General features: G+C 45.4%; 1 protein-coding gene and 1 pseudogene across 4 annotated transcripts; both read left to right on the forward strand.

Moving 5' to 3' along the window:
• The first annotated feature begins 2134 nt into the window (after positions 1-2134).
• LOC132386100 (uncharacterized) lies at positions 2135-24229 on the forward strand. 4 transcript variants are annotated; one of them, XM_059958401.1, is made up of 6 exons: positions 2135-2469; positions 16285-16377; positions 17214-17380; positions 18284-18455; positions 18555-18620; positions 24131-24229. In XM_059958401.1, exons 2-6 carry the CDS (start codon positions 16317-16319, stop codon positions 24211-24213), a joined length of 549 nt encoding a protein of 182 aa, XP_059814384.1. In that variant the 5' UTR covers positions 2135-2469; positions 16285-16316; the 3' UTR covers positions 24214-24229. The 4 variants fall into 4 exon arrangements, with proteins under 4 accessions (XP_059814384.1, XP_059814382.1, XP_059814385.1 ...); XM_059958399.1 differs by lacking the exon at positions 24131-24229 and adding an exon at positions 18838-21159; XM_059958402.1 differs by lacking the exon at positions 24131-24229 and adding an exon at positions 20593-21159.
• Positions 24230-24426: 197 nt separating this feature from the next.
• LOC132386097 (NACHT, LRR and PYD domains-containing protein 3-like) lies at positions 24427-31521 on the forward strand (annotated as a pseudogene).
• Positions 31522-72089: the final 40568 nt, after the last annotated feature.

Raw genomic sequence — 72089 nt, forward strand, 5'->3', positions numbered from 1 at the left:
TGCAAAATAAACTTCTGGGTGTTCTGCACAAGTCCAGCTGCATTTCAGATTCCTGGATTTTCTCCACTCGGCGTTATAAAAATATAGTACGCACATATATTTCTACTACTAAATTGCACGACCATGCATTTTCAAACATTTCCCACTTACTTGCCCATTCTCCTAATATTTCTAAGTCCTTCTGCATCAGAACTGTTTCCTGAACTCTACCTGCCGCTCCATCAACCTTCGTATCATCTACAAACCATCTATTCTACCATCTAAATCGTTAATGTACATCAGAAAAAGAAAAGCTCCCAACACCGACGCCCTGCGGAACACCACTGGTCACTGGCAGCCAAACAGAAACTGACCCTTTTATTCCCACTCCTTGCCTCCTACCAATCAGTCAATTCTCTAACTGTGTTAGTACCTTTCCTGTTATACTAGGGGCTCTTAACTGGGTAAGCAGCCTCATGTGTGGCACCTTGTCAAAGTTCTTCTGAAAGTCCAAATATACAACATCCACTGCATCCCCTTTATCCATCCTACTTGTTATCTTCTCAAAGAATTCCAACAGGTTCGTCAGGCAGGATTATTGTGTACTGTGTCACCAACTACATTATCATTTCTCTTTTATTTTTAACATACTTAAAAAAAGTTTTTACTATCTACTTTGATATTATTTGCTGGCTCGCTTTCGTATTTTGTCCCTTCTAAAGATTTTTTCGTTGCTTTCTGTAAGTTTTTAAAAAACCTCCCAATATTTTGCTTTGTTGTGAGCCCTTTCTCTTGATTTTGTAATAGCTTTGACTTCCCTTCGCAGCCACGGCTGTATTAGTTTGCCATTTGAATATTTATTCATTTTTGGAATGCACATGTCCTGCGCCTTCCTCACTTTTCTCCAGAAACGCACGTTTTGCCATTCTGCTGACACCCCTGTCAGCAGCTCCTTCCGATTTACTTTGGCCAGCTCCTTTCTCATAACACGGTAATATACCTTATTCCACTGAAATACTGCTACATCAGATTATCATTCCGCTCTTCCAGTTGTATCCCTTGCGATCCTTTTGTTCTCATCATGTTTGTGGAATCCTCAATAATTCTCCTTCACCTTGTCTATTAGAGGAACTTCATGCCTTCTAGCCTCCCTTATTTCTTTCTTCAGTGTTCTCCTGCACGTATTATACTGCATAAAGGCCTCATTCTATCCAACTTGCCAATCTCTGCCATGCACCACCTTTCTTCTTTTAACCGGCACTTCAGGAACACTTGCATATCACGGTTTCTACACTTGTTATCCTGACCTTTCATTCTGCCAGGCACTTGCAAGCTTGCAGTCTCCATATTTCGTTTTTGAAGGCCTCACACCTTCCAAGTACACTTTTGCCACAAAGCAGCAGCCTGTCTCAATCCACACTTGCCAGATCCATTCCGATACCAACAAAATTGCGCCTTCTTCAATTTAGAATCTCAACCCACGGGTCAGGCCTAACTTTCTGTACATTTACGTGGACATTACGGGCATCGTGCTCACTGTATGCAAAGTGTTCCCATACGCAAACTTCTGCCCCCTGCCCTGCCCCATTCCTCAATGGAAGAGTCAGTATTGCACGCTGACTGTTGGAACTTCTGCGTACTGGTGAAGGAGAAGTTCTTCGACACATATGACAAACTCTATCCCACCTGGTCCATTTACAGTATGAGATTCCTAAGTCATTATGTGGAAAGTTAAAATCACCAAGTGTTAACAACCTTAAGTTTCTTACAACAATCTGCGATCTTACAAATTTGTTCCTCGAAATCGCTAGGGCTGCTGGACTGTCTTTTATATAGCCGCTTTAATGTGGCCATACCTTTCTTATTTCTCAGTTTCACACATATTGCTTCGCTAGCTGAGTTCTACCGTCTGTTTTGACAGAGCACTGCCTGGTAACGCCACTTCTCCTTCATTAATCCTGCTTCGTCATGTCTTAAATAATTGCCCTCGAAATAGCTGTGACGGGTGTGGGGTGTTTGAGTTGAACCTCGCCCTGCAGCGGATATCCCCGTTGATAAAGGGGGTGGAGCCCGAACCTGGCTGGATCAAATTCACAGCTGGGACAGGCTGAATTAAACAGAGAAGCTGGTTGCGACAGGAGAATAAGGAGGAAAAGTAAGATCTGTATGGAAAGTCCAGACAGAAACTACTTGCGACGGCGAGGGAAGGTTCACACATTCTCTGTAATTCTGTCTGTGTTTGCTGCATTTGTCCTAGTCCCATCTCCTCCCGCTGACCGACTTGTACCAGACCGGTGAGGAGCTGTGCAACCAGAACTGCGGACTGCCTCATTAACCCCGGATCATCCGGACCTGTCTATCTGTAATCAGCGACTGACTCTCCATAACCGAATAGTCCTGGGAGCAGCAGCACCGGCTGAATTCTCGGTGCATGGTCGGCACATTTGTCATCCAGACAGCACTGAACTCCGACTGGTTTCAACATCAGAGGTAAATTCTGTCTCCGATTCTGCAACTCACTGAGAGTTTACAGCGGGGCTCGGCTTTTGTCGGGACTGGAAATCCACACAGAACTAAACTCCGACCGGTTTCAACATCAGAGGTAAATTCTGTCTCCGATTCTGCAAATCAGTGAGCTTTTACAGCGGGGCTCGGCATTTGTTGGGACTGGGAGGAGTTCTGGCAAGATCAATGAACTAATTATTGACCAAATGCATTAAAGGAAGCGACCTTGTTACCTTCAATCATACACATTTTCTAGGGCGGTTTCCACTGAGTCAGTGCAGATCAACCTTGCGCACGGTTAGTGATATCCAAAATATTCCCTGCGACAAGGCTGGGTCCTCTCTCCGATTTTTCTCTCTCTCTCTCACACACACACACACACACACACACACACAAACACACAAACTAACTACTCAGAATAACAGAGCGACTGTGAGATTTTACTGTTTGGGACGTCGCAGTGGAGAATGCCACAGAGCAACTTATTTAATTAAATTGCTAATTATGATATTAAAGCTACACATGATAGGTGTTTGAGGTAAAATTAAATGCTAGAATCTCACAAAGTCTATTAGCAATTGTAACAAGTAGTCATTCAGATTGCAGACACTGTGGAACTTTCTTTTCCCTACCATCGGGTATTTATTGCTTTATTTTCTGTAACAGAAGTAATTTAGTACAATATCAAGCCAACTTGGTGCAGTTTAAGGGGAGTGTCGAACTGTTCTGTTTAGTTTCAGCAGAGGATCCGCCCTGTGGACAGGCAGCAGCTTGCACACAGAAATATGCCACGGGTCAGTGACTCGTCACCGATCTCTCTCAAACAAGAGAAAATCAGCAGATGCTGGAAATCCCAGCAACACACACAAAATGCTGGAGGAACTCTACAGGCCAGGCAGCATCAATAGAAGCAAGTAGCGTCGACCTTCGAGACCCCAGCTAATGTACTTCACATCGCGTCATTGGTTCTATCGCTTTTACCTGTAGCAGAAAGGCTTAAACTTTCTTCACATTTTAATGACAGTGTTTTGCTGCACCGGTTTGGATTTGATTTGAGCAGAACGGCCGCTCCCTGTTCTGAAGAATGTGCGTGGACAGGCTGCTGCTTGCTCGCAGACCCTGAGCACCGAGTCTCACAGAACAACAAGCCGCTCTTTCCAAATCAGTCGATGCTCTGCCCTCTTCCCCTTTCCATTCTAGTCCTGACGAAGGGACTCGGTCCGTGACGTCGATTGTTTATACCCATCCATAGATGCTGCCTGACCTGCTGAATTCCCCCGGCACCCCATGTGTTGACATGGTTACGAGAGATCCGTACGGGGAGGTGGGCGGGGCTATTTGTAAGAAACGACACACAGTATTCTTGGGGAATTAATGTGAGAATAATTCCGCTTCTGATATTTATTGCAGAACTTTATTTTCAGTCAACCAGTTGTCTGTGCATTGGATCAGCATTCAAGGAGATATTTGTTTCTTTTTAAGCCACTGGCTGTGGTGCCTTTTGCGTTCCAACTGTTTCCTGCTGGCATGATTTACGTTTTCCACAGGTTAGGTAAAAATCATGATCAGCTCTAGAACAACGGCCACCTGTTTCAAAGCAAGGGTGCAAGCTCTGTACAGCAAACGCCTGTCCCCTTTCCATAGTTTCTGATTTCAGACAAATACATCTATTGTTCCTGTGTTGATTGTGTTCAATTTGAACTCTTCTTCTGAATGGCCAGTGGAAGAAAAAAACTGTAATTCTGTTTCAGCCCGGGATTCTTGATAAACAGTGGGTTTGATGTGTTACAGGGATGGATATGAGGGAATAAGTAATGACACTTTAGATTTGATCACCCATGATTCAATGATCTTTAGCAATCTTGAGGGTTCGTGTGGTCCATTAAGCGTATGGATATCTTGACTAGAGAAGGTCTGAGGATTTATTTAATGTTAGCCGTTGTAATGACTGTATGCGAAGGGAGGTACTATTTTATTTATGTATTTGAACTGAAATCAAACATTAATTATTTACGTCCAGCTTTGTGCGTTATTTATGTGCCCCAGCTGCGTTAAGGGGTCGAACTGTTGACTAACTTGGAGTGCTGGACAGCACGGTATCGGACCGAGAGAGTTCCCTGTTAACCCCATTGCAAGCTCCCTGGGGCTGTCGTGGCTCCGGCTCACCGCCCCGCCCCCCACCCCCCCCCACTGCCCGACACGCGCTCTCTCGCAGAGCTCGTAACGCTCGCGCTCCCAGGCTCACACTGAGACGATTTGGGAAATCTTGCGCACCCGTCATCTGCCAGACATCTGTCATCAGGTGATGTGCGAGTTATTTGGTTCCCATTGGTGCCGGAAAATGTCAATTCTTGCCTTATCTCAGTCTGAACTGTCCGTGCAGGTTAAGCACACCGGGTCAGATCCATTGTCGCTCACCCGGGAAGTCAGACTGTGGTTACCCGGAACCGCACTGAACGCCATCCGGTTACAGCATCCTATATCAGGTTATAGGCTTTATCGTTTTCCTTGCAAGAGAAAGGGTCAAAGCGAATTTGCCCATTCCCGAATGAGAGTTAGTCGGTGGATAAAGTGGATTTAATTTCAGTAGAAAGACCACTCTTTTGTGAGGAATGAGCGCGGACAGGCAGCTGCAGAAACACAGCCCCGAGTCCATCAGAACCACGACCGACGCCTCCCTAATCAATCAATCAACTGGCCCTTCCCCCTTCCTTTCGTGATTAAGTTTCCGACCCGGTACGTCGACTGTTTCTATCCACGGATGCTACCAGGACTGCTGAGTTCTTCTCGCAATTCTCGCATTGCCATGGTTACGAAAGAACAGGGAGGTACCGCGTGTGGGGCAGAGTGCAGAAAAAGATGAAATTAGGAGAAAGGAACGATGGATATTGAAATCATACCCACACTGTCAGAATATTCCTGGGAAATTAAGAAGAGATCTCCGCGGAGCCCCCAGTGGCCGGACGTCCCCACATTGGTCGAAAGCCGGAGAGACAAGATGTGGGCTCGGCTGTCCGGCCCTTTCTCTGCGACACTCCCGGCTTCTACATCAACTCCATCCATCCGACTTTGGGAAAACTTTAACAATCAAGAAGCGTAATTCCTCTCAGCGATCAGCTGACTGAATGGATTTTAGGACTTAAACGCTGCAGGACTGAGAATCTTCTGTTGTCTAATACACGATGTGCAGACCTGGCTGGCGTTTCTGGTTTGCATTGGTAAGCAGTTGTTTTTCAAAATACTGAACAACAAGATACTGCACCAGTTAAAACGATAAGAAACAGCATCAGCCTGGAAGATCCTCCCCCAAAAAACTGGGATTTTGTGACCCAACTCGAGACAAACAGCACACTGCCCACTCAACAAGTAAGATAGTTCAGCCGGGCGATTCCCATGATTGATTTTGTTTTCCTTTGGAAATCAAATTAAACATCCATTCAGGTATTTTAAAGCACAAGTGCCCCTCTCCCCACACCGAGATCTGTCGTCAAATGTGCGGTATCATACACTCGCTACCCAGCTCGCGCAGAGACGAGTTAATGGCTGAAGTACTAATCAGTAACTTCTCCTCCAAAAGCGCTCTCACAGAGTATTCACAAGCCGTGTAATTCACCTTGATGCGAAGAGAGGTCATTACTGGTTACACCCAAGCGGAGGCGGAGTAGCCAAGAGGGCGTTATCTCTGCTGATCAATATCTCCTCCCCCCACCAACTCCCCGTCAAAGCGGAACAAACCTCATAGTGAATGTCCCGATTTTTGACTTATTTTCATTTCCCTCCGAGGGAAGTGGGGGAGTTTGTGAAGCGTCTCCTGTGGCCGAAGTTTGATGTATCACTGAGAGGTAGGAGGAGACCATTCGGCCCATCAGCCTGATTTTGGCTCCACGGGGAGGGAGGTATCCCGGAAGAACAAGGAGGGAGACAGGGGGGATCTTATTGAAAGAATAAAGATGGTGTGAGAGGGGGCGGACAGGATGTTTGTCCCGGTGGGGGCAGATGGGACTCATCTGTGGAAATGTCTGAGCCCATGGTGGTGGCGAGCAGAGGGATTCGCCTCATTGGGGACAAAAACCGGCAGACTGTTGCCCTGCAAGCGGGGCCAATGGTCCAGGAAAAGTGGGGATTGGAGTGGTGTTGGAGGGGGGGCAAGGGTGGACTGGACTAGCGTCTTATTGAATGACAGGGCAAGCTAGAAGGGCCGAGTGGCCTGCTCCTGTTCCTGTTGTCTGTGTGTTTAAAGAGAAGGAATAACCAGACCTTTGTTGGCCTTCAGGATGTCAAAAAAATGTGTGTTGTAGGGACAGTTCGGATCCAGTCAACTGTGTCAACAATTTGGCTGAGAAGGAAATTGAACATTTCCAGTCTGTTAGACTACACCTGGAGCATTTCATACTGTTCTGATCGCCCGAGTCTGGGGTTTGGAGAGGGTGAGAAGAGGATTACCAGGATATTGCCTGGATTAGAGGGCATGAGCTATATTGAGAGGTTGGACAAACTTGTGTTGTTTTCTCTGGAGCAGTGCAGAAAGTGTCAGGTTACTTCAAGTAACACAGTGTGGTGAGCTTTCCATCTTATCACACTGGGGGCATTCAGTTTGCTTATAACAGCAGAATGGAAACCGTCCTTGAGCCTGGTGGTACATGCTTTAAGGGTTTAATGTGTGAGGTGAGAATGTCCCAGGTTGTGGTGATTTTTGAGTACAAGGCCTGTTTTACTGAGGCGGTGGGAAGTGTAGCCAGAGGCCGTGGAGGGGAAGTTGGTTTCTATGATATACTCAGCTGTGTCCACAGCTCTCCACTGTTCCTTGCAGTCATGGGCAGAGCAGTAGCCAGACGGAGGTGTCAGGTATTTGGACGGGATACTTTCCATGTTGCGTTAATAACATTTGGTTGAGGGAGAAGGGTATTTGCCAAATCCCCTGTTGTTCTATCTTGGTCATTTTAGAATGACCAAGTACCTACTATTAATGTAGTCTCTGTGTATTGCTGGGGGAGCATCAGTGAGCATCCTTGATTGCTTTCCCATCTGCTTCCATCTGCTTATCCCCTTCCCATCTTGTTCAATCTCTGTCCAGCCTGTATCTCACCACCTCTGTGGTATACAGCAATCATCTTGTTCAATCTCTGTCCAGCCTGTATCTCACCACCTCAGTGGTATACAGCAATCATCTTGTTCAATCTCTGTCCAACCTGTATCTCACCACCTCAGTATTCAGCAGTCATCTTGTTCAACCTCAGTCCAGCCCGTATCCCGTCACCACAATGATAAATATCAACAGTCTCTCTTCTACCGTTGTCTTCATTGTGAAGTATTTTGTCTCTCTGAGTTATTTCTGAAATCGGTGTTTGTTACCTGAAATTACCAGATGATTTATTCAATACAGCACGAGGTAGGGTAAAGACAGCCATTACAATTTTAGTTTCAATGTTAACAAATGACCGCTGTGTTAATCTTTCTCAGACGGAGACTCTCAGCGTTTAAAGTTGAGTCTGTTATTTTCTGTTTTGGTCATGTTTGGAGAGTCACGTTCTCCGTGGCCAGGAACAACCACAGGATCTGTAGGGAGTGGTGCGCATTTTCCTCTCTGTGTTCAATTCCCCTCAGGGGGAGTTAGTGGCCTCGGGAGTAGAAGCAACAGATTGATAGTGAGTTGGGGAGTATGTAGGGAGGACTGTATTAACCCTGTATTGGACTGAAGGGAAAACTAATGAATGTGGGACTTACATTCGTGCGACTTTGTTCATCACAAACATCGTGTACTCAGTCAATAGTGCATCATTTAAAGTAAAAAGAGAAAATGCTGGAAACGTTCAGCAGATCGGGCAACATCTTGGACAGTTCCAGTTCTAACACAGGGTCTTCTACAGTTTCTTTTTCCACACATCCAATCTGATGTACCGTGTTTCCAGCAGTTTGCATTCAATTTTGTGTTAAAACCATTTTATTCCTGTTAGCCTGCAGGAAATGTGATCGTTGCGTAGGACAAGATCCCATTTTCTTCAACTCCAGATATGCCGCCAGATCTGAACCCACTGTGAGGACATTTATATCTCACACGAGGCTGTAATTCTCCGTGTCCTGACACCTACTAGCCCTTCCCAATCTGCACTCGCTGACAATGACGGTGACAGATGTCCCAGACTCTGGGGCTCAGTAACAAACACAAAATTAACAACTAGATTAGACAGTAACTAATATGAAGAAAGTAGTGTTGCTTCCTGAAAGGACACACGAGCTGAGCTGTCTGATCCAACTGACCAAATCCTCCCTTGTTCACAACTTAATTGGCCAAGTGCCCATCCTGCCCGAGTCACGCAGCATCTGATACGCCCAGTATCCCACCCTCCCTCTACGATGCCAATCGCCCCACCATTCAGCCCAGACCAATACACGTAGACTTATGCCCTTCACCCACATCCACCTTCCCAGCGAGGGGACACAGAATTAACTGATCCCACAATCCCGGCTCAGGCGCAAAACTAAAATCGGGGCTACAAGACTGGAGAGCCCGAAACTTCTAGCTGTCCAGCAGAGCTCGATCCGGATCATTTCTCTTTGCAGACGGCCCTCGATTTACACAAACTCAAGATAAGCCCCTTCCTCACCGGCACCCGAACAAGAGTACTGTACCGCCGGTGACACCGCGCATGGATTTTGCAGGAGGTTCGCCGCGGCATCATCCGTGGCCAGAACGTTCGGCTGTCCGGTTCCTTCACTGTGGCACCCGAACTCCACATCAACTCCATCCATACCACCCTGGGCAAACTTTAATGGCCAACAAACATAATTCCTCTCAGTGATCAGCGTTCTGGATGATTCACTCACTTTTAGAGTAAGGGCTACCTACAGTCGACATTGTCAAAGTGTTCAGCTTCTCAGGAGACAAAGACCAAGGACGAGAGGTGTTCTGTTACCTGATGCAATCTGTGATTTCCCTGCTGGCAATTCCAGTTTACATCAATAAAACTGTCGTTTATGAAAATCCTGAACAATGAGACACTGCAGCCAGTCCATCCAAAAGCAGACTACCCTGGACAGTCCCTAGACCACTCTGATGACGCATTGATCACATTGCCATGCTCATATTCCCAGATGGACGGTGGTTTCTATTGCATTCATTGTTGAAGCGGCTCGGCGGCCGATGATCTGCAGTTTCGGGATCGCGACAAGCCCCTCGCTCCTGGGTGAAGGAGCCGGGGGTTGGATCACTGACTGCATGGCAAAGGCATAAAGTTCACATCGTTGAGTATTGAGACCAGTCCCGAGTGAGGAGGTCTGATGCTGGGCAGGGAGTCCCGTTAACACTCTCGAACTGGAGGCCTTCGCCCCGCTTCCTGGACGGAACCTGCCGGGGTCCCGGGACCTTCACACCGAAACACCTGGGATGAGCTGCCGTTCAGCCCCTTTTGTTCTGCTATTCGGTAGGGGTGGAGATGAGGCGTTGATGCTGGAAGCACACCCTTCTCTCGCCCGTTTGGACAAGGCAGTGAGATCTACATCCGTCACGTCCTTTCGTTGTGGGTGGGGTATATGCTTTTCTTGACTCCATTCCACTCTTATGGCCTGCCGAAATGCAGCCAATGTTTCTGGGTGTATTACCCATTTATGTGAGAATTTAGCCTTTTCTATTTTTCTGAGCTTCTCAGAAAGGTGTACACATCTGAGTATTGAGACCAGTCCCGAGTGAGGAGGTCCGATGCTGGGCAGTCCCAGGATCCTGTGTCCCACAGTGGGTTTGATTTCACTCCTGCTCACCGCACCCCCACCCCGGCACTGATGATATAACAGCCAATATCCGCATGCTCACTGTTCCTCGTTGGGCTGCAGCTTCCTTTCCATTCTGCGTTGGGATTGTCTGTGAAGTCGGGATTGGGAGAGGACCCTCGGCCCCGGGGGCAGTGAGCCGGGAGAAGCATTACCAGCACAGGGTGAATTAAATGCAGCACGAAGCAGGGTAACAGGAGCCATTACAACTTTATTTTCATTGTTATGAATTCAGCCGCATTACTCTTGGTAATGATTAAACTCACAGTTTACAATGAAGAGCTTTGTTATCTGCCTTTTTTTGTTTTTGGTGAGCCACGTGTTCATTGACAGCCGACGAAGGACAGTTGCATGATTTTTTTTGCTCTCTGATCACTGCCCCTCTGTGAAGAGATAAGTGAGCTCAGGAGCAGATGAAACAGATTGGCAGTGAGGTGGGGAGGGGGGAGTATGTGGTGAACTCTGACTGTATGGAATGAAGAAAAGACTAATGAACATGGGCATTGCAAAATCTGTTCAGGACGTCACAAACATCTTGAAATCAGTCAGTGTTTGTGCATTAATTAAAATAAAAAAGAGAAATTGTTGAAGATTGTGGCGGACCTCCAACCTCCTAGATAACCACGTCTGCACCAGGTGCACCAAGCTGCAACTCCTCAGAGAATGCGTTAAGAAACTGGAGCTGCAGCTCGATGTCATTTATCTCATAAGGGATGCTGAGGAAGTTCAAAGTAAAAATTATCGGAGTACCTTTAAAATGATCATCCCCTCAAAACTAATCAGTAAACTCCAAGATCTGACCGCAACACCTCCTTGTGCAGCTGGATCCTGGATTTCCTCACTTGTAGAACCCACTCAGTTCAGATCCGCAAAAACATCTCCAACACAAACTCCATCAGTACCAGAGTACTACAGGAATGCTCTACTCGCTTTACACCTGTGACTGTGCCCAGCTCAACTACTATATATGTTTGCTGATTATACCTCTGTTGTGGACTCTGTCAAAAGGGTTGATACAGCACTGACTGAACCACCTCAGATCAGATCACACTGGTAAGTCCTCACCAGAAACATCTGAGGTTTGGTGACCCAACTCAAAAAAGAGGCCACACTGCCCACTCCATCAACAACATGGTGAAGCCGGGCACATAGCAGGGACTTTCCCTAACACAACACTGGCTTCAGTGATGAATACTGTTAATTTTCCTTCTTTTTTCCCCTGAAATCTTTAAAAAAAAAAGTTCATTGAACAGCTTTTGAAAACAAGCTCTCACTCACGCGAGACGTCTCTCTGCGACACCACACTGGGATCTGGCAACAGTTTGCAGCCTCATATGCCTAATGTCACGTATGGGTTCCCCACAACTGGATCTGACGCCCGTCTGCGCCCCCACATGCCTGACGTCCCGTCTTCAGTTCCTTCATTCACACTGGCGCTGAGACAGTTGAACTTTACCCGCTAAGCTAACAATTACCTGACCAACTCATCCCACTCCATAGTCAACAGAGGAATTGCATTCTTCCCATTAGTGCGAAGAGATGTCAATCACTAGTTACACCCGATAGTAGAGGCAGACCAGCCGAGAGGGCATTACCCCCGCTGATATCGACTCCCGCTCCCGGGTGGTACTCACCGTCAAAGCGGAACAAATCCGATGTCCAGCATTTTGAATTATATCCATTTTCCTCCAAGGGAAGTTGGGGGTGATTCTGAAGTATCTCCTGTGGCCAGTGTCTGATGTATCACTGAGAATTGCTCAGCCCATCGGTTGATGATGGTTCCCCCGGGGAGGGAGTGATCCCAGCAGGAGGAGGCAAAGGGAATAAATGTGGTGTGAGAGGTTGGTTAGGATGGAGTCTGAGAGGTGATCAAGGAGTAGGATGGGGGAAGGAGCCCATTGTCAATGGGGAAGGGACATGAGGGGCTCGTCTGAGCCCAGGGTGGTGATGAGCAAAGATATTCACCACTTTGGGGGCAAACTCTGGCAGACTGTATTTTCATATTGTTAGTGACACAGAATTGTATAGTTGCTGTTCTGTGTGTTATCTGAATGTACTTGCTTGCAATCCTGCTACACACCAGCGTTTCTCTGTACCTGTACTTACTGTACTTGCTCACTTGGCAATAAATTCAACAGGACCTGAGATAACTCGGTGAGATTAGATTAGTGATGGCCATCTTTGGCACCTCGGTAGGTCAAATGTAAAGAACATAGGAATAGAAATCTTCAGCACATAACAAGCCCTTCAGCCCACATTGTTGTGCTGACCATGTAACACAAAGTATACTGCAGATGCTGTGGTCAAATCAACACGTACAAACAAGCTACAGGAACTCAGCAGGTCGAACAGCATCTGTTGAAACGTACTACTGTTTCTGTCTTGTGGGTGATATAAAAAATGCAGGACTTGTACGTTCCACCCCACCAGAAGAAGACCAATGCTATTCTACCCTTTATACGAAAAAATAATTTGTCAGTGGAGGCAGTGGAAAGTTTCAAATCTGTTGTAAAAGCACTTTTCGATCAGGATTGGTTTTCCACCTTCCCCCCAGGTTTTTTTACAAGGTGAGGGCAAGGGTGCTGGGAGAGGACCCACAAGCTGGACACAAACACGTCTTTTTTGGTTCAATAAAATAGCGTTTATTGCTCGCTACACAGAGAAACGGGAAATCGAGTAGGTCAAGGGGTACACGAACTTTGGGCTAGGAAGCTAGGGACCGCGGACCTGGAAACTGGGGACGTGGATCGTCGCGGCCATGACTGGGACCCTGGGCTTGGAGACAGGGAACTTGGATCGCCGCGGACCTTGGGCCTGGAAACTAGGGCCTTGAATCGCCCCAGCCAGAGACGTGGAAACTTGGACCTGACACACCGAGCCAGGACTCCGCTTTCAGGTCAGGTATCGAGCCGGGACTCTTCTTCGAGGGCTGGACACGGAACATCGAGCCAGGACTCCCACCTTCAAACTCACCCCTGGCAGTTGAGCTTGCCCGGACCCACCCTGGCGAAGGAAGGCGAATTTCCGGCAGTGCAATGTGGGGGTGGATAACCCTGACCTGTGGCGGCGACGGTGACTTGCTAATGCTTCATAACGCTCTCGCCCCGAACAGCTAAAACGAGGGGCTTATAAGCTGCCGGTTTGGGTCAAATGTAAATTACCCTAATGGCCAAGCTCAAGGGACACGTGAAACGGGATTAGAAGCGAATGAGGAGTCAATGGTCCGGATTATAATGCAACCAAACTAAATTTAAAGGGGAACGGATCCGGACCATGCCCTTTATTTTGATACGTGCTATGTACCTGTCTAAGAGTCTCTTAAAAGACCCTATTGTATCCGCCTCTCCAATCGTCACTGCCAGTGCTTCCCACACACCCACCACTCAATGTTAAAAAAAACTTACCCGTGACATCTTCCTTGCACTTACCTCCAAGCACATTAATACTATGCTCCCTCTTTTTATCCATTTCAACACTGGGAAAAAGCCTCTGGCTATCGATGCAACAAATCCCTCATCTTATGCATCTCTGTCAGGCCACATCTCATCCTGCGTTGCTTCAAGGAGAAAAGGCGAAGTTCACTCAAACTATTCTTATCAGACATGCTCCCCGATCCAGTCAACATCCTTGTAAATATCCTCTATACGCTCACTATAGCATCCATATTGTTTCCTGTAGAGAGGTGACCAGAAGTGAACACAGTACCTCCCAAAAGGAGTGTAATCAAGGTCATATATAGCTGTAACATTACCTCACGCTCTTGAACTCAATCCCATGGCTGATGAATGTCAACACACCATATGATTTCTTAACAACACTGTCACCGTGGGCAGCAGCTTTAGGTGTTCTATCGACACAGAACCCAAGATCTTACTGATCCTTCACTTTGCCAAGCGTCTTACCATTAATATTTACTGTCTTCAAATTTTAACTACCGAACTGACCCACTTCACGCTTCTCAGTATTGAACTCCATCTGCCACTTCTCTGCCCAGTTCTGCATCCTATCGATATTGCACTGTAATATCTGACAACCCTGCAGACGATCCACAACACTCCCAACTTTTGTGTCATCAGCAAACTTACTAACCCATCCTTCAACTTTCTCATCCAAGTCATTTGTAAAAATCACAAAGAGAATGGGTGAACACTATTTGTCACCATCATTCATGCAGAATACAAACCATCTACAATCGTCCTTTGCCTTCTGTGTGCATGCCTGTTCTGGATTCACAAAGCAATGTCTCCTTGGATTACATACTCATTATTTTCTGAATGAGCTTTCAATGGGAAACCTCAGCTAACCTCTTAATGAAAGCCATATACAGTACTTTCACTGCTCTACCTTCATCAATGTGTTTTTTACATCCTCAAAGAACTCAATCAGGTTCATAAAGCATGACCTGCCCTCGGCAAAGCTATGCTGACTATCCCTAATCAGATTATGCCTGTCCAAATGTTCATAAACCCTGAGTCTCAGGATCTTCTCCAAAACTTGTCCACAACTGAAGTAAGACTCACTGGTCTATAATTTCCTGGGTTATCTCTATTCCACGTCTTGAACAAGGGGACAAGATTTGTAACCTTCAATCCTCTGGTAATTCTCCCATCCCTATTGATGATGAAAAGATCATCACCAGAGGCTCAGTAATCTCCTCCCTTGGTTCCCATAGTAGCCTGGCGTATATCTCATCCAGTCCCGGCAACTTATCAAACCTGATGAATTTCAAGAGCCCCAGCACATCCTCTTTCTTAAAGTCTATGTACTCAAGTGTTTCAGTCCACTGTAAGTCATCCCCACAACGTCCAAGGTCCTTTTCACCTGTGAATAATGAAGCAAAGTATTCATTAATTACATCAGAATATTTTAAATGATCGGCTGATTGAGAAACATCTGTTGAGGATGCGGCAGTGAATTCTAACCAAACTAATGTGCGTTGCCTGGTACGCCACGGATTTGTTATGGCGTCCTCTCAGCTCCAGTGATGATTGTTGCAAATGTCGGTGATATGTACTCAATCCTTTCTTAGCAATCAGCAAACATACAAACTTGAAGCGATGAAACTGAAGTATACCCAAGTATAAGTCCAGCGTGTTTGAGATAATAATAACAACAGAGATGACTTCCGTCAGTCCCCAGCAGTGTACCGCACAGAATAAAGAACAAATGTATAACTGATTCCCTTTGCGTTTCTGATACAGGGGCTTCCACCTGAAATATTCACATACTGTATGTCTTGTTGAATAATTCCAGCATTTTGTTTTATATATGTCAAATATTCTTTTCCAAACTTGCTGTTTCGGATATATTGTGGGTCTACATTGTGCTTAACAAGGTGCCATGTAATTGTCTGATAATAGGTGATATGGTCAAAGAAATCGTGACCGAGTTTAGGTGATAATAATGGTCTTAAAGTCCTGCCAGAGAAAATGTGGTGGTTCAGGACAAGATGTTGTAATGGTATATGTGGCATTACATTGTTTGGGATGTCAGAGTGTCTCTGTATAGACTCAACCCGTGTATTGCCATAGGTGTCAATGCCAGGGGATGTTAAACTGTAAGGGTGAGAATCAGGTATGACTGAGAAATCTGTATAATTCAGTGACGAGAGGAGTAGATGTCCCTTTGGTCAGCAGAAATGATTCACCCCACACTGCTGTAACAGCTGTCCATTACTCTCCATAGCGCCACCAGTGGTAGGAGGACCAAAGCAGTGGGCGCTCTCTGCTCAATCTGTCTTGTCATTCCATTGACACATCACTGCCAGTCCAGGATACAAGACTGGTTCCTAAAAGCGAATTGCCTGCAATATAGCGAGAAGATACCCTGGAGAAACCTGGCCCAGTGTACAGTCCATGGAGGGAGTGGAAATGGACTTGTGAGACTGTGGGTGGATGGGCGCAGGTGGACCAAGCCATGTCAAGGCTTCAGTGGACAGGCCCAAGATGTTTGGAGGTGTTTGACTCTGTTTAAAAACAAAACAGGGTACTCCTTGCAATCCCAATTAATATCTGACCCACTTTTTGTTTGTTACAGAGCATCAGAAACTGATCACACCTGTCCTCAAAATGAGTCAAGCTCCGAGCAGTGGAGGCGATCCAGTGACGTCACCATCGGGAAAGGACACGGGCATGTTGTCGAAATATTTTAATTTATAAATACTCTGTTGAGTCTGCGTCTGGGTTTAATTCATAGCGGCAATTCACAAAACTGAGCAGAGAGATGGGAGAGAAGTTAACATCTCCGGGGGGAATCACAGACACATGTGGAAGGAGTACAGTTACCGTCTGCTCCTGCTCCTCTAGCAGATTGTGATGCCCATTAAAATAGCGGGTTACTCCAGAAGACAAGACATTCTCCAGATGCTGAAAGATTTGGGCAATGAGAAGACGCATAATATATTTGCAAAACTCAGCAGGTCAGGCAGCATCCGTGGAGAAAAATAAACATTTGAAGTTTTGGATTAGGACCGCAAGGAATAGAAAGTAATGTGGCAATACCTAGAATTTCTGTCCCCTTATTTCCAGTCCGATGAAGGGCCTTGTCCTGCAATTTTGACCGTTTATTCTCCACCATAGATGCTGCATGCCATGCTGAGTACCTCCAGCATTTTGTGAGTTTCTCCAGAGATTTTCCAAGGAAGGGCTTGACCAGGCAGGCAGACAGCAAACCAGAGCAAAGCGGTGGTGATGGGCAGGACCAGGAGAGTGATGGTGATGGTTTACTATATTCTCAGGAATAAGCAGATTACTTTCCAAACAGAGCGGTATATTCCCGGGGACATGAAAGAGCAGCTTCAACACATGGAACTATACCCTCTCCTATGCCCCTGGCACCACCACAAGCCCATTCCTCCTACCACCTCCCCACCTGCATATGCATATTTTGGACTGAGTTTGGTGATCTTTAGTTACTGCCCAATATGGCGTCAGTAATTTATTTAATTTCCCCATTGTGCTTCACAGTCCCGTGCTCAGTGATCACCGAGCTCCTGGCAAGCTGGGACGATTTCCAGCTGCTGCAGTTGACGGACTTCTACCGGGACGGGCTGGAGCAGGCGATGGAAGGAGGGGTGCACGGAGTGAGCCTGGCGTTAACGGCCGAGAATCAGTTCAGTGGAGAGGAACATCGGGTGAGTGGAAGGGGGAATGGGTTTGAATTTTCACACATCACAGGACTGATGGGTGTTGGAGCTCTGACTCATCGGATATTAAATTAGACAAAAGAACAACTGGGAAACAAATACTGTACATACAATCGCACACATGTGAATCTGAACCAGTGATAGAAAGGGGTGAAAAGACCGCGTGGACTGCTGGGTAGCTGCTCAGTGTTCAGAGTGAGTTGAGCAAGTAACAGTTGTGTGTGCTTACAGTATGAAATGGAAGTATGACGGGAGGTTTCGGTTTGGGAATAACATGCAGCATGGCGGCAGGATGTCAGTGAGAACCAGGGCATCACCTGTGGGTGCCAGAGGAGCTCGAGTGTGCCCTGTTCTGGGTGGAGATGATTGTGTTACGATCTGCAACTCCAAACTGTGTGGATCGGGGAATACTGCCATGTTGTAGTGTGTAATCAAAGAATAAACCTCCACCGGAAAAGGCAAAGGAAGGGTGTCAAGTGTCAGCCAGTAATCCGCTATCACTGGCAGATTGAGGAGATGAATCATATCACCTTTTGTGCAACTTCCACTCCGTTGTAAAAACCCTCCTGTTTTTATTTCTTCATCTGTGATCGTTATTTTATGATTTCTGTTTTACACCGTCAAATCCAGTGAGGAATTATTTATGGATTTGGAGCCACGTCAATGAAGCGGTCACAGACCAGCCAGGATCTCATTGACTGGTGGACCAGGTTCACGGTGAATGTCCATCCCTGTGCTCTGTACTCAGAGAAGGTACAGTCCATGTCCAGACAGGTTCAGCACCCGTCCGGGTGACTGCTCAGTGTGATCCCGTTACACAGCACATCATTTACTTCTCATTCTCTGTGTGAATCTGTCAGTCCCCAATATGTTCACCGTTACTCTTCACAGAAAATCTCTGATCTCGCTGATAAGGGAGAGCGGGCGGACAGTTCTAAACTCCTCCTGAGCCTGGTGATGGAGAAAGGCTCCCGTGCCCAGAGGGTGATGTGGGAAACCTTTGTGAAAATGCGGATTGGTGTCCCAAATTTGGACAAAATACTGAAGGAAATACAGATATATGGTGAGATAATATCAGACATTAATTTAAATTTGGATCGCAACACAGCTCACTTTACAATTTTACAAAAATGATTTCCTCAATTTGTTTAAATTCAATCAGGTTGTGATCCCTCCCATCGACCAAATCCCGGTCAACTTTTACAAGAGGTTCTCAGTGAGCTGAAAGGTAAGTGAATGTGCTTTGAACATTGAAGATTATAACACTGGAATAAGCCATAAGGCAAATAATATTGTGCCGAAAGAGCTAAGATGTAAATCAAACATATCAATCACTAACCTATCCCTCCTACACCATGTCCCTATGCCTCCATCCTTCTTACATCCATGTGCCAGTCCAAACGTCTCTTAAAAGCTTTTAATAATTTGCCTCTATCATCTTACAGGGCAATGTGTTCCAGGCAACCACGACTCTCTGATTATCCCTGACATCCCCATTCATTCTGCACACTCTCAACTTCAAAGTATTCCCTCTGGTATTAGACATTTCAACCGCGACAAACCAATTCTCTCTGTCTACTCTATCTATGCCTCCCATTATGTTGTCAACCTGTGTCTGAGCTTCCCTCAGCCTCTGATGATCCAGGGAAAACAAACTAATTTTATCCTGCCTCTCATGATAGCACATGCCCTCTGAACCAGGCAGTATCCTGGTAAACCACTTCTGCTCCCTCTCTAAAGCCTCACAATCCCTCCGGTAGTGGGGTGATCAGAGCGTTACGCACTGGTCCAGACAAGGCCGAAGCAGAGTTCATCAAGTTGAAACTTGACCTCTGTTTCCACCAGCGGTTGTAATTTGGGCAGGGCCTCTAAGTTGTTCCGCCATGCGGATCTGACCATGTAAATGTTGGCACTGTGACAGGGAGCACAGGGAGACACAGGGAAACGTGTTTGGTATAGGGAGAGTTTTTAAAGGACATTTGAGCAAAGGGACAGAGATCTGCCGAGTTTGAGGAAAGTGGTCAGACCGCTCTGGGGCCTGCAAATACAGATCTCTCCACCGGAGTCTGAGTGGAGAAGGGGATGATCTGGAGAAAGGAAAAAAACAAAAACAACTTATATTTCCTCACACCAAAAAGTCAAAACCTTCCCTTGTCAGCCAGTGCCCCCTCCTGAACAGCCTCACCCTTAACCAGTTTCTAAAATCCCCCGGTTCCTGCAGATTATCGTTTCTTAGAGTTGGGCGTCACTGAAGTTCCAGTCACAGAATAGTAATAATAGCATCACTTTAATTAGAAAACCGGGTAACATCCCAACTGGTCTGTTCAACCACAGAGTAGCATATGAACACACTGTGTTCACATATACACTCCCTAGTACAATCACTGCTACAGTATTACAGAGGGTGAGACTGGGGGACATATTCCTCAGCTCAGTCCACAGAAGCTGAAATTCCTGTCTGCCTGTGTTGTGTGATGGACACTGTGGGAGGGTGAGAGATGGGAATTAGGACAGGGAAACCCAGGGGTGTGGGATTGCGGCAAGAAAATTGCAAAGGACTGAAAATATCTATAAATAGTATTGCAATTAGTTATATTGTGACCATCTGGATTGGAAACTTCACTACATCCATAAGCCCGTCTTGTCTGTGAAAACGGAGCCCGGGGCAGTGCATGGGCTCAGAGATTGTGAGGCTTCATCACTGCAGACTGAGTTAGATCACCCAACTGCACATTTAACAGAGGAAAGAGCGTAGGAAAGACAAATATCACAAAACATATTAATATTGCATCAGCTCATGTTTTATCTGATTATTAGAAACTTTTAATAGAAATATAAGGAATCCTGGTCAGAACCCTGGTTCAGTCTCTCTCATTTACACAAACAAATCGCAAAGACGATAATTTAAATATGGGTCCATTGATAGAAGCTTACAAACTACTCAAGTCCCTGTCACCACTGTTAATGTTGTTCCAGTTCAGTTCCGGTCAATGAAACCCCTCAGTTTCCCTGCACCATGGATTTGGTAAATTGCTGCAAGCCTGTTCTTCACTTTTCCTTATGTTGTTTGCCGAGAGAGCAGACTCAACTGTGAAATATGGACTGTTCCAGAGAGATGTTGAATATATCTGTTAGCAACTCAGTTAGCTGGGCTGCCCAGTCTTTCAGAACCCCACCTGGTATATTATCGGGCCCTGCAGATCTGGATGGGTTGACTCTGGCCAGGGTCGTCCTCACCTCAGCTTCAGCCAGACAGAGGATCTACTGATTATTGAAGAACATAATTTCTGCCACTGTCACATTCTCTAAAGTAAGTATGTCCACAATCACTGTTTTCCTACGCTCCCCATCACAGCCGAATACATTGAATGGAGACCCCACACATACACAGGGTCAGGAGCCCACACAGGGTCCTGACACACTGTGAGATCCCACACACCTCTGTTATGGTCCTGACAGACTGTGAGATCAGATTTATTAGGGAGATGAATGTAAATGAACCCCTAGGAGGAATCTAGGGACTGCATAAATGAAAAGGAAATGCAATATAATGTAGCGAAAGTGAGTGGGAAGTTAGTTGATTGGGAAACTTTTAAAATCTAACAAAAGGCAACAAAAAATATGAAGAAAGCGAAAGAATTGAAATTATCAGCAAACACACAGAAAATGCTGGAGAAACTCAACAGACCAGACAGCATCTATGGAGAAAATACAGTCAACGTTTCGGCCTGAGAAAATCCGGTGGGACTGGAGATAAAACGCTGAGGAGTCGGTTTGAAAGGTGGAGGTCGGGGGTGGGAGGGGAGAGAGAAACGCCAGGTGGTAGGTGAAACTTTGAAGGGGAGGGATGAGCGAAGAGCTGGGAAGTTGTTTAATGAAAGAGACAGAAGGCCATGGAGAAAAGGAAAAAAAGGGTGTGGGGAGAACACCAGAGGGAGGGGTAGATGATCTCGGTGTGGCCTCTTGTACATCGGTGAGACACGACGTAGACTGGGAGACCGAGCATCTACGCTGTGTCCGCCAGAACAAGCGGGATCTCTAGAGGCCACCCATTTTATTTCCACTTCCCATTCCCATTCCAATATGTCAATCAATGGCCTCTTCTAATCTCGGGATAAGGTCACACTCAGGTTGGAGGAACAACACCTTATGTTCCGTTTGTGTAGCCTCCAACCTGATGGCATGAATATCGATTTCTCAATCTTCCAGTGAAGCTTCCGCTCCCCCTTCACCGTTCCCCATGCCCTCGTACTTCTCTCGTGTTATCTCCTTGCCACCTTCCTCTGGTGCACCCATTATCTTTCTTCCAGGGCCTTCAGTCTCTATCAAGAATCAACTTCCTAGCGCTTTGCTTCATCCCTTCCCATCCAAGTTTCACCTATTGCCTGACATTTCTCTCCTCCCCCCACCCCAGCTTTCAAATCTTCTCCTCAGCCTTTTACCTCCAGTCCCGCCGACGGATCTCGGCCCAAAACGTCAACTGTCCCATAGATGCTGCCTGGCCTGCTGAGTTCCTCCAACAGTTTGTGTGTGTTGCTTGGATTTCCAGCATCTGCAGATTTTCTCTTGTTTGTGAAACTATAGGCCAGTTAGCCTAACCGAAGTGATTGGGAAACTGTTGGAGACTATAAATTATTTTAAATTTCTGGGATTGCACATACGGATTGCTATGTTTACTCTGATTGCAAATTTAGATGGAGACGTAACGTAACGATTTTTACTCCTCATGTATGTGAAGGATGTAAGAAATAAAGTCAATTCAATTCAATTATTAATGTTCAGGTTTCAAGGTATTTAGAGCCTAATGATAAAATAAGTCAAAATCAAGATAATTTATATGAAGGCAAATCTTGCTTTACGAATTTGCTAGAGTTCATTGAATAAATACGAAGCAGAGTGTACAAAGGAGAGACAGAGGATGTCATTTACTTGGATTTCAGAAGGCGTTTGATATGTTGCCATACATGAGGCTGCTTAACAAGATAAACTCCAACGGCGTTACAGGAAAGATACTGGCATGGACAGCGGAATGGCCGACAGGCAGGGGGCAGCAAGTGGGAGTAAAAGGAATCTTTTCTGGTTGGCTGCCGGCTTTCCTCAGGGGTTAGTATTGGGTCCGCTACTTTTCAGATGGTTTGTTAATGATTTAGATCATGGAATTGATGGTTTTGTGGCAAAGGTTACAGATCATATGAAGATAGGTGGAGGGATCGGTAGTTCTGAGGGAGCAATGCGATTGCAGCAAGACTTAGACAAATTAGAAGAATGGACAAAACCTGGCAGATGGACTACATTGTTGGAAAACATATGATAATGCATTTTGGTAAAAGGAACGATACTACAGACTGTAATCTAAATGGGTTGAATGTTTAAACTTCCGAGTTTAATGTGGCATTATGCTGGCATCAATGTTGTGGGCCGAAGGGCCTATTCCTGTGCTGTTCTATGTTCTACGCAGGAACTGTGACAGTTGAAATCCTGAACCACCTGCTACCGAAGTTCCTCTGTCTCTGCTCTCTTCTACACCACCCGACCTGTAATCGGCATGGTTTTCAAACTTGTATTTCAAGTCACAGACCGGTAGCATCTCCCCTTTCTCCCCTTTCCACAGACGTTGTCTGATCTGTACTCACATCTACACTCCCGTCCTTCTACAGCTGTGCTGCAGAGGACAGGCCAACATGCTGCATATCTGTGGCGGACTGAAAGGCCCTACAACGGGTTGTCAAAACTGCCCAGTGCATCACCGGCACCCCCAGCCTACCTTCTATCAGGGACGTACATACAGAAAGGCTCCGGAAAAGGGCCAGCAGCATCAGGAGGGTTACCACCTATCCTGGTATTGGCTGTTTGCCCCTCTCCGGTGAGGGGGCAGACTACATAGCATGCACAGAAGGGCAACCAGACTCAAATTCAGTAACTTTTCCCAAGCAGTAAGACTGATCAACACCTCCAACTGTCAAAGGCGGATCGACCCGATGCAATAACGCAAGGTACCATGAATTCAATAAAACCATAATATGGGGGGAGTTACAGATGTTCTCCCAAAGAGACAGTGCCCTCCCCCGAACACAATTCCACACAATTTATAACAGCAATCATTACAGGAAATATTATAATTACGTGAGTTAATACAGTTTTAGAATAATTTCAATCACATGCTAAGATACAATTAGATGTAAAATCATTATTGGTTAGTTATAATTATTCCTGCCAAGGCCAGCCTGGATGCAGCCAAACTTGCTCATATTGGTACCTCCCCCTGACATTTCCCCCTGCTCTCGAACATGATGTCCCATATTTAGTTATGCCTTAAGATGTCCATTCAATCATACCATACCCATATTTAGTTATGCTAAGCACTTTGACCGAACATGCCTTGTGCGTCACCTGTTGCTGGGTGGAGTTCCTTTCTGACTGATCAGTAACATAAGGTACCTATAAGACTATTGTTCATAAGCTAATCATACCCCTTAATCCATTCCCCCATCTACCTATCCTTCTACCTAAGTTTACCTTTCCCTTCATCACACAGACTAAGCCTCCCCTCCATAACTGACAACCCCCACTCCACCACCACCACCTGAGTTCAGAGTGACTCCTGTACCGTATATATTTATATTTATTGTGTTTTCCATTGTGTTCTTTATCTGAGTTTCCTGTGCTACATCAGATCCAGAATAACAATTATTTCCTTCCCCTTTTCACTTGTGTATCTTCAATCTTGAATCTTTTGAGTATTTGCAACATGGACACTTTCGGAGACACCAGACTGCAGATCTGCGTCTCGAACCATTTTCTGGAGGAACTCAGTAAGCTGAGCAGCATCTGTGATGATAGGGGGTGGGGGGGGGATTGTCTGCATTCTCTGTCAAGATGCTGACTATCTCAATCCCCTGAGCAAGACAGTGACATTTTCTCCCCCAACAACTCCCACCCACAGTGCAGGAGCTAATCAACAAATATACTTTGTGCTTTGAATCAGTGACGGTATGAGGGGGAGCTGTGGTTACCAGTCCTGTTCCTTTGACGGAATGCCCACAACCCTTTTCTCCATCTCCATATCAAACATCGGGCTTTCAAAGTTCCTCTACAGGAACGAAGATAGCTCTGGGTAATCGTTGTTTTCCAGTACAGGACAGTCGGTGGTCAGTAAACTACCAGGGCAATACGCATCTTCACACCACAATTAATCTGGAAATGTGATGATCTGGTGTTTATCTGGACCAGGCCTCTCTATCCAGTCAGGAGTCTGTTAATAGAATTTACTGTACGAGCCTCCATTGATGAATCCAATTAATGAAATAGCTTTGAACTAATTCTTGAGTACTTAAATACTGAGTTCTGAATTGAGGCATCTAAAAGTTTGTCCACTGTCTGTTCCCATTGAAGATGTTCAACAGAAACACAAGGAGACTCTGCGGGCAAAAACTGAAACACTGAGAGTGAACACAATCCTGATGAGGGAGAAGGTGAAGGTTTTCCAACTGGTTGATCGATAGGCTGAGCTCACGGTCATTTCTACTGTTCGAGATCGGACACTGGTGGAACATGAGCTGCTGGCAAGAGGCAGAGACCACGAGGAGTGGAGAGAGAAATATCTCCGTGGAGAGCTGGAAAAATTCGGGACTGAAACATTGTTCCAGAGCAGTAACTCCAAATCTGGGAGCTCGGCAGCAGTGGCTGGAGCCCCGGGGATCGGGAAAACAACGATGGTACAAAAGATTGTTTACGACTGGGCCACAGGGAAAATATACCAACAATTCCAGTTTGTGTTCAGTTTCAAATTCCGGGATTTAAACTCCATTAACCGTCAAACAAGCCTGATGGAACTGATTCTGGATCAGTATCCTTACTTTGGGAATATCCTGAGAGAGGTCTGGAAGAACCCAAAGAGATTGCTGTTTATATTTGATGGTTTGGATGAATTCAAGCACAGAATCGATTTTGCTGACAGTCAGAGAGACACAGAACGCAAGCACCAGTGCCCAGATCCCGAGTGCTGGTGTGAAGTGTCTGACATTGTGTACAGTTTAATCCAGGGCAAGCTGCTCCCAGGGTGTTCAGTGCTGGTGACCACCCGCCCCACTGCGTTACATTTATTGGAAAAGGCTGAGATCAGTGTCTGGGCTGAAATCCTGGGATTTGTTGGTGAGGAACGGAAGCAATATTTCATCAGGCATTTTGAAGATCAGACGGTGGCTGCAGCTGTTTTCAAATACATGCAGGAGAACGAGATCCTGTACACCATGAGCTACAACCCCTCCTACTGCTGGATCCTCGCTCTGGCATTGAGCCCCTTCTTCACACAAAATGTCAGGGACCCGCAGAAAGTACCCAAGACCATCACCCAACTGTACTCCTACTATATTTACAACATCCTGAAAAACCACGGCCGAGAGATCGAGAACCCCCGTGAAGTGTTACTCAGGGTTGGTCAGATGGCCTTCAGAGGAGTGTCCGAGAAGAAGATTGTGTTTACGGATGGAGATTTGATCAAGTACAATCTGCAGCCTTCCCAGTTCCTGTCCGGGTTCTTGATGGAGCTTTTGGAGAGGGATGATTCTGGCCGGTGCGTGGTGTACACATTCCCACACCTCACCATCCAAGAGTTTATAGCTGCAGTTGCACAATTCCTGACTATACATCCCGGGGATATCCTGAAATTTCTCACTGAAGCCCACAAGACGACAGATGGGCGATTTGAGGTATTTCTCCGTTTTATTGCTGGTCTCTCCTCCCCACTGACAGCTCGGGGCCTGGAGGAGCTTCTGGGTCCATTTCCTCATCAAACAACCTGCCGGGTGATTGACTGGGTGAGGGAGGAGGTTAAACGCCAGAGTGGTAACACGAGGAGCGAAGCTGGTAAAAGGAGCCTCCTGAACACATTACACTACCTGTTTGAGTCTCAAAATTGTGGGCTGGCTCAGGCCACAATGGGATCTGTGGAAACACTTTCATTCAGTCGAATGCTACTGACCCCGATTGACTGCGCGGTCCTGTCTCATGCCATCGGAATCTGTGATACAATAAAACATCTCGACCTTTTGGACTGCCACATTCAGTGTGAAGGAATCCAGCGGCTGGGGCCCGGGCTGCACAAGTGCCAGGAGTTGAGGTAACTTCATTTGTCTCTCACTCTGTACTGTGATACTGTTCCAATTCAAGGTTATTTCAATGTTAAGGAATTTGGATGAAACTGTAGTGAATCAGATAGTAAAGAACTCTGTCAAATGAGCAGGGGATCTGTCAGTAATTCCCCAGTCAGGAAGGTTCTGTGGTTTCTTTGTGAGGGGATGTTAGACTTCATCAGATCAGTGAACAATGGCCATGAGTTTAATGGTCGTAAATGACAGGGATGGCAGTGTTTTTGCTGCCTGTGACACGTCCATTGACAATGCCCATGTCACTGTTTCTGACACCCAGGCCAACACTGATTGCAGCAGGTGGTTTGGAGATTTACACCCACTTCCCCTGAAGGTCAGTGTGCTGACCCAGTGAAAGCTATTGTCTCCCCCTTCCCATGTGTGCCTGTCACCATAACTCCACCTGCGTCATTTTGCTCTTTACCACCATATACCCAGACTTCACGTGGCCATCTCCTCTCCGATTGTGGGCCTCAGTTCAGGACAACCTTTCCCGCGCAATATATGTCCAGATCACCTCCCTAGTGGGACAGATACTTCATTGATCTAAAAGGGAATTACAGTGTTACACTGGCATTAGAAGTGCACAAACATGTAAGTATACAAATATGAGAAGAGAAGCTGTAAAGAATAAAAATTAAGCAACTGAAACAGTCTAACAGGAGAGAGTAATCACATCCCCGGCTACAGATTGACTTATTATAGAGTCTAATGACCGAGGGTAAAGATGACCTCATATAGCGCTTTTTGGAACAGCATAGTTGTCTTAGTCTAGTACTCAGAGTACCCCTATATTCAGCCAAGGTGACATGCAGAGATGGAGAAACATTGCCCAGAACTGCCAGGATTTTCCGAAGGGTCCTTTGTTCTACCACAGCCTCCATGTGTCTAGTGTGACTCCTATAACACTGTCAGCATTTCTGTTCAGTTTATTGATCCTGTTGGCATCACCCGTGGTGATCCCATTCTCCAGAACACCATATATAAGAGATTATACTAGTGACACCAGACTGGTAGAACATGTGAAGGAGAGGCCTGCATGCGAAAAATGAACGCTATCTCCTCAGGAAGTAGAGGCAACTCTTTCTTTTCTTGTACCCAGCCATGTGTTGGCTCTCCACTCTAGTCTGTCATCCAGGCTCTTGTCCTCACCACATCCACGTTCTCACCATCAGTAGTAACAGGGAGCCGTGAAGGTCTGGTCTTCCTATGGTATGTCAACATCTCCTTTGTCTTACTGAGTTGAACTGCAGATCATCTTTTCTGATTACTATCCTCCTAAGGGATCTCCGTACCCCATCTCCCATCCTCCTGTGGGATATCACTTCCCTCGTCACGTTCTTCCTGTTAGGATCTCTCTTCCCCATCCGCCTTACTTCTGTGTGATCTATTTCTCTACCTCTTCTTCCTGTTGGGATCTCTCAGCCTCATCCCCCATTCCTTTTAAGAGATCTCCCTCCCCATCCCACTTCCTCCTGAGAGATATCTCTCCCCATCCCCTTTTCCTCCTGAGGGATCTCCCTCCAAATACCCCTTTCTCCTCTGGGATCTCCCTCCCGATCCTCCTTCCTGCTGAGGGATTTCTTTCCCCATTCCCTTCCACCTCTGGGATCTCTCTCCCTCACCCCTTCTGCTAGAGGATTCTTCCCAATCCCCCTTCATCCTGAGTGATCTCTGTCCCAATCCCCCTTCCTCCTGAGGGATCTCACGCCCCCCAACCCCTTTTCTCCCATGGGGATCTCACTTTCCCCATACCCTTTCACTCCTGTTGAATCTCTTCCTCGATCATCCCGTTTCCTTTGTTATCTATCTGTTCCAGTGCTTTTACTCTGGTGGAGTCACTTACACCATCACCTCTGGACATTTTCCCACCCACAACTCCTTGTTGTGGGAAACAAAATGTGGTAAGTTTACAGGGACAGAACGACAGACTAAATTACTAACATTCGGTGACTAACCTGGAGCTGAGCAATTCCGATCAGTGATTATCAGAGGTTTTAATGTTTCCTCATATCTCCAAGTGATGAAAATCCCTCAGACCCACCGTTGGAATCACTTGATTCATCAAATTGTCTGTTTGAGTTTAGACTTGGGTGGAATGAACTGGGAGATTCAGGAGTGGAACTGGTGTCTGCGGCTCTGATGAACCCGGAGTGTAAAATACAGAAACTGTGGTAAGTACCAGACTGTGGGAGATTGTGTTTACCGTCACTGGGTGTCTAATACTGAACATTAATATGATCAGTTGTCAGTACCATCTCCTGTCTCTCTGTGTCCTGCCCCTCACTCTCTCTCATCTCCAGGCTAAACCACGTGGGTATCACCGAGGATGCTGGGTGCTGAGGATCTCATCTCCGCACTCAGTACAAACCGGTCACTGACAGTTCTGAACCTGAGTGGTAATGACCTGGGAGATTCAGGAGTGGAACTGGTGTCTGCGGCTCTGAGGAACCCAGAGTGTAAAACACAGAAACTGGGGTAAGTACCAGACCGTGGGAGATTGTGGTTATAGTCACAGGGTGTCTGACACTGACCATGAATGTGCTCAGTAAATGTGTTTTGATAAACACTGGGGATTTGTACCGTCTCCTTTCTCTCTGTGTCTGTCACTCTCACTCTCTCTCATCTGAAGGCTAAGGGAGGTCAGTCTCACAGATTCTGGTGCCGAGGATCTCTCCTCTTCCCTCAGTACTAACCGATCACTGACGGAACTGGACCTGAGTCGGAATGAACTGGGAGATTCTGGAGTGAAACTGGTGTCTGCGGCTCTGGGAAATGCAGAGTGTAAGATACAGAAACTGGAGTAAGTATCAGACTGGGAGGTAGTGACACCAGAGATACCACACTTCCCGGCCCCTCCCTGTTTGACCAGCTGCCTTCCAGAAAAAGGTCCAGAACACTAAAAGCCAGAATAAATAGACTGAGGAACAGCTTCTACCCCGGAGCAGTGGCCACCATCACACCACTCCCACAGAACAATGACTGAAACTGTGAGCACGCACATGCACACACAAGGACTCAAATACTTGCAATAGAGGCACTTTGGGCATTATTGTGATATTCCGGTGCTGCAGCAACTTATTTACTGCTACTTATGTAGTTAATACTATTTTTCTATTACTGTCTTGTTTTTATCTACCGCTTTACTTAATTGCCTGAGAGGAAGCCAAACAGAGATTCATTGTATCTATGTATAATGACAATAAAGATCATTCATTCATTCATAGTCACTGGTTGCCTGACACTGAATATTAATGTGATCAGTGATTGTGTTGCTCATAAACACTAGGGATCTGTACCGTCCACTATCTCTCTACATCCTTCACCCTCACTCACTCTCATCTCCAGCCTGGACGATGTTGGTCTCGGAGACGCTGGTGCGGAATATCTCGCCTCCGCTCTCAATACAAACAGGTCACTGACGCAGCTGAACCTGAATGGAAATAAACTGGGAGATTCAGGAGTGAAACTGGTGTCTGCAGCTCTGAGGAACCCGGAATGTAAAATACAGAAACTGCAGTAAGTACCAAACTGTGGGAGATTGTGCTTACATTCTCCGGGTGTTTGACACTGAACATTAATGTGATCAGTAATAGTGTTACTGATATCGTCTCTTGTCGCTGTGTCCTTCACTCTCACTCTCTCACATCCAGGCTGTGGGGTGTTGGTCTCACAGATTCCGGTGCTGAAGATCTCGTCTCCACTCTCAGTATGAACCGGTCACTGACAGGGCTAAACCTCGGATGGAACTCACTCAAAGACCGATCTGCTCCCGCTCTCTGCCGCCTCATAGAGACCCTCCCGAATCTGGAGCGGATCGAGTGAGTGTTTGTGTTAATATTCAGTGTGGTAAAATATCTGCAGATCCGCGAGATATCTGCCGATACTTGTCTATGAGTGTTGTTGAAAAACTTTTTAAAAATTGATACATTTACGGGATGTGGAATGTGGGCGTCACCAGCTGAGCCAGGATTTATTGCTCACCCGCAGTTGCCTTTGAGAAGGTGGTGAGGACTTCTTGAAGCACTGCGGTCCCTATGGTGCGGGTATACCCACAGTAGATTAACCCCAGTCCCTGTTACTGATACTGTTTTATAAGCTGTTTATTTCGCTGATTGTTCCATCTGTTTCAGGCTGCGGTACAATCAGTTCAGTTGGAATGGAAAGGAGGAACTGAGGTCTCTGCAGGAACGCAGACCTGGACTGGACGTGATCCTGTGAACATCTGCTTGTGGGATGGGAAGATTTTACCCTCCCTTTTAATGGCAGCCCTGTAGATTTAACTCCCAATGGTTGTAATGGACCCTGTCTCCAGACAAGACCTCGGCGATGACTGAAGTGATCTGCAGACACGTAGTCCCACATTCCCTGCGGCGGCACAGCTTTCGCTAGATGTCCGGGTGCAGGTTTCGCCAGGGGGACCCTTGGGAATTACACCACGAGGGTTGGGAGTCTGGCCGATATAATACCTCGACAGTGACCCTGGATCTGCAGCAATCTCAGACGCTGCCCTGATGTGTGATTTTATAATCATCAGTTCCCCGATGCAGAATGACGGTGAGAAACGGGAGTGATTATTCAACCTGTCACTCGTTGTCACTGTTCAGTTTATTGTGAGTGACTCTCAGTAAATCGGCAGCAGCTTATTTATTCCCCCAAACCGGTAGGACACATGTTGTTTAATACATATTTGACATGATAAAATAAATTAATCTTCCTGTCTTGATGTCTGACCTGAGTTGTATTTGATGCATAGTGACCTGAGGTTACTGCTGACCCATGAACCACATTCACTGCAACAGTTGTCCTGAGCTCCTCACAGTGGCACAGCACAGTCTCACCTCCAGGCTGAGGGAGGTCAGTCTCACAGTATCGCGTCCCTCTCCCCGTCTCAGAAACTCCTTTCTGAAGAGGAAGGATGAGTGTAAGCGGTTTTTAGTTTCTGTACCCCTCTCACTGGAAGTTTTACCACACGTGGTTCCTGGTCTTCATATGGCAAACAGTGAAATTTACCGGGGTGGTTCCTCATCTGTCTACTCACCTGGAGTTTTACTGAGCATGTTTCCCAGCCTCTGGATTCTCCCTCCACAACGCTTGGAGTAATAACTCACAGAATCTGGAGGTGATTTATATTTATATGAAGTATATTTATTATTTCTGATAAACAGTCCTTGAATTCCAGTGGAGGGTGGTCAAGAGAGTCTTTCATTTCAGAGACCCCCGATTGAAAATGGTCTCTAGGGAGAAAACAAAGCAAGGATATAAAACGTTCACCTGGGAGGGAGTGAAAAAACTGTCTGAAGAAGGCTGCCAGGGAGAGGGTGCTGGGCTAATTGAAAATGTTGGTCATGGAAGAATCGATGGGCTGATTGACAATGGGCATCATTGCCAATCGATGACTTACAAAGTAGCCGAACAAATAGTGGATGTATTAGTGATAATTTTTCAAAACTTTAGATTCTATATTAGTTTCTGAGAATTGGAGGGCAAACGTAACCCCACTTTTTAAGGAAGGAAGGAGAGAGAAACCGGGGAATTATAGACCGGTTAGTCTGACTTCGGTGGTGGGGAAAATGCTAGAGTCAGTTATCAAAGATGTGATAACAGCACATTTGGAAAGCGGTGAAATCATCGGGCAAAGTCAGCATGGATTTGTGAAAGGAAAATCATGTCTGACGAATCTATAGAATTTTTTGAGGATGTAACTAGTAGAGTGGATAGGGGAGAGCCAGTGGATGCTGTATATTTGTATTTTCAAAAGGCTTTTGACAAGGTCCCACACAGGAGATTAGTGTGCAAGCTTAAAGCACACCGTATTGGGTGTATGGTATTCATATGGATAGAGAATTGGTTGGCAGACAGGAAGCAAAGCGTGGGAATAAACGGAACCCTTTCAGAATGTCAAGCAGTGACTAGTGGGGTACCGCAAGGCTCAGTGCGGGGACCCCAGTTGTTTGCAATATACATTAATGATTTAGACGAGGGAATTAAATGCAGCATCTCCATGTTTGTGGATGACACAAAGCTCACACCAGCCTGCGCCGCTCTGGAGAAAACAACACAAGTTTGTCCAGCCTCTCGTTATAGTTCATGCCCTCTAATCCAGGCAGTATCCTGGTAAGCCTCTTCTGCGCCCTGTCCAAAGCCCCGATATCATTCCGAAAATGGGGGCAACAAGAACTGTATGAAACACTCCAGATGTGGTCTAACTAGTTTTATGAAACCGTGTCACGAACTGTAACGTTTTAGAAACGAACCAGCAGCAATAGAGTTCGCACCGGAGTCTGGTTTTGATGTTAAAATCACTCTCTTTATTAGTATCTACTTATAATATTGTAACTTAATGAAATAAATGAAAGTTAACAGTGTTATGTGTAGATACGTGTAAATGTATCTCACAGACTATCGAGCGTGAGGGAACAAAGCTTAGAGTCTTGAGATGGTAAAGTAGGAAAGTTCAGTAATCCACGGAATAAATGATGGGACAGAGATATTTGTAATCCAGGGTGAAACGTAGAGAAAAGGCCGTTACTTCGACATAACCGTCGACGAAGTTCTTATCCGCTGAATCCGTCCAGATACGAGTTATCAGCGAAAGTGACCTGTCACAGGAATACCGTCTTCCCGGGGTTACCACACAACATACCCAGGCGAGGGTTAATACAAGATATTCCCAAATCCACTGTTATGGATTATACGAAGTGACAGCCACACACATTCGTTGTGGTTCCGTGTACCGATGATCAACGCTCTCTTGCGGGCATAGCAGAGTTCCAAGCCTCAGCTGCGACTAACTGAAGCGATCAGCTTTTCCGGTCTCTCTCTCTCTCTAAGTCTGACTGACTGCCTGTCTGCAGATCGCTCTCTCTCTCATGGTTAATCCACAGTCAGCGCTGTCAGCCTGTGACTGACGTCATAGTCCCGCCTCCTCACGCCGGCGCTCTTAAAGAAACAGTCACAGTACGACCGCAGGCTCGGAACGGCTGCAACACAACTTCCCGACTTTTGAACTCAATGCTTCAACTAATAAAGACAACCACGCCATTTGCCTTCATAACCACCCGATCAATCTGTGCAGTCTCTCTCAGGGAGCGATGAACTTGGAGTCTGAAATCCCTCTGATCATCAACACTTCTGGATTTTGCATTTAACAGTGTACTGTCTCATACATTCGACCTACCGAGCTGCCGAGATGATCATCACTAATCAAATCTCACTGAGATTTCTCAGGTCCTCTTGAATTTATTGCCAAGTGCACAAGTACGGGAAGGTACAGGGACAGAGAAATACTGACTTGTGGCAGCATCACAGGCAAGTACATTCGGATAACACACGGAACAGAAATATACGATTCTCTGTCAGTAAAACTCTATAAATATGCAATATGTCATTAACAATATAAAAATACATTGTGTCATGATCAATATTAAAATGTGCATTTGTGTCAATAACAGACTTGGAAATGTTGAATTTGGTCCCTGTCTCCATTCCCCCTGTAATCCACAGCCAGCTCCTTTGTTTTTGTCACAATGAGGGAGAGGTTGTTTTCTTGACACCACTGTGTCGGGGTGATGTCTTCTTCTCTATACGCTGCCTCGTTATTTGGATTCAATGTAGTGCAGCCAGCAAATGTAATTAGCAGATTGGAACCCGCCACTGCAGTCCCACAGTGCACTGAACTCTGGGGAACTCCAAACGCTACCTCCTTCCAGTCTGAAAACGACCCACTCATCCAGACACACACTACCGGCAGTTTATCGATCTCCAACGAAAAAGCCTAATCACCTACTCCCGATGTTCAATACCATTGCTGTCTCTGAGTTTACTACTGTCAAATGCCGGGAGGGACATAATAATCAGAAAGTCTCCAGTCACAGCCGTGTATATAAAATGTGATCTCAGTGGGTGTGTGGCGCATGCTCAGAATGCGAAGGAGACAGACAAACAGCCAAGTCACAGACTAATGAAGGGGAGGAATGATTCATTTTGATACAGAGAGAGAAGCAGAGAGTTTGATATTGTGCCTGATGCCGGAACTGTGGCCAGTTAGAGGATGAAGTCTTTTTCCTCCGCAACAAGGAGGGAACGACCACGTGTCCATGTCCGTGATCTGACTTGATCCATTGCCATGACGTTGATAGCCGTTTGACGTCATTCATCGCAGATACACCAACAACTTCGCCCTGGGAAGCGGCCGTTCAACTGCTCCGTGTGTGTGAAGAGACTCATTCAGTTAACCCACCTTGTCATGCTCCGGTGAGTTCGCAATAAATAGAAGCCACATTTCTGTCCGGAGTGAGCAAAGAGATTTACTCAATCATCCCAGCTGCTGCAACACCAGCAACTGCACGTCAGGGAGGAAGTTCAAATCATCTGTGTGTTAAACGTTTAACCATCACGGTGACTAAAGGCAGCTGCAGGTTCATAAGGGACTGTTACTGTCAAATTCTGCAGTTCTTGCGACTGCTCATCGCCCCCAGGACTGAACCCTGGTCATTGAGCATTGCAGGGGTCCGTTCTGCTGATGTTAGACTTAAACTAGACTGGTGTTTAATATTCTGAATCTGTGAAAGATAAATCACTTGTATCAAATTCCATGTCTCACTGGAGAGGCCTCTTGGCCCATCTTGCTCCTGCTCATGTTTCTGTTCCATATCAGTATATGAAAATCTACCCCTGCCGTTCCCCTCTCACCCTCCCTGAGATGACAGGTTGCAACTAGTCACCACTCTATGGGATAGAAGATTTGTTACGTACCCCGTAACTGGGTGTTTAAACAGCAGAGGAAGAAGAATTCGTTGGAGCCTGGTGGTACCAAACTAAAGATGTTTATTTATAAAAATAAGCAAAACCATAACAATAATGCAAAGATACATATAAAACAAGTTAGCAGTAATAAGCCTCAAAGTGTAGGAATAATAATAAGCAATAATAAACAAACTCTATTGATGTCTAGGGGCAAATGTATTGTCATAGAAAAGTATGAAGTTCAGTTCAGTTCATGAGTACTGATGTAGTTATGGTTGTTGTATTGTAATCGTTGGAGAGAGAGAGAGAGAGAGAGAGAGAGAGAGAGAGAGAGAGAGAGAGAGAGAGAGAGAGAGAGAGAGAGAGAGAGTACTGTTGTGAACTACAGAACGAAGGAGGGATAGAAACTAATGTATTCATATCCTGTTCAGTATCAACACGGCGCTGCCAACACGGATCCGCCGCAGGACAGAGAATATCCGAATAAAGAATACCGTCAAACACCTGATGTGTAGAAAAACATATCCAAGGTGCAGACAACAAAAGTAAGCAAATATCATTCATAAGTGAAGCTCCTGAAAGTGATTCCACAACCACGAAGCCACTCATCACCGCAGCCGATTCAGGAGTCCATTAGATGCAGGCCAGCGCCGATATCAGTAAACCTGATCGAGCGGTGAGTTGAACCAGCCCTTCCCTTGCTCCCAGCCCCGACACCACGACGGGTTCAATCTGACACGGCAGTTAAATTGTTCAAATTGCCGATCGTTCTTCGCTTACAGCCCAGGGCCCTGCCACTTGCACATTTTGTCTACAAAGTTAACCCGGAATGCAACAAAAAAAAAAACGAGGTACAGATATAAAAGATGATATATCAGGGTAATCCAGTCAGTTACATTAAGGAATAAACCAAAAGTCTTTGTCAAGTATTCAGTATGAGAGAGGCAAGAATGGATATTGGCAGTGCTGAGAGAATGACAATGAGAATGGGAATGACAGTGCTGAGTGTGTAATGCAGTTCAAAGAAATGTCGGATGAAAATAACTATTATGCCTCAGCCTTCACTGTTAAACACACCAGCAATATACTTAAAAGTCGCGAATGTCAGAGCGCAGGAGAGGGTGCAATTGCACTTGGTAACGAGTAGGTACTTGGGATGCTGAAAGGTTTGACAGTATATAGGTCACCTGGACAAGATCGAGGAAACACCAGGGTTCGAAAAGGGATTTCTAAGGAGATGCTGAAGCTATTCGTAATGACCATTCAAGAATCACTAAATTCGGGAATTGTTCCAGCGGAATGGGAAATGTCAAATGTCCGTCCGCTATAAGAATGTGCTCGAGGCAGTAAATAGGAGACTATAGGTGAGTTATCCTGTTCTTCAATGACCCAGTCAGAGTCCTGACCTTAACCCAGTCGAACAGACCTGGGAAGTCCATAGGAGTGTTAAACACTGGCGCTCCACAACCAACCTGGCATAGCTTGAACAATTTTGCGAGGTGTAATGGGGCATATCTTCCTTCATTCTGCTGTGTAAAGTTCATAGAGAATTATCCCAAGCAATATACTGGCTGTAATATCATTAAAATGATTGAACTAGGTACTGAGAAAGGTGCTATGAATACTTTCTATCTGCTAACACTTCAGTTGTTGAGGTTTTTTTTTATGTCTTTTACATTTACAATAATCTCCGCTTTTAGGTGATTCTGTGGAAAAGAAAAACAGAAAATTCACAAATAAAGACTCTCAGTTCAATTGATCAAACTCTCTGTATGCAATACGCAAAAATGTGAAAGCCGTTTTGTTTTTAATCACCTCTTTCCGAGGGAAGCAACTATGCTTTCATCTTATCTATGTCAGTCATGAGCTGTTAAACCTGCATCAGCTCACCCTTCAAACTTCTACGGTCCATGGAATTTGCAAAGTTCTTGTATTTCAGACCCGAAAGTAAGGAATATCCTGGTAAACCCTTTATGTTTTAATGAAATCTTAACTTCAGCACAATGATCAACTCTGTACCGAAAAGTCAAAGTGCGCCACATCCACGTATTGCATAAAAGCAACAAAACTTCCTAATTCCTACCAACAGACAATCTGCAAATGCTGCAAATCCTAACAACACCACAAACTGCTGGAGGAACTCAGCAGGCCAGGCAGCAGCGATGGAAAATGTAGAGTCCATTTTTCGTAGCCGAGGTCGTTCATCAGGAATACAAACACCTCAGTTTTTTTTTTCCTTCCTGTCCTAATGAAGGGTCTCGATCTGAAACATCGACTGTAACCTTTTAGATAGATGTTCCCTGGACTGCTGAGATCCCTCAGCATTTTGTGTGTATGTCTCGAATCCTATATTTATTAGTCCTCTGAATGAAAAAAAGTATTTCATCACTCTAACTAGCTGTGCCATTGTTTTCAGTAAACGATGCTTTTGCATCCTCGGCCCCTCCCTTTCCCTGGATTCCATTCTTCACTGTGTACATCCTACACTGGTTTTAAGTTCCACGATGCAATGCTTCACATGTAGTTGTCTGAACTCTATTTGCCAATCCACAGCCCACGTTGCTAAATAATCCCCTTATGTTTTTTTTTCATTGTCAGCTAAACTAGTATAACAACAGCAACTTTAGTATCATTTGAAAACTAAGCATGCCTCACATATCCACACTCAAATAATTAATATAATGTTTAAAGCACAGATGTCCTGGAACTAGCCCCTGTGATACAACATTACAGACAAGTCTCATTTCTGAGAAACAAACTTCAATTATCATCCTCTGCTTCCTCCCGCTGAGGTAATTGTGAACCCAATCGGCTCAGTCTTTCAACTATCATCCTCTGCTTCCTCCCACGGAGGTAATTGTGAACCCAATCCGCTCAATCTTTCAACTATCATCCTCTGCTTCCTCCCACTGAGATAATTGTGAATCCAGTCCGATCAGTCTTTCAACTATCATCCTCTGCTTCTTCCCAGTGAGGTAATTGTGAACCCAATCTGCTCAATCTTTCAACTATCATCCTCTGCTTCCTCCCACTGAGGTAATTGTAAACCCAATCCGCTCAGACTTTCAACTATCATCCTCTGCTTCCTCCCACGGAGGTAATTGTGAACCCAATCCGCTCAGTCTTTCAACTATCATCCTCTGCTTCCTCCCACTGAGGTAATTGTAAACCCAATCCGCACAGACTTTCAACTATCATCCTCTGCTTCCTCCCACTGAGGTAATTGTGAATCCAGTCCGCTCAGTCTTTCAACTATCATCCTCTGCTTCCTCCCACTGATGTCATTGTGAACCCAATCCGCTCAGTCTTTCTCGATCCCACGCTATCTAACCTGTTAGACTAATGTGAACACAGGAATACGTTAACCCTTTCCCATAATCAGAGAAGAACGGAATTATTGCAGTTACATCGACACAGGAGGTGCAACATATGAAACATCCGGTGCCCGTTCTGCCCAGAGTCTGCACCGCTGCGGCGCCGACAACCCAGGCGGTCAGACAGAAGTGGCCTGTGGCCTTCATCTTCCCCAGTGTGTCCCCCGAGGAAACACAGACATCCCCTCGAACTCCAACCATCAATTTGCGTTGCCCGGGGTTTTCGATGTGTTCCTGATCTCACTCGTGCATCAGGAATGAAAAAAGACTTGGTGGCAGGACAGCTCTGTCTGTTCACCGTGGCGCGGATCCCCAGGCCAAGAGGAGTACGGTCTTCTCAGGGCACTATCACCGTGGTCCGATATTCCTGGGTCGGTGGAGGACCATGGTGGCCGGATGTCCCCAGAACTGGGATACTAATATAACCGCATGGATCTCATTGTGAGAGTGGGTGATGATCCCACACTTGTCGGTAATTGGGTGCCGATGCCAGGCTGGGAGAAATGGCCAGTGCTTTGATACTGAGAGTCGATGTTGGGAGCGGTGTGTAACATGAAGCAAGGCGACGGGTCCAAACCATGTTCTTCATTCTCACTGGACCGGGCAGTTGAATACCCTCGTGGCCATAAACAGGAGCTCCAGATTGAAATGGTAAGAGAGAAACTTGAGTGAAATGTCTCTGAGAGTGGACTAACACTGAAGAGATAGTTTTGATCAGCAGTGAACCGGCTCCACGGAACCGGCTGGGAATGGCAAAGAGACTGTGGAAATGTGGCGGCACAGATGCGCCGGGTAACTTGCTCCTAGTGTTATCGAGCACAGAATCCCAGGCATCAGCACCTGTCTTCCTTCTGAACCATGATTCTTCACTGCGTTCTCCCAAGCTTGATCATATCCTTCTGCAAATGGGTGCAGCGGAGGTGGTAAGAGAAGTCATAACAACATCGCAGATAATTACAGACCAGTCAGTCTTACGTCAGTGTGGGCTCAGTGTTGGAAAATGTTCTTGGAGGGTATTTCTGACTATGTGGAGGAGGGACTGATATGCGATAGTTATAAAGGGTCGGTCATGATTCACGAATGTGATTTAATTATTAAGCACACCGAAGAAGATACAACAGTGGATGCTGTGTACAGGAATTTTAGTAAAACGCTTGATAAGATTCCCAATTGTAGGCTCATTCGGAAAATAATAAGTTACGTGATAGAAAAAAATGGCTGTGGTGATTCACAGCTGGTTTTGTCTGCCCATTGAAGGTTGTCTGCAATATTAGATGGAGAGTCTCTACCTGGAGATCGGTGACGAGTGGGGTTCCGCAGAGTTCTGATCTACGACTCCAACTCTTTTGAATTTTACCAACTAATTTGGTGAGGAAGTGGATCCTTGCGCTGGTACCATTGCAGAACACGTTAATGTTGGTATTGTTGTGGATGGAGTGGTCGGTTCTTGTTGGTTACCAAAGGGTACTGATAAGTGCGGAGCTGGTCTGAGAATTGGCAAATTATGTTCAATGTGGAAAGGTGTGGCCTCATTTAGAAGGGATAATTACTGCCTAAATACTGCGCGCAGGACTAGGAGCATCTCAGAGTCCACATCCATCGATCCAGCAAAGTGGCCACGCAAGTTCATAGGGCTGTCAAGAAGGTGTGAGAAGTGTTGGTCTCAATCGTCAGGGGACTGAATTAAAGATATGTGTAGAAAGTACCTGAATGGTATAGATCATTGCGACATCACATCATATGTGATTTCTTCACTAACAGAAAGCTAAGTTGATAAATCATCTCGGACAACTGTGTTCCCCTTCCGATTAATTTATAGAGTTACAGCACATAACGACACTAGGACAGGTAGGGGTCAAGCACTGTACAGAGAGGACGGGGTCTCCCGGGTCATATTAAACAGGGCAAAAGTGTGTGGATATTTCCCGTGTTATACCGACCGGGATTTGAAGAGGTGGCTGCAATGAGCAGGTGAGATCTCAGCTCTGCACATTGTGCGGACCAGGGGGACTACAAAGGAACCAAGAAGATCAGGGTTTTAGGTAAAGGAAGAACAAACAAGAGGCCAGGTGGAATATTGGACTAATTGAAATTGAAAATTGAAGTGATTGAAATAGGGAAAATGCGAGGAGCGGAATATGTTTTTGCAGCTGCCTTTCCGCTGGAAGACACCAGCAATATGCCTGAAATTGACGAGATTCAGCGATAGAGGTGAGTGCCAAAGTCATTGCTGAAGAGACACGGTTGGGCAGGCTGAATTGCCTGGAGATGACTAAATCACATGGGCCACATGGACCGCATCCAGGCTTCTGAATGAGAAACCTGAGGACATTGTGCTGGGTTTTGTCGTGGTCTTACAAAAATTACTTACTTCGGGAAATTTTGAAATTCTCAAATGTGACACTACTGTTTAACCGGGTAGGGAGGTAAAGGACGCCAGGATATAACCCAGTTCTCCCACCATGCTGCTGGTAAGATGACATAGAGTTTCCCAAGGGGTTGGCAATTTATTGGATCGCCATGGCAGACTTATTCAGAAAGTCTGTGGACTGCTTGTATTCAGAACTGGAATGTCCACGGAAGGCTGTGGGTGTTAGCGATGGAGTGTATTGTACCTGGGGTTCAGTGACTAGTGGTGTTCCGGAGGAATTTGTTCATGGATCCCTGCACTTTGTAATCTTTATAAATGGCTTATAGGTGGAATGGTGGGTTATACCGTTTGCAGATCACACGAAGGCTGGTTGTGTGGGGGATAAATGATTGTGAAAATTCGGCGTGACATCCAAAGCTTCTACGAACATTATTTGGTGTTCCGTGGCAAATATGTTGACTGGATGCAAAAAGAGAGGTACCGGAAAAACAATGGTCCTGAACGAACATTCTGGAAAAAGTATCAGATCGACTCCAATCCATCTTGGGTAATGCCCTCGTCACCAACCCAGCGACTGCATTCTTGTCATCTACACCGACTGCGGCCACAGTTAGTCAGCATCGATCGTCATGGATGCCCAGGCCATGATCTCGCCTCGTTGCTGCCACCAGAGAGAAGATACAGTAGCCTTCAAGCTGACTTCATCAGTTTGAGGAAGTTATTACCCCTCAGCATCAGGAACCACAGAGGATGACTTCAGTCAGTTTGACTCGACCCATTGCAAAAATGGTCCCACAATCTCTGGACTCACTGTCAATGATCATCTCATTCTCCAGAAAGTAATAGCTTAATCTTTGTTATCATTATTTATATTTTTTCCTTCGTTTGCATCTGTACAGTATGTTATCTTTTGTCTGTTGGTTATTTTGTCTGTTTTGTTGGATGCGGTACTTCATTAACTCTATTTGGTTTCACGGTTACACTGAGTCTGCCCGGAAGCAAACGAAACTCTTGAATATGTAGAGATGTGCATGTACTTTCTTAAACAGAAAGGATAAGTACCTTGCAATTTGAACTTTGTTGTTACCATAGATAGCAAAATACGTTGACGTGATGCACAGTGGAGATCAAACCATTGGGAATTCAACCCAGAAAACTGGCCAATGCTAAGCCAGCCAATTATATAATACAAGACTAAAAGTTTATTCAGATATTCTACATGAAATATAAAATTCAGGCGACAGTAGACAGTGAATGACTAGAAATGTTATTGGATGGGCAGTGATGGGAGAAGAAGGAAATGGAGGACGAACTGAATAAGTACGTTGCATTAGTTTTCACTCTGGAAGACACCACGGGTACACCTTAAGTTCGGGACCGTCTGCAAACAGAGCAGGTGAAGCCAACATTGCAACAGGGAAGGTTCTGTGGAAACTGGAAGGTCTGATGTTAGTGTAATTCCCTGGACAGTACTTCTGCTGTTGTGCTGTAGGTATTTCTCTTTTCATCACATCACGTTGTTAGGGAATAAAGGAGAACACAACGACTGTAATAATTACGGAGGCATATTCCTGCTCAACGCCATTCGGAGGACATTTTCCCGAGTAGTTCTTAAGCGGCTGCAGACTCTGGCAAAACACATCTGCCCTGAGTCTCAGCGTGGCTGCAAAGCAGAAAGATCCAACATTGACAAGATCTTCTCCCTTGGGCAGCGACAGGAGAAGAGCCGGGAGCAGAGACAGCCTTTGTACATTCCCTTTATCGATCTACCATGGCTACCGAGCTGGTCAGCAGAAAGGGCTTCTTCACACTCCTGCCGAAGATCGGCTGCCCATCGAAGCTGCTGAATCTCATCGCGACTTTCCACGACGGCATGCAGGGGACAGTACAATTCGATGGATCATCCTCTGAGCCCTTCCCCATCCAGAGCAGGGGTGAAGCATGGTTGTGTCCTTGTCGCAATGGTCTTCGAGATCTTCTTCTGCCTCGTACTGCTGTACGCTTTCAGGACATCTGATAACGGAGTGCACCGACACACGAGGGCCGACGGCAAGCTCTTCAACCTTTCACGCCTCAGCGAGAAGTCCAAAGTGCGTCAGGTCCTGATCCGGGAGATAGTCGTCACTGATGATGCCGCCCTGACGTCACACACACAGTCTGCTCTCCAGAGGCTAGTCAGATCCCTGTCTCATGCTTGCCAAGAGTTTGGTCTCACCATCAGTCTGAAGAATGCAAGATCATGGGCCAGGACGTCAGTGATCTCCCGAGCAGCAGCATCTGCGAGCACACCCTGCAAGGGGTAGATGAATTCACCGCCAAATGCTACTGTAATTTGAGGAAGTCCAGTGTAAATCCATCAGCGGTCCAGAGAACCAGCAACATATGAGGACTTGTTTCTGCAGATTCTCAGTCCCTATTATTACACGATATCTAATCTTCATGACAACCCAATTATCTAGCAGCATTTGGAAGTAAGTAACTGCCCCATTTCATTTGTTACGCAACTTATGTTTCATTGAAATATTATTAAGAAGCGATTTGTATTTAACAATCCCGTTCTAACATATCGCCACTTCCAAGTGAGTGCCAATCGAGCCCCTTGCCTGCATTTCCATCCTCGGTGTAGAATGTGTTTTCATTCTCGGTTAGATTCTACGAGACACATTCAATGTATTCTTCCGGTACTGACTGTCCACAGTCCTAACACCTAATTTGACTCTACCTTCCAAATGCTCTTGCCATCCTGGCAGATTCTCCACATCTTCTCTCATCCAAGGCTAATTTAATGTAAGTGCTATCTCTTGCCAAATCTTCCATATAACTGAAAACCAACGTTATTAACATTTGACTCTGTCCTTCAGGCTTTTTTATCATCCTGGCAGATTCCATCACAGCCTCTCATCTTCCAGGGATAATCTAACCCCTCTTCCAAATCAACCATATAACTGACAGCAAACACTCTGAGCATTTATGTTACAAGCTTATCGTTTGATTCTCAGGATAGGAAGACAACATAAATAATAAAATTTAATACTGTTATTGACCTTTCTGAAGCAAAATTGCCGGGCGCACGTTAGTCCTACTGAAGATAATGTCGAAGATGAAAACCAGGCAGCTTCATAGGAATAAATTACTCAAGAATGCCGCCTTCCGGAATAGTTGGTGCAACGCATGCTCAGTTTGTCCAGTGTGATCACAGGTCACGGGCACGATTTATCTCATGCAGTTAATGCCTTATTCCTCCGCAATCCGACAAGAGGTTCGACTCGATGCGTTAACTGTACTCTTTTCATAGATGCTGCCCGGCCTGCTGAGCTCTTGCAGTATTTTGTGTGTGGAACATGTTATTGTACAAGAAGTGAATCAGCTGCATGAACTTCCTTCTAAAACCTTAACTCGGCGGAATATAAACATCTATAAATCGCCATTGACCGCGGTAATCATGAATTATCGTGGGAGTGCTTTCCCGTCGTGCAGTCAGCATTGAGCATTGGGAATGATTTCATAACCTGACAACTTTACTGCAAATTTGAATTCAATTGAACAAATCAATTCAATATAATCCCTCCTCCCACTTTATCTGGAAAATTAGTCCTATAGCGACATGAGGTTGTATATTACATTCGGTTCACTCGGGAAGTTCACGTTCGTAAAACTACGGTCCGGCCTGCTGCAGACCAACAACAACGTGACCACTTTCACTGCTGACTGATATGTGCAAGCAACTGATTCAGTTCATTTACAATTGATATTTGTGTTTGTTGCCGACTGTGTCAGCGATCCTGCACCACGTGATAGGAGAAACGTCTTAAGGGGTTGAACAAAGACTGGAGAGCGAGGAACTTGAAACGGAACTGCAGGACAGCGAACAACTCCGGAAAATCTTGATTTAACTCATTTCATTTGTCCACAATGTCGCTTATGTGGTCTCATCTCCATTGCTATTAATTATTCTTTTACATTCTTGAGATTTTACCTTCCAGCAGTCTCAATCTCGGAAAAGACTAATGAAATGTGATTACATTTATCAGAGTCGCTCTGACACTACCTAATTTCAAACGCTACACCTGCGGATAAAGTCAGAGAGCAGGAATGCATCACCACTGAATGATCTTTTGCTCGAAGTATTTAATACTTAACGCGCTTTCATCACTAAAAGACATTTAACCCCACTGGGCCATTACAATGCACCATAATCGAATGTGTCCGGCTCCTTTTACCGTCCGATAATGCAAGTAGAATTAGAAAAGGCGCAGCGGGAGACCCAACATCTTTCAGGAGCTTCAGCATTTTAGAATTATTTTCCTAGCCGATACACATATGGGACACGACTTAGTCAATCAGAGACAGATTACTTACGATAGGAACAAAGTACGCAGATGAATCTGTCTGAATTTTAAATCATCATCAGACTCTGATGGTAAATGCAAGTCGAAGTGAATTCAGGATTTTGCTCCATATCAAGTTTAAAACATTTTCATGGGGATCACTAAACTGAACATATAGCAAACCAGCTCTTTCAGCAGCTTATCCTCGGAAAACGTACGTGGAAACAAAGTGGCACAGCTTGTGCAGGAATTACAAGACAATTCTGATGTTTCAGTAATTAGAAACAACTTCTTAATGACTTCACATACAAAATGCTGCCTAGCCTGCTGTGTTCTACCATCATTTTTTTGTGTGTTGTTGTTTAAATTTCCAGCATCTGCAGATTTCTCGTGTTTGATTCTTAATGACTTAACGTTTGTCAAGTGATACACCAACTTGGATTGCGCAATATATTTCCGAAAATCCGATATATGATGTTGCTTCACTGATTGGAACGTTTCTCCGTTCAGTGTTTTGAATGCTGAAAACCGGGCAGAGTTCACAGTCAGCTCTTCAGCTCCATATTGAGTTTATTCTGGGTAGGTAGAGTCAAAAAAGGTAATTGAATGCTCTTTTTTAGATAACCTGTACTGTTCATGCTGATTTTAGTATAACGGCTGTCAACGTGTTACTGGGACTGGGACAGACGTCCGGATTTCCAGACGTATCGCGCTCTTTGGAAATTGGAGAATGATTAAGGCTACATTTAGTCCAGCATGAAAACCAGATAGAAAGTCTCCAGCTGATTCTGATTTTGTATTTACATTTTAAAATCTAAGAACAGGCGTTGAAAACATGAGAAAATGGTGTCGTTGAATCAGAATAAATGCAATGAGACCATAAAAGCCTTGGAAAGAATTAGGCCATTCCGCAATTGCATTTCGCTCCGCCATTCCATTATGATTGATTTATTGTTAACTTTGTACCTTCATGCCCTGATTAACTGAGAAGATATAAAAATCCGCCTTAAATCCATCCAGTGACTGGACCTGCACCGCCGACTGTGACAATCGGTTCACAAATTTACCGTGCGTGGCTAAAGGAAAAATTCCTCATCTATGTGCCTCATCGATGTCTCTCAATTCTGTGCTATCCCCTCCTAATTTCTCCCACTATCGGAAAATGTCTCTCCAACTCCACTCTATCCAGGCATTGCAGCATTCGAAAGGTTTCAAACAGATCCCTCCTCATTCTTCTGAACTCCCGTGAATACAGACTCGGTATAATCAATTCACTGTAATTGATTACAACCAAGTAGCTTGCCACATGTGTCACTGCAAAGAGATCACAGCTCAATACCATCACAATACAAAACCCCTGGAAACAGAATGAATCCAGGAATATATAAAGCAGGACATTAGCATGAATGAGCGGGACAGTGTTCGGATCGGGTTTTTCCGAAAGCGGCCTGTTCTAGGGAAGTGCCTGGGGTGAGAAGTGCTAGTCCTTGGCTCGAGAGATTCTGGCAGTTTTGGCAGTTGGATAGTGCGATCAAGAATTGATTAGCAGTTGTTTGGCAATTAAGATTTGAATAGCTCAGACTCAGCAGAAAACAGCTGATTGGGCAATCGAGGTCAGGTGTCCTTGCAGCTCGCAAAGCTCAAGCAAATAAAAAGAGGGAAACCTCTAGCAGTGCGGCTTGGTTGAGGGAATTGCCTGTTGTGAAAAGTGCTAGTCTTTGGCTCGAGAGTCTCAGGCGAGGAGGTTTGAGGCTTGTGGGAGGAGACTACGCCAGGCACAATTGGAGAGGGTGAAGGCATGATCGATAAGCTGATTCAATGTGCTACGTGCATGATGTGGGAGGCCAGGGACACTGCTGGTGCCCCCGGCTACTACAGCTGTGGAAAGTGTGTCCAGATTCAGATTCTGAAGGAGCATGTTGCAGCACTGAAGAAAGAACTGGATGACCACAGTTTTATCCGCGAACATAAGAGTTTTCTGGACAGGACCTACAGTGAGGTTGTCACACCGAGGATACCAGAAGAGAGAAAGGGGGCGACGATGAGGACGGAAAAAATGCTTGAAATACAGGAGACACCAGGCATGTACCTCTCGTAATCAGGTTCACCCTCTTGGAAGCTGTCAGGACAGAAGATACAGCAGTCTGAGAGGCGGACAGGTCTCCGAGCCGAAAATTGTTGCAGAAGCAGAACCGAGGAGACAGACATCAGGAAGAGCCGTGGTAGTACGGGACTCCATAGTGAGAGGTACGGAAAGGGGTTTCTGCGGCAACAGGCGAGATTTAAGGATGGTGTTTTGCCTCCCTGGTGCTAAGATCCAGGACATCACGGATCGATTGCAGGGAATCCCCAAGGGTGAAGGTGAACAGCCGGAAGTGGTAGAGCATGTCGGCACAAATGACATCGGGAAGGACATTCTGCAGCGGGACTTCAGAGAACTGGGAAGAAAGCTGAAAAGCAGGACTTCCAGGGTGGTTATCGGTTTGCTTCCAGTTCCTCGTGCTGGAGAGGACAGGAACAGAGATATAATGGATTTGAATGTGTGGCTGAGGAACTGGTGCAACAAGAAAGGATTGGACCACTGGGATCTGTTTTGGGGTAGGGATGAATTTTACAAAAGGGACGGGTTGCACCTTAATAGGCGGGGGACCAGCATACTGGCAGACAAGTTTGCCTCTGCAACACGGATGTCTTTAAATTAAGTAGTGGGGGAGCGGGAGGGGATGAACTGGAAATATAAGGATGGAGTTAAAGTGAAGGTGAAAATAAGAAAAGTTAAAAAGGACAACAGAATCAATGGAATAGAAAGCTCAAGAAGAGATCATACAGTATGGCCAAGTGAAATAGGATTTGATATGAAAGGAGAGGGGAGTAACGAATTAAACGTATTATATATGAATGCACGAAGGATAAGAAATAAAGTAGATGAGCTTGAGGCTCAGTTGGAAATTGGCATGTACGATATTGTGGGAATAACAGAGACATGGCTTCAAGCGGACAGGGCGTGGGAAATGAATTTTCTAGGATATATATCTTATCGAAAGGACAGACTGACTGGCAGAGGGGCTCTGTCGGTGAGGAATGATATGGTCCCTTGCGAGGGGGGACATAGAATCTGGAGATGTAGAGTCAGTATGGATAGAACTGAGAAATTCAAAGGGTAGAAAGACCCTAATATATATTACCTACAGGCCCCCAAACAGCAGTCTAGATGCAGGGTGTAAGTTGAATGAAGAGTTAAAATTGGCATGTCGCAAAGCTCATGATACAGTTTTCATGAGGGATATCAACGCAGGTAGACTGGGAGAATCAGAATGGCACTGGATCCCAAGAAAGGGAGATTCTGGAGTGCCTCCGAGATGGATTTTTAGAACAACTTGTACTCGAGCCTACCAGGGAGAAAGCAATTCTAGATTCAGTGCTGTGCAATGAACGGGATTTCATCAGGAACCTGGAGGTAAAGGAACCATTAGGAGGTAGTGACCATAATATGGTATGTTTTAACCTACAATTTGAGAAGGAGAAGGGAAAATTGGATGTGTCGGTATTATATTTGAACCAGTGGAACTATAGACCTATGAGGGAGGACCTGGCCAAAGTTTAGTGGAAAAATACCCTAGCAGGGAAGACAGTGGAACAACAATGACCTGTATTTCTGTGAATAATGCAGAAGGTGCAGGATCGGTTCTTTCCAAAGAAGAAGAAAGATCCTGAGGGGAGTAAAGGGCGGCCGTGGCTGACCAGGGAAGTAAAGGGCAGTATAGAAATAAAGGAAATTAAGTATAACATAGCAAAGATGAGCGGGAAACCAGAGGACTGGGAAGCTCTTAAAGAGCAACAGAAGTTAACAAAAAAGGCAATACGCCAAGAAGAAATGAGGTACGAAGGTAAACTAGCAAATATAAAGAAGGATGGTAAAAGCTTCTTTAGGTATGTGAACAGAAGAAAAACTTTGTTAGGACCAGAATTGGAGCACTGAAGACACCAGAAACGGGTGAATTTATTCTGGGGAACAAGGAAATGGCAGATGAGTTGAACAAGTACTTTGGATATGTCTTCACTAGGAAAGACACAAAGAATCTCCCAGATATAATAGTGGCCAAAGGAACTAGGGTAAAGGATGAACTGAAGGAAATCTACATTAGGCAAGAAACGGTGTTGGATAGACTGTTGAATCTGAATGCTGATAATTCCCCAGCACCTGATGGTATGCATCACAGGGTACTTAAAGAGGTGACTCAAGAAATTGTGGACGTATTGTTAATCATTTTCCAATGTTCTATAAATTAAGGAACAGTTCCTGCTGATTGGCGGGCGGCTAATGTTGTCCCACTTTTCAAGAAAGGAGGAAGAAAGAAAACAGGGAATTATAGACCAGTTAGCCTGACGTCAGTGGTGGGAAAGATGCTGGAGTCAATTATCAAAGATAAAATGACGACACATTTGGATAGCAGTAGAAACATCAGTCCGAGTCAGCATGGATTTATGAAGGGAAAATCATGCTTGACTACTCTTCTGGAGTTTTTTGAGGATGTAACTATGAAAATGGACAAGGGAGAGCCAGTGAATGTAGTGTACCTGGACTTCCAGAAAGCTTTTGATAAAGTCCCACTTAGGAGATTAGTGAGCAAAATCAGGGCACATGGTATTGGGGGCAGAGTATTGACATGGATTGAAAATTGGCTGCCTGACAGGAAACAAAGAGTAGCGATTAAAGGGTCCCTTTCGGAATGCCAGGCTGTGACCAGTGGGGTATCGGAAGGTTCAGTGCTAGGACCGCTGTTTACAATACACATTAATGATTTAGATGAAACGATTAAAAGTAATATTAGCAAATTTGTGATCACACAAAGCTGGGTGGCAGTGTGGAATGTCAGGAAAAGGTTATGAGAATGCAGGGTGACTTGGACAGATAGGGTCCGTGGGCAAATGTATGGCAGACGGAGTTTAATGTGGATAAACGTGAGGTTATTCACTTTGGTGGCAAAAGCAGGAAGGCAGATTACTCTCTAAATGGAGTAAAGTTATGAAAAGTGGAAGTACAACGAGATCTAAGTGTTCTTGTACATCAGTCAATGAAAGCAAACATGCAGGTACAGCAGGCAGTGAAGAAAGCTAATGGCATGCTGGCCTTTATAACAAGAGGAATTGAGTATAGTCGTAAAAAGGTCCTTCTGCAGCTGTACAGGGCCCTGGTGAGACCCCACCTAGAGTATTGTGTGCAGGTTTGGTCTCCAAATTTGAGGAAGGACATTCATGCTATTGAGGGAGTGCAGCGTAGGTTCACAAGGTTAATTCCCGGAATGGCGGGACTATCATATGTTGAAAGATTGGAGCGACTGGGCTTTTATACACTGGAACTTAGAAGGATGAGAGTGGATCTGATTGAGACATATAAGATTATTAAGGGATTGGACACTCTGGAGGCAGGAGGCATGTTCCCGCTGATGGGTGAGTCCAGAACTAGAGGCCACAGTTTAAGAATAAGGGGTAGGCCATTTAGATCTGAGATGCGGTAAAACAGTTTCACCCTGAGAGTGGTGGATATGTGGAATGCTCCACCGCAGAGGGAGTGGAAGCCAAGTCTCTGGATGCATTCAAGAGAGAGTTAGATAGAGCTCTTATAGATAGCTGGATCAAGGGATATGGGGAGAGGGCAGGAACGGGGTATTAATTGTGTATGATCTGCCATGATCACAGTGAATAGCGGTGCAGGCTGGAAGGGCCGAATGGCCTACTCCTGCCCCTTTTGTCTATTGTCTATTGTATTCGTTCGAACTCAATATGAATGTATACATTTCAGAATTAGTGTACGGGAACAAAACGTAAGGTCTTTAAATGTGTTTCTTGTCGTTCCCCATGTTCGACATCATTACTGTTAAGGGCCAGTGCTGCAAACCTGCTCTAGCAAGGGCAACCTATATTTACTGTATGGAAATACTGTCAGGCCGATAGGAAATGTGTCCCAATGTGTTGTCAAATTAGAGCGAAGTTGTGCCGAAGCGGAACTATTTCTCATTCATACTGTGGACTTCGATGTGCTGAAATTAGAGAGCTTCAGCCAGACAGAAAAAATACAACAGCCTCGCAGAATTATGCCACGTAAATGCGAACATTAAATTAAGGGAAAACACCGTACAAGGGAGAAAGTGAATGGAATTTGAATGCCCGGTTCGGCAGCCACGACCAGCACACCGCAAAAGTTTAGGAATTACGTACTTCGAGAATGGATACACGTGCTTTCACAATTGGATACCCGGGTGATTTAATCTGCAAGGTAAACTACATTGCTACGGGAGGGAATTAATCAAACGCCGTAATCAATAACGGGAAAGGAGAATCTTTTGCTGAATGAAAGGCAATGCAGTCCTGCTGGGAACAGATGTAATGACTGAGAACAACAGTTTCAGGCAGCTTAATTTACTACAATCGTTGTGGTTCAGGTGTGAGATTACCTTGATTTTGGAACATTATTTGACGCGTTCATCGGAGCTGTACAGACTTCTAAAAAAAAACAAAACGAAGGTAGCGGTAGAGAGCAGAAGAACTTTAAACTTTAATCGTTTGTGTCACTGCATAGATAAATGCATTTGTGTAGCTGCGAAAATTCTGAATCACAGAACCCGCAAAATGTGCCTGGAAAAGCCGAATAGACATTTCCAGGTCTGTGTAGAGGCATCGCATGAGAATGAAGACCAGAGTGGATGTCGCCCAACAGAGAAGGAAACAAGCCGACAGGGTGAAGAGCAGAATGATGGATTGTCTCCGACTCTCCATCTCCGGATCTCGATGTTTCCCGAAATGTTCAGTCCATTGAGTCCGCTGCGGACTCTGCTCGCCGCCAGTATCTGTCTGACGGTCAAAGCATTGAGGGTCAATATGAGGAAGAAAGGAAGTAGCGGATTCAACAGACGATCCACCCAATAAAACACTTCAAACGATTCTGAGAAAGGAAGTCCGAGTCTTCCGAAACTGACCCAATTATCTGCTACCATCAACTTTTTTCTTTCTATATAAATAAAATACAATGGGAATTTTTACACACAATTTGATGGATACTGTGCCAATCCATAAAATCCCTAGTTTTTGAGGATTCATAATTTTGTTTTAAATTTAGAGATGCATATGGCCGCAAAGTGATCGATTATAAACGCGACAGTAAACCAGACGGAACAGTCAACAGCCACGTTACACCGGACGTCGTGGACAAGGCAGAACGGAGCCTCGTCCTGGACACTGTAAAGTCCGTGTGCTGGACCCATCTTGTAGAACAGGACTTCAATAATCACCACCTGTAGATCCGCCGCAGCCATCGCCACCAGGTAACGCGTAACACTTTTGGAAAGACCGCAGTTTCCTCGGCAGAGAATTACTATTGCCACAAAGTTAATTGCAGTGTGACATGAAAATACCAAACACAAGACTTTAAAAAGAAAATATCAAATCGCATTTTTGTAGAAATACAAGCATCTCTTGTTCGTTTGAAAGAAAATGCATCGTTCATCTCTATCACTGGAAGTGAAAATATGCCTCAGCAAATAAAAGACGGTTGTTTAAGAGATGTGTTAGCTAGGGACGGAGTAGCGTTCGACTGAGGGAGAAAGTGATAGTGGAGAGGTGGGCTAGGGACGGGCTGAGGTAACAGTGAAAGGGGGATAGAGACTGGGGTTATGGCTTGGGGCGTGGATTGAGAAAATTGAGGGCGAGGGGTGTAGGAGGGAGACTGCTGTCAGTAAGTGATAAGAGAAAGGCTGAGAGAAGAGACATTCGGTCAGAGAGACTGGGTAACGTGAGTTTGACAGGGGTAGGAGAAAGTGAGTGTAGGAGGGAGATAATAGGGTGAAGGTCGGGTTAGTAAGGGCCTAGGGAGAGAGGGAGTGAGGGGGTGAGAGAGTCTGGTGTATGAGAGAGACAAGGACTGAAACAAGTACTGAGGTAAGAGGCAGGTACTGGAAAGAGAGTCTGGGCTAGGGAAAATGGGAAGAGACTGACAATGGAAGAAAAATACAGGAAGGGAGATTGTTGAGGGAGCGAGACAGGCAATAAGACCAAGGGAAGCGAAGAAAAGCTTGAGAGGGAGATGAAGGCGAGAGGAAGATTGGGGGAGGGTACATCAGAGACACCAAACGGAGCGATACAGCGATACATTGGGGTGGTGAGACAGAGAGGGAGGGAGGGAGGGAGGGAGGGAGGGAGAGAGAGAGGGAGAGAGACGAGGGACAGTGCAAGAAATGAGTAAGTGATTGGTCGAGCACTGAGGTTGGGGGAGAGAGAGAGAGAGACTGGGTAGAAAACGAGTGTGGAAAGAGGGAGATTTGGGGAAAGAAAGACGAGGGAGAGTCAGAATCTGGGTGAGAAAGACTGCAGAGGAGAGTGGAGAAGAAAGTCGGGACAGAGGCCGGTGCGATACGAACTACCAATGGGGAAAAAAAGATCAGGCGAGTGGGAGCTTGGGAGGAGAGAGAAGCCGGGGTGATGAGAGAGATTTCGGAGGTGTAGAGAGTGGAACAGCATAGAGACGGACAGAGAGAGAGGAGCTGGGAAAGAAAGCCTGTGAAGAGAGGCAGTGCATTTTTTGTGCAGCAGGATGGTGGAGAGGGAAACTGGGCTGTACGGAGAGACATTGGGAAGAGAAAGAGACCGGGGCTGGGCAGAGAGAGTCGCGGTACAGTACAATGTCGGGGCGGGTACGTCAGGGATGAGGGCTTGTAGGGAAGTCTCTGTCAAAATGCAGAAATATATACCGTGTGGAGCTTGAGGGCTTTCCTCACGAATAGCGTTCTGGGACTGCAGTGCCACCATTGTAAAGTTCTGCTGAAATAACCAATCTGTGCCGTCTTGGTGCCTTCTCCCCTTGACCCCACTCCGTCCAAACGGCATTCACGGTCTCCCTCCCTCCCTCCGAACATTATTCGCCACCATCACACTCCCTCTGTTTGATATCCAACCTCCCTCCCTGTGGATGAATTTTCAGAATATAAAGTTTGCAGGGCTGCATGTTGCTTTAGATTTTTGACATTCTGGATTTCTGTGTTTTGCACTTAATAATATCGTTCTTGTCAGTTCTACTCCTCAGAACAATAACACGGCGGCAGAAATAAGTGTAAACCGAGGAACAGCAAATCATGAAAGTAGACGTTGTGAACAAATCCCATTGTTCTGCTGAAGGTTAACACATTCCCTGCTAGTCGGTTCAACGAGAAGCATTATACCCGAACATCAGAGTTCAACACATGTGGACTCTCCGTCACGTCATTCTGAAATTTAAAAAAATCCAATTAAACTTTATTTTTAACGTTTCTGACAATTTACCTTAGTCGAGCGGGATCCCAACAAAACGGAGACGAACGATGGAGTACAATACTTCCTTCGTCATCGTTAAAACAAAGTTTGACTTGTTTACTTCCCCTGCTTTGCCTGATCACATCGTAATATAGTTGCTTTCCCAGGTACCTTCTTCCTTGTGGGCGGTACACAAAAATCACGTGTTCGTGTACATTCGGCCCCACCAGACGAAGACCGATGCTATTCTACCCTCCATATGCCAACAGATTGTTTTTACCGGATGCAGTGTAAGGCATCAAGCTTGTCATAAAATAACTTCTGGATCAGGAAGTGCTGCTACCAACCTGTAGATTCTGTAATTCCCCTATTTTACCAGTTCTGAAACCAGGTCGTGATAATGAGTAACGATTTTTACAAGAGCTAAGGGCTATTCACAACATATTTGCACCTCTTCCTCCCGTCTTTGACAATACTGACGTTAACCTCTCGGTATTCCTGCCACATCTGAATGTTATTCTCTTATAGACCCTGTTCTGCCCTTTTCTCCATCCCAGTTCATAAGAATAGTCAGTATTTGTTCGTTTTTGCTTACAGTGGTAGACAGTGAACTTGGTCCAGGTTGAATCTTGAGTATACTGAGAGACCTTCGTTTTATGCCGCAGCAGTCATACGGGATTTAAGCGCTGTCCAGTTGCCAGAGTAAAGTATAATTTTATAAAGTGCCGATTATCTACTTATTGTCTCTCCCAGCCGACATAATTGTGAAAAAAGACTTTGTTGCTTTATGGACAAACCATGCTGAAAATGGACAAAATAAACATCAATAAACATCAGCTTTGTCTTTCCGCTCTGCAGTATTTGGGACACATGGTTTCTCAAGGCACTGAACCACTTTCCAAAGAACAAATTGCAGCTTTTATTAATGAGCCACCTCCCCGCACACGAACTGAAATGCTGCCCGTTTTGGAACGGTCGATTACTGTAGTCATTGGATTTCTGAATATCGAATGATGGAGGCTCCTCTTCGACAAGCCTCATTACCGAGCATGTCCGCCGGAATACAGTGAACTCAGGAAATGAACACAGCTTTTAATGCTCTCAACACCGCTTTGTCAGCCTCCCCTGCTTTGGGCATATCTGACTATCCAGATCCTTTCCAATTATTCGTCAATGTTCAGCAAGGGTTTGCTAGTGGCAATGTATCACAACGGCCTGGGGGCCTCAGACGACCCAATGTATAATATTATAATTAAAATCAGGTGTAAAAGTCGTGCCTGTTTGTCTAAGATATGTCGCCAACAACAGTACAACAGTCAACAACAGAAGGACATGTGCTGTTTTCAGACAACAAAGTTAATCCCTGGTCATTAACATCTCCGGAATGCAATAGTTTGTCATTTAATCATGCCAGACAGTGATGGCGTAGTTATTAAGCCACTCAATCTGATTGGGTGTGCAAGTGGCCAAGACTGGAATGAAGTATCGTGGGATTCAGACTGTTATTGTGTTCACGGGGTGGCCGAAGGTGGGCATAATCCTTACATATCATCGGAGATATTATTTAGGACAAAACATTGAGTTACTAAAAACTGACGTAAATCTATTCTGCGGTCGAAACGCTACAGGTCGTGTTACCGATTATATGCTTCAAACCCCGGTCCAGAATAATCACCGGTGTTGCATAACGCTGATCGGTTGCTGGACAGATATCAGTGAGACGGAACTGGAACTGCAACAGAGAGAGTAATGATCGGTCAGAAAGCTGTACCACAGCTCCGAAAGTAATTCTGCGATATTTCTATTTGTGGCTTGGCGCATCAGATAATCAATGTAAAAGATACAGTGTTCAATGATTATACAGACACGAAGTATTTACTTTATTAAGGAGAATACGGTAACATACAGCGATGAATGGTAAGCACAGATGCCTCAATTATTAATTAAAATTTTAACCAAACCATCCTTATCAGCTGAGTGTTTCCAGTAAGTACTGATTTTAATTCGGATTGCTAGTGTTTTTTTTTATATCGATTTAAGATTACGGAGAGCTTAATTAGTTTCAGAGAAGGTTCAGAGAAAGACAGAAAAACAGAGAGAGAGATTGAGAGAGAGAGAGAGAGAGAGAGAGAGAGAGAGAGAGAGAGAGAGAGAGAGAGAGAGAGAGAGAGAGAGAGAGAGAGAGAGAGAGAGGGTAAAAAAAGGCCGATATTTTTTTTTTCCGTTGCTCCAGAAGTTCTTTATGTTTCTGCCTACTTTTTTGTTATCAGTGTAAATATTTTTTTTGCGAAGTACTGCAGTGAGACTGGTTTCTGGTTTCTGTCAGAACGGGACTGGACGTGCAGATTGAGAGAGAGACAGAGAACAGAATTTGATGTAAGGAAACACAGGACCTTGAGATGCGATCGAGGGAAAAGATGCGCACGGACAAAAAAAGGAGCATTCTGGAGACGGAGCCGGAGCTGAAAAAAAAAACACACATATGACCCCAGAACGCTTCAATCCGCTAATATTTCCTCTTACGGTGAAACTGACCAATCTAAACTGGTGTTTGGCGGAGGAGAAGAGAATAGCGGGAGGTTCTGGTGGAATCGAGGGCATCGTGAGAGTGTTTGGGAGTAAAACACAGTGAGCACTAAAAGGAAGAGTAACAAGCAGCGGACATGGTGGAGAAAAGGGAGCGGATCCATCCTGACTGAACAATCCCTGAGTGAAACGCTGCCAGCATCACCAGAACCAAGAATGAAATCTCATGGAGAGAATGAAAATAAAACGGGCGGGACCTTACTGGACCGTCCGTGGTTGTTCAAGTGTTGTACAAGGTCTGGGTGAATTGAGAGGAATCTGAGGAAGGACAACTTTTATCTGTACGTGGTAGACAGCGAGGAAAATATATTACCGCTATATCAATTGCTCGGTTGTCAGCCGTGTATACAATATATATATATATATATATATATATATATATATATATATATATATATATCGGCAATATATATAGGCAAGTGGATAGCTTATGGAGGAAACATGGCCCTTGGCTTAATTCTACTGCAGAAATAAGCTGGTCGCTCTATGATTTAACGAATGTGTTTAACAGTTTCAGCGGGTATTTCACCGCGTTTTTCAGCTCCTCTCTGAACTTGCTCTGAGTCACGGCGTAAATACATGTGTTGGTGCAGGAACTGAGGATCTGCAGCATCGTCGCCGTGGATTCTGCGATATAAATCGAATCCCCGTCCGTGTAACGATTGATGATTGCAATCCGTCGATAGATATCGAACACCAGTCGTGTCACCCACAGAAATATAAAACTACCGGTTATGCTGAAGAGTAAAACGACCGATTTCCTTCGGTTCTCCATCTCCGGGTCCTTGTCAATCTTTCCGTTGCTGCGGCCCCGGAGCCCCATCCGGACTCTATTGGCGGAAAAGATCCGTCTCACTGTCAGAGCATTGAACAATAAAATCAGAACAAACGGGAGACCCGGCATGAAAATGCGATGAATCGTCTCAAATGCGGCCCACGAGGGGGACGTAAAAAAACTCTCTTTTGTAAAACAGCCATAGAAAACTCCGTTAATTATCTCCGAAGGCTCTAATGTAAAGTAAAAAGGGATACATTCCAAACAGCCCAGAACACTCACTGCCCCGGTAACCACACCCGCTGTTCTTTCGGTGCAATATTTTGTTTTCAGCGTTTCACAACAAATGGCCACAAATCTGTCACAGGTGAACGCGACTGTCAGCCAGACAGAGACCCCGGTGCTGGCTAAAAGCAGGCAACGAACTCCCCTGCAAACGGGTGTCCAATAGAGGAAAGAAAATCTAAAATATATCAAAACCGTCCACTTCAGCAGAGGGTCAGAGACAACGACGAGGAGATCGGCCGCTGCCATTCCCAGCAGGTAGCGAGTGACACATTTGGAGAGACCGCACTTTCCTCGGGAAAGGATCACAATCGCCACTAGGTTTACTGAAAGAGAGAGGGAAGAGAACAGAGAAATTCCTGACTAGTAAGTGGAATAGAGCCGCAGTGTGATAGAATCAAATTAGGTCTTGTGTTTTTGTTTCTGCCTCGAAGGGTGAATACTGGACCCAGTTTATATGAAGCAACTGACAATGTGCATTCTCCGCGTAACTGAGTTGCCAAGATTTGCCAAGAGTTTTGTAAATGGTTTAATTCTGGGTGCATTCTCAAACCGGCGAGAGGACAGCTGCTTAAATACTTCCTCGGCCGCAGTACGGGATGGACATTCATTATCAGCATAACTGGCTCTGACCAGCACAGGAATGAAATGAAATCCACATCTGCAGTTCCCTCTGCTCACCCAGTCATGCAATTCCTGTGGACAGAAAGAAAGACAACTGGTTCCCTCAGAAGCAATAGAGCCCGGTCTCCTCCTTACAGACATTTCAATTCACAATTACCTCATGACATCGAGGCAGCGAAAAGGCAGCATCTAGGCTTCAATACGCTACGCCTCCCGCTACGAAAGCAATGCGATTAACATTATCAGCGCCTTCCGCTGTGGAAAGAATTACCGAGCGAATCGCTTCAGGACATCAGAATTAACTCTCAGTTTCTGCCGTTTGCTGGTGTGTCAGTGGCTTACCGGGAATTCCAGCGGCTGAAATAACCGGGTAGTAAATGTCTTCTATCCGCCAGATTACTGGATATCCCATTTGAGTGACACAGTGAACGCTTTTGCTCTGAATTCCACAGCTCGCAAGACACTCTGGACTGACGCACTGCAACAGGCTCTGATTTATACAGGAGATCGATCTCCAGTGACAAGGTCCCAAACTCTCCCATTGTTACTGAACAAATTAATTACATCACCGGTAGTGTCTCAGGTGCAAATGCTGTGGGCATGTAACATGATCACGTCAATGTCATTGGTATTACCTTAGTCAGATCCCTCTGTGTAATGCGACCGAAACGGGCAATGAGACCAGTGAGTGAGCAATGAGCGGCTCTATTCACACCGTTCCACAGTTGTATTGGCAGCGGTCACGACTGTTCCTGTTTTCCAACCTCAAACTTACTCTGTGGCTCTCTTTCAACAAGCAATCCGGAATCGATGTGTCCAGCATTTCCGGCAATTTTCGCTGTCACGCCTGCTGTTTCATCTGCAAATAGATCCGGTTTCCCCTCAGTGTGCTCTGCATCCGGGGACATATGAATACTCTCTGTCTCCTCCTGCAAGCTTTCAGTTAATGTCATTCTTTTTTTAAAATTCAGCAGCTGCACTTTGGCCGCACAGGCACCAAATGCATCCCAACCCGCTCCACTACGTGCCACCAAATATAAAACATACCCTTTGTGCACACAGACACGCTGTGCAGTTCTCTGTCAGCCCTGGACGGCATCGATGTTTAAGTCATTTTGTTCAGCTTCCCGGTATAATGTTTATTTCCGATTCCTTCATCTTCAGATCTGTCCAGGGTATCCTACATCTTAAATTATCTTCTCCACATCTGTAGTATCTGTGTGCGTGTGTGTGTGTATGTGTGTGTGTGTGTGTGTGTGTGTGTGTGTGTGTGTGTGTGTGTGTGTGTGTGTGTGTGTGTGTAAATTTGTATGTATGTCTGTCTGTCTGGTTGTATGTGTAAGAGTGTGCGTGTAGATGACATGATTGTGTATGTATGTTTCTACGTGTTTGTGTGTGTGAGTGTGCATATATACAGTATGTGTGGGAATGTTGGTTTGTATATATCTGTATGTGTGCATGTTTGTGTTTGTGAGTGTGATGAGTGTGTGTGTGTGCTTGTGTACGGGTATATACTGTATGTGTTTGTGTTAGTGAGTATGATGAGTGTGTGTGTGGGTTTGTGTATGTGTCTGTCTGTGTGTGGATGTGTGTATATGCGTGCATGTGTTTGTGTGTTTGTGTATCTATGTACGTACAGTGTACGTATCCGTAATATATATGTATAACATTTCCTATGCGTGCTGTGGGTTTTAAAACGGTGCTGCCGACAAGTCCGCTGTTTAATCCACCTAGGGATCAGTTCGATGCTGAAATACTGTGCCGTTCAATTAGCTATAGCGATATATTGGGCTGATCAGACTCCCATTCTCTGCCCTGTGATTTACGAGCACACCCATCAACACGTTTGTCTGGTGTAAATAGCGGCATGATTTAATAGAGTATTTTCTGCCATGTACAGATTGCATTGCGATTTCATTTCATGGTTTAACATAACAATGCCCGCGACCTTTGTATTACTTAGGCAATGCCCTGCAGAAATGCACGCAGGACTGCCAAATAAGACCTCATCATCACATAAAACCATGTTAAAAACCATTAAACACACACACACACACACACACACACACACACACACACACACACACACACACACACACACACACACACACACACACAAACACACAGGTGCAGGCAAATAAACGCGAGTGTATGTGTTAAATTATCTGCCGATCATCCTGTCCATGCTTTCCCGTCCCACTCCGACCGCGTTAAACAAAGAACTGAACGGTTGAGTCAACGCGATGATGACGGGAGAGGAGAAACAATAGTGTCATTGAAACAGCCGCAGTGCAAAGTTGCCGATACAAAAGATATTCGTAGCAGAATGACACAAAAAACAGTAAATTGAGTTAACAGAGAGCAATAGCAGAATCCGCCGGATAGCAAAGGATGGATCATGCAATACGTTTCAAGTTGAAAATGAAGAGAGCGTTGATATTCAGTTCACATGAAATGCAGAATTAGTGAGAGAGAGAGAGAGCGACAGCAGAGGAGGGACAATCGACAATCGGGAGACATTCAGTCGGATAATATGAGAGCGTGTGCTTCATTCTCCAACTGCTGGTCGAGGGCACAGTGTGCGAGGGGTGGCTCATTCTGCACCCACCGGTCTCCGGTGCACTGTAGGAATGTGGGGTTCATTTCGTAGATATCAGTCCCTGGTACAGTCTGAGTATGGGGGTGAGGTTCTTATGATCTCACTCTCTGGTTCAGATTAAGGGTGTGCATTTCATTTTGTACATCGTACTTTTTCAATCTTAGTAAGGGTCTGGGAGTGAAAGCAACGCGGAAGGGAGGTCGTTTTCCTTTTCTTTAACTGATCGGGAAAAAGAGGCTGTACTGCGCAGGCGCGGGACGTAGCGCGCCAAGGTTGAAAAGGAAGAACGCCATATACAGCGACCATCGTCCTAGCGGCCATTGTTTCTATGGTTAAAGGCAAAACGAATAAGAATAAGGAACCTTGGTTCTCGAGGGATATTGGAACTCTGATAAGAATTAGAAGAGAGAGAGATGCATAAAATATATAGGTGATAAGGAGGAAACAAGATGCTTGAGGAGTATAAGAGAGTACGGAAATACTTAAGAAAGAAATCAGGAGGGCAAAAAAAAAGACATGAGGTTGCTTTGGCAGTCAGGCTGAAGGATAACCCTAAGAGCTTCTGCAGGTATGTTAAGAGCAAAAGAATAGTCAGGGAGAAAATTAATCCTCTTGAAGATCAGAGTGGTCGGCTATGTACGGAACCAAAAGAAATGGGAGAGATATTATGTGGGTTTTTTGCATCTGTATTTACTAAGGAAACTTTTATGGATTCTATGGAAGCAATGCAAACCAGTAGGGAGGTCATGGAACTTATACAGATTAAAGAGGAGGATGTGCTTGCTGACTTGTGGCAAATCAGAGTAGATAAATCCCCAGGACCTGACAAGGTATTCCCTCGGACCTTGACGGAGACGAGTTTTGAAATTTCAGGGGCCCTCGCATAAATATTTAAAATGCCGATATCCACGTGTCAGTTGCCGGATGATTGGAGGATAGCTCATCTAGTTCCGCTGTTTAAAAAAGGCTCAAAAAGAAAGCCGGGAAGATATAGGCTGGTATGTTTGACATCGGTAGTAGGTAAATTATTGGAAAAAATACTAAGGGATAGGATCTACAATTATTTGATTAGACAGAGACTTAATAGCAACAGATACAGAATAAAAAGCACACTCTCACACTGAAGCAGAGACCGAAAGATACAGAATGAATTCCACACCCTCACACTGAAGCAGAGACTGACAGATACAGAATGAATCTCACACTCTCAGAGTTTAACAATGACTGGTCTAGAACCATTGAACCATAGGACATTATAGCACAGAAACAGGCCTTTTTGCCCTTCTTGCAACTGCCAATGTTTCATTCTCTATCTGTCGGTCTGTGCTACAGTGTGAGAGTGTGGGTTTCATTCTGTATCTGTCAGTCTCTGAAAATTGAAAATTATAATTTAAATAACTAAGTGCGTAAGTACATTCATAACATTGTAGAAATAAAACACACAGCGGCAGCATGTTCACGTTCCAGTATCATTTATATGCATACATATCCCCAAAAATTTCTAAATTGCTCCCTTCACCTTGTATCTCTGCACTCTTACGTCTGCCGATTCTGTTATCCGTTTCTAAATGTACCCCAGGGTATGAGTTTATTCGAGGGATGTCACTCCCGTCTATAATATCACATGAATTACAATTTTCTTCTGATAGATTCAGACGTCTGTGTCGCGCCATCTATGTTTCATAGAAAAAGTGACAACTTATTTTCTGTGCTGCACTGAGTCTTTGGGTGCAGGATTATAAGGCAAGCTTAAGTTTCACATTTGGAGTAATGGCAACAATGGGCTGCTGGTGAATTGCTGAAAAGCTGGCGTCACAGCTCAGGGAACCAACACACCCCACCCGATCCCCGTATGTGACACCGGATAGAAATCGTACCTGCTGTGTTCACGGACGCTCTGTCCAGTTCCCCATCAGCCCTGGACAAAATCGATGTTTATTTAATTTTGATTAGTCTCCCCTGTAAAATATTTATTTTCTACACCTTGAAGTCCAGAGCTGTCCTCATTTTCCTTCAGCTCTTAAGCAATCTTATCCACATCTATACTATCGGAAAATCTATGTGTGAGCGTGTTTATGTGTGTGTGTGTGTGTGTGTGTGTGTGTGTGTGTGCCTGTGTGTCTGTCTGTCTTTATATGTGTGTATGTGTGTATGTATACGTATGCTTGTATGTGTGACTAAATGAGTGTTTGTGTGTAGCAATGCATTGTATATATCTTTTAAATCATATGAATAAAATTTCCGATTCCAGCCGTGGATTTTAAAACGGTACGGTAACCCAGACAGCCGCTATTGAATCCACTTGAGGAACGGTTACATGCTGAAATACTGTAGTGTTCAATTCTCTGTAGGAATATATTGGGCTGATAAGGCTGTCATTTACTCTTCTGTGTGTAACGAGCACAACCAAGTACACGATTGTCTCTGGTGTTAATACCGGCATGATATTTTTTTTATCATTTGTGAGTTCAACTCCATAAAAAGATGTCTTCATCTCCTGCTTTAACATAAAACACCGGTGGACTTGGCATTAGCTCCGCAGTGCCCTGGTGTAAATAGCCGCTGGACAGCCAAACCAGGTTACACATTAAATCAATTCAAATTAGAAACCATTTCCACCACACACACACACACACATATATTTTCTCCATTTTGCGCTAGCACACGCACACCCTCTCACACTCACACACTCAATTCATCCATCTCTCTCTCTCTCTCTCTCTCACACACACACACACACACACACACACACACACACACACACACACACACACACGCTCATATCTCTCGCCAATTCGTGTATTAAACGATTTGCCGATGTCCCTGTTCATACTTTCCTCTCTGATGGCATTACAGAGAATGTCACTGATGGAAATAAACAAGATATTTTACGGTTGAGATTGCAAATAGATTCAGGGATTTGAAAAAAAAACAGAAAATACATTGAAAGGGTTGCATGGCTGTGTTGCAGAAAGAATGCAACAGCTGCAACATGAATGAAAATGTCGCGGGTAGAGTGTGAAGAGGGGTGGGTAATTCTGTACACATCGGTCTTCGGTGCAACGTCAGAGTGCACGGTTCATATTGTAGATATCAGCCCCTTGTATGGACTGAGAGTGTGGGGTTCTGTCGGTGTCACTCTCTGGTTCAGTGAATTCATTCTGTACATGTCAGTCACTGCTAAAGTGTGACAGTGTGGGTTTCATTCTGTATCTGTCAGTCTCTGTTAGTCTGAGAGTGTGGGTTTCATTTTGTATTTGTCAGTCTCTGCTCGAGCATTAAGTGTGTCGCCTCTGTCCAGTACCTGCGAATCTCTGATTCAGTGTGAGCTGGCGTATATTTTTTCTCATTATTTCCAGCTGTTCCTCAAATGAAGTAAATCAAGTAAACCTAGTAAAAAATTAAAATAGATTCTGTACTCCCTGCTCTATTTTTAGATCAGGAGTCTTCTGCAGTTGATGACGTTAAAATTGTGCAATGGACAGTGCCCTTACGAATGATGACGTTTGAGTGGAGCAGTACATCCTGTATAATCGAGTAATTTGGTAAACAGACAGTTCGGCCCGACTTAATACTGCACGCTATTTGTTGTACATCCAGACAGAGTCAATTAAGCAGCGCCTGATCTGTAACTTTCTATGGCTTGAAAACGCAACTTCTTAAATGTTGAATGAAATTAAATAAAATATTGAAATTAATTAATTTTACAAGGACGTGAATAAATTCATAATTTGATAGGAGCAAACCTCGCAGAGGCAGCGCATTTCATGTTCCAGCGACATTTATGTGAATATATTTCTCTCAGCAACTCTAAATTGCTCCCTTCACCGTGTATCTCTGCACTCTTATGTTTCGCGTTTCTGTTGTACATTGCACATTGGGCACCAGAACATCAATTCATTCCAGCGATGTCCTATTCATAAACAATGTAATAAACATTTCGACTTTCTAATGACAGCGTCAAGCTGGTCTGTAATATGTGTTTCATAATTTCTCATGGATTGCGATGGGACGGTGCTGAAGGAGCTGCACTCTGTGTCTGACCCCGTGGGAGTGTGTGAAGTGACAGTGTCGAGGGAGCTTCACTATTTTTCGGACATCCGCGATATACTGTATTTAATGAAGCAACTAATGCTGTCGAACCGCTGACATGCTACCGCGACTGCGTTACTGTGCTGCAGCTGTGCTGGATCCTCGGAGATATTGTCGCCCGAGAATTTGACTCTGCTCTCCGTGTCACTGCTGAGCCATAAACGAGGGTCGCTGTGTTCTGCTGAATTCTTCCTCCGGAATGCTGCCATCAGTCCCTCAGTCATTCTGATGCTCTTGTGGGGGGTATGTGTTTCCGCAGCATTTAAGTGGCCGGACTGGTCTTGGACAATTGCGCTGAGTATCTCTAAAATGCTGATGGGATCACTTTCTGTGTTAGCCAAGGGAACGGCAAGGGAAATGGAACAAGTTCTCAGTAAAGAATGGAGATATGTATGATGCGGCATGACTGTGGAAAATAGAAACACTGAAACACAGAAAGTCTACAGTACAGTACAGGCCCTTCGGCCCACAATTCTGTGATATCAGCTATGGTTACCCAAAGCTCTCTATTATTCCAGGAGCCCGTCAAAATGCGGTGGAATAAACTTACATTTGAAATCTCTTGGAAATAGATTCCGTTTATGCTTCAGGATCTCAGCGCAGTGTATGATTCCACAATCGTCATGCATGTGAGATGTCGACTTTTCTGGAAAGGTTTGAGTACGTGATAGGGTGATGAACATATATGACCGATTTATTCAGTACAATTAATTGCTTCGCTTTGTTTTAAATCCTGTGTCGTAACACTCGGTACTTTTGCGCAGAACTATCAACCTGAGGCCTTGATGTAATTGCGGATGCTTCAGGTTATTCGTTGCCATATCGTCAAGTTCAGGTTATTCTCATCTATTTGAAAGGGCCGTCCTGTTCTGCTACTCTGGGAGGAATTCCCTCATTCATTGATTTGTATAGATCAGGCAGATCCACTATTTGAACTCATCTGGATATGCTGAGATGTGTTATTCCTGGATTATTCTAGGTTCAGAAGGCTGAATGACGTGGAAACATCGGGAGATTACACATAGAAGCTGTTGTTGGCATTGTAAGGTTCTTCTATTCTCTGTCATTCGGATATATTTCAGACATAGATTATCTGCATTCGGCACTGTGTTACTGCAGAGTGTTTTCTCTGACAGAAGTGTCAATATTAAATTTGTTTTCAATAGTTTGGCAGTTTAGGATATCATCCAGTCATCCCGATTTACAAAGCTGTGGTTTTGAATAGTTTGCTGACGTATTTCTTTCTACGGTTTGATGAGTAACCAGGCTGTGTCTCGTGCCGAGAAGAATTTGGTTCAGCGTTGCGATATTATCACCAGCGCGTCATCATTGTGAGGAATTTCCTCACGTTTTAGGATTTTAAAATTGCAGCTGAACTGCTATTTGTATGAGTCGTGTCCCTGTGCGGTTGGTTCTTGTGCGGGAATTTTCTCCTTTCTTTATTCACTATATTTTCCGGTTTTAAGATTGCATTGGACATTGAAAACTGAGAAAATAAAGAATGTCATTGTACTGTTGAAATAGACTCTGTATCCGTTAAGCTAAAGCATATTTATGTGCGGTGTTACAAGTACAATGGGGCAAGGCCCTGATAAACTGGATGTTTTTCATTTCTATTCTGAGTCTCGTATATTATTTGGCGCTATGAGATTGAAGTATCAATGTCACGGTTTATTAGGCTGAGGTCATTAATAATGCTGGGCTGTGAGATTTTCATATTCTTTGGCCCAAACAATTGTACAATATCTACTATCGTGTTCCATCTGAGACCATGCATTTTTGTATCATGTTCCGTGATGTTTTATTATTGTCGTGGATCAAAGCCAGACTGAAATGTTGCATACCCACATACGCTTTTTCACCCACGGTGCTGGAGACATGTGTAACACCCTGCTATTTTACTATCATTACTTTCATCTTCCTTCAATTTACTTATCTGGTTTTCATCTTTATCTTTACAAGGAAATCTCTCGCCTGCATTCTTGATCAACTTTAATGTTACTGCTTTTCATCCTCCTTTAATCTACATACTTGGTCCTGCAACGGAAAGACAATCAGACGCAAGCACAAGCGCGAACAAAATTCCATTCAGTTTGCCCCTTTAAGTTTTATTTATATCTATTGGTTGTATTTATCATTCGGAGAACACCTTGGGTGCATACCCAAAACACCCTGGACTGTCTGTAGAAGCACTGCTAATGCAATGGTTTTCTGTGGCAGCAGTGTTTGGGTAATGGTTGGAGATAACGGGGGCTTTGAAATGTGCGCCGTTCAGTGAGGCGAGTTTTTATTTTTTTGTTTTTCTCGTTTTGTGCGTGAGTCGCTCTATAAGTCGGCGGTGCTCTACGCCGAAGGTGCTGAAAGCATCTTCCGCATTGCTCTGGATGATCGCAATTCCTTTGTCGGGGTGCAATGCTGTTTCGTCTTTCGATTTTTTCCCCATTTGTCCGCATTTGGATCTGACGTCCCTGCCGTGTGAGACCATGATTTTAAATTTCAGCAAATTTGCTCCCATTCACTGTTCTCTATTTGTATTTTATTGGGACTTCAGAAGCTGAAGTGGTCTGAACAAAGTATAACAGGTTATCTTTTATCTTGAGATAGACTGCCGGTGTGGGATGATGTACTACTATAGGGTGTCGTTCGGATAAATTCCATCTCTATCAGGAACAGGAAAACGACGTGAAATATTTTTAATTTATTTTTGTGAACCATAGAACGATAGAAAACTACGGCACAGTACAGGCCCTTTTCCCTCCATGTTATGCTGACGCATATAATCCTTTAAAGACGTACTAAACGCACACTACCCCATAACCCTCCATTTTTCATTCATCCCTGTGCCTGTCCAAGAGTCTCCTAAACACCCCAATGTTTTAACCTCCAGCACCATCCCAGTCAAGTCATTCCAGGCACTCACAACCCTCTGTGTAAAAAACTTACCACTGATGTCTCTCCCAAAACTACCCCCTCCCAAGCCCGTAACCATTCCGTCTAGTGATTGCCACTGCTGCCCTGAGAAACAGGCACTGAACATCGAACCCATCCATGCCTCTCACAATCCTGCAAACCTCCATCAGGTCCCCTCCCATTCTTCCAATCTCCAAAGAGAAAAGTCCCAGCTCCGCCAGTCCCGCTCCACACGACTTGTTCTCCAATCCAGACAACCTCTCGGCAAATCTCCTCTGCACCCTCTCCATAGCATCCGCATCCTTCCGATAATGATATGACCAGAATTGAACGCAATAATCTAAGTGCGCTCTCACCAGAGATTTGTAGAGTAGCAACAAGACCTTTCCACTCTTGACCTCAAACGGGGGGTTTGAGGGGGGTTAATGAAGCCTAGCATCCAATAGGCCCTCTTAACTACCCTGTCAACCTGTGCAGCGACCTTGAGGGATGTGTGGATTTGAAACCCAAGATCCTTTTGTTCATACACACTCCTAAGTAACTCACCATTAATCCTGTACTCAGTTTTCTGGTCTGTCCTTCCAAAATGCATCACCTCACACTTGTCGGGATTGAACTCCATCCGCCATTCTTCTGCCCAACTCTGCTGCCCGTCCACATCCTCTCGTAACCGTCGACCACCTACAGCTCCATCCACAGCTCCTCCAATCTTCGTGTCATCAGCAACATCGCTCACCCATCCTTCCAGCTCCACATGCAGGTCACCCAAAAAATCACAAATAGCAGGGATCCCAGGACAGATCTATGAGTCACCCCACCAGTCACCGAACTCCAGGCAGAACACCTTCCACCCCACAACCACCCTCTGCCTTCTTCCCTCAATCCAACCCCCTATCCAAACAGCCAAGTTTCCAATTATCCCATACCCATGACTCCACAGATGAGACTCTCATGACGGACAAATTGTCAAATGCCTTGCCAAAGTCCATGCAGACCACATCCACTGCCTCGCCCACATAGCCTCCCTCGTCATCTCTTCAAAAAACCTCCCTCCACAAAGCCATGCCGACCACCCATGAATAGACTGCACCTTCATATTCTCGTAGATCCCATCCTCAAGAATCCCCTCCAGTAGTTTGCAGACCACAGACGCAAGATCCATCTGTCTACAGTTCCCAGGCTTCTCCCCACCACCTTCTATAAACAAGGGAACTACACTTGTCATGCTCCAGTCCTCTGGTCCTTCCCCTGCAGCCAAGGAGGACCCAAAGATCATAACCAATGCTCCCGCGATCTCCCCTCTCAACCCCCACAACAACCTGCGGTGTATCACATCCGGCCCTGGGGATCCACCAATCTCAACGTCTCTAAGAAGATCCAGCACCTCCTCCTCCCCAATCGCCGCACTGTCCAGCCCACAGGCCCACTCTACATCGACCTCATCCTGTCAGGGTCCGGTCCGGAAACCACGTTTCGGGTCTCGATCTAGTCCGCGTGCTCCGGGCTCCGGGTCTTGCAGCTGTCCCTCCCGGACCCTTTGAGCCTGTTATGATCATTCTGGATCAAGGAGGCACACCTTTGGCCAATTCGGCTAGCTGGTGTTTATAAGGGGCCGTGGGACGGAAAACGCCCGTTTTCTTTTTTTTCTCCGCTGGCTCCGATCTCTGCTCTACATTCTGTTATCCAGCCCGGGCTCAGATCTACTCCTCATCATGATAGTCTGTCCCGTACCCGTGCTGCCAGGTTGGTCCTCTCCCCCCACCTTTTTTCCCATGAACTGGTTCCGTTTCTCTGTTCGTTTGTTTTGCTCGCTCAGTCGCGCTGTCTGCCGGCTTTTCCAAATTTTCATTTTAGAAGGGCTGTTGTGCTGGTCACCCTGGACCTATACCCGTTCCTACCCCTTGCCGACGTCGGGCGGAAGCGGCCGACCCGCGGCTGCCCGGCGGTGGTTCTGCCCGTTCCTATCCATTGCCTCCGTCGGCAAGGCCCGGCCGGACTGCCGCTGCCCGGCATGGTTTCTGCCCCGACCTCCTCGTCCGCCCGAACTCTGGGATTGTGCCCTGCACGGACCTAGGGGTCCGCGTGGTGCCCAGGCCCCGGCGTTTCCACCTGGGAGGCAGCCCTGCCCAGGATATATGCTGCCAGCCCAGGGAGGACTCTCCGCCAGTCTATCTAGCCACCTGGGCCTGTCTGCCTGCCTGAACTCAGGGATCCTCCTGCCTGCCCCGAACTGTGGGATCTGCCTGCCTAACTTTTCCACCTATTGTTCCCTCAAGGTTGTGCCCCGCACATGCCCAGGTGGCCGCGACTGGCCCAGGCCTCTGTGTTTTCCGCCTGGGAGGCGGCCCTGCCCGAGATGTATGCGGCCCGCCATGAGGAATCTGCCTGCCTACCTGCCCCGAACTGTGGGATCGGTCTGCCTGCCTGCCTGCCCCGAACTGTGGGATCGGTTTGCCTGCCTGCCTTCCCCGAACTGTGGGATCGGCCTGCCTGCCTGCCTGCCCCGAACTGTGAGATCTGCCTGCCTGCCTGCCCCGAACTGTGGGATCGGCCTGCCTGCCTGCCTGCCCCGAACTGTGGGAACTGCCTGCCTCGACTGAACTCTTGGATCCAGCCCCGCCTGCAGTAACCCTTAAATGCCATGGCATCCCCATCCTGTCCTCCCCCTAGTACTTCAGTGTCTGCGTCCTGCGTTTGGGTCCCTGTTCCTGACAGTTATTTTGCAACCGAGTAATTAACACTAGATTTGGAGTAGCAACAGAGAGATTGATGTCGGTGGGTTCGACAGCTGTCTGGATACGGAGCACCGCACTTCGTTCACCCACGTACTTCCTTCAGCTAGACTGTCGAAGATTTATCGCACTGAGCAGAATTCCTGAAACCAAATCAGCAGTAACTTTGGAATTTTAAGAATTAATAGCACAAACCTCTTGTTAATTGTCTTTATAATTGACAAAACTGGGAGAAGAATCATTAATGAGTATACCATAGCGCCCTCGCTCGCTCCCTCTGTTGAACGGCCATGTGTAAACTCATGAACAATTTCTCCTGCTCCGTCCGAACGGTGACAATACTTACGAGCCCTCCGGATTCAGAGTTTAGATGAAGGGACTTAAAGATCCGCTTTGATTTCTCGCTGGGGTGAAATATTCTGATGGTCAAGAAAACACTATGAGGAAAACGTGGCCCAAAGTGAACATGAAATTGGTAAATTGCCGTCTAATTCTCTCTCTCCCGCTGACTTTCAAACTCCCCCGTTTATCTCTCTTGCCCTGTCTACGATGTGACACCCTCCCCTGCTTCTCATCTCTCTCTCCCTCCCCACATACTCTTTTGCTCCTCACTACCACACTTTCCTCAAGGCTGAAACAAGCGTTTGCAATTAATTTTCAATGTTTATGTTCAGTAAAATGACTGCTGATTGGGGTGTGAAGTTTATAGATATTCCTTTACAACACGGCTGGTGTGAAATATAGGGGAGGAGATATGAACTGGAGCTGAAACTTAGGGGCGAACAACATAACATGAAGTAGTGATTTTCCAATAAATTTGTTTCCTTTACTGTGTTTCAGTGCTA

The sequence above is a fragment of the Hypanus sabinus genome, unplaced genomic scaffold (assembly GCF_030144855.1).
Source record: "Hypanus sabinus isolate sHypSab1 unplaced genomic scaffold, sHypSab1.hap1 scaffold_100, whole genome shotgun sequence".
Classification (NCBI taxonomy): Eukaryota; Metazoa; Chordata; class Chondrichthyes; order Myliobatiformes; family Dasyatidae; genus Hypanus; species Hypanus sabinus.

Bases quoted from the DNA above. Each gene is read 5' to 3' on its own strand.
- LOC132386100 (XM_059958399.1), top strand. From the start codon at position 16,317: ATGAGTCAAGCTCCGAGCAGTGGAGGCGATCCAGTGACGTCACCATCG. The intron at 17,381-18,283 runs GTGAGTGGAAGG...TACTCTTCACAG, and splicing joins TCAGTGGAGAGGAACATCGG to AAAATCTCTGATCTCGCTGA. The intron at 18,456-18,554 runs GTGAGATAATAT...AAATTCAATCAG, and splicing joins GAAGGAAATACAGATATATG to GTTGTGATCCCTCCCATCGA.